Source organism: Glycine soja, chromosome 14, assembly GCF_004193775.1.
Source record: "Glycine soja cultivar W05 chromosome 14, ASM419377v2, whole genome shotgun sequence".
NCBI classification, from domain to species: domain Eukaryota; kingdom Viridiplantae; phylum Streptophyta; class Magnoliopsida; order Fabales; family Fabaceae; genus Glycine; species Glycine soja.
In genome coordinates this window covers 42581885-42653973 of record NC_041015.1, presented here as the reverse complement: position 1 = coordinate 42653973, position 72089 = coordinate 42581885, and the positions used below count along the sequence as shown (strand labels likewise).

Here is a 72089-nt window from a genome sequence, read left to right as displayed (position 1 = left end):
TATCCTAGCCAAATTCCTCCCCGTGTGACTTTTGACTTAACAAAAGTTTCACTTTCTTTTGCAACATCCATTCATTGTCAATGAAACACGCCGTTAAACTCATATTGTAGAAGCAAAGCTTCATGGTGAATCAAAGGTGTTTTGATGATAACAATAATGATAACAAAAGATGATGACAAAGGTGATGACAAAAAGTGAATCAAAGATCAATCAAAGAACAACTCAAGTAAATCAAAGATCAATCAAGAACAATTCAAGAGTTCAAGATAAGAATCAAGAAGAATTCAAGACTCAAGAAGAAAGTCTAGAGACAAGAATCAAGATTCAAGGTTCAAGATCTCAAGAATCAAGATCAAGATTCAAGACTCAAGATTCAAGAATGAAGAGAAGACTCAATCAAGATAAGTATTAAAAAGTTTTTCAAAACTTTGAATAGCACATGAGTTTTTGACAAAACCTTTTACCAAAGAGTTTTTACTCTCTGGTAATCGATTACCAGATTGTTGTAATCGATTACCAGTAGCAAAATTGTTTTGAAAAAGTTTTCAAATTGAATTTACAACATTCCAATTATTTTCAAAAAGCTGTAATCGATTACAATGTTTTGGTAATCGATAACTCTTCTAAATGGTCTTCTTGGCCAGACATGAAGAGTCTATAAAAGCAAGGCTTTGATTTGCTTTTCAATATACTTTTACTTTTCCAATCAATCCTTTACAAGCCTTGAATCTTATTGAACTTCTTCTTCTTCTTTGTACCAAAAGCTTTCTGAAGTTTTCTGGTTTTCCAAACCTTGAAAACTTGTGCTATTCATCTTTTCATTCTCTTCTCCCTTTGCCAAAAAGAATTCGCCAAGGACTAACCGCCTGAATTCTTTTTGTGTCTCTCTTCTCCCTTTTCCAAAAGAACAAAGGACTAACCGCCTGAATTCTTTTGTGTCTCCCTTCTCCCTTGTCAAAGAATTCAAAACGACACAGTCTTAGAATTCTTTTGATTCTTCCCATTCCCTAATACAAAAGTGTTCAAAGGACTAACCGCTTGAGAATTCTTTTGTATCCCCATTCACAAAGTATCAAAGGTTTAACAGCCTGAGATCTTTGTCTTAACACATTGGAGGGTACATCCTTTGTGGTACAAGTAGAGGGTACATCTACTTGGGTTTGACTGAGAACAAGAGAGGGTACATCTCTTGTGGATCAGTTCTAGTGGAGGGTACATCCACTAGGGTTTCAAAGAGAACAAGGGAGGGTACATCCCTTGTGAATCTTTGCTTGTAAAAGGATTTTTACAAGGTTGAAAGAAATCTCAAGGACCGCAGGTCGCTTGGGGACTGGATGTAGGCACGGGTTGTTGCCGAACCAGTATAAAAACTCTTGTGTGTTTGTTTCCTTCTTCCCTACTCTTTTACTTTCTGTTGTGCATTTAATTTCCGCTTTTACTTTCTGTTAAGTTTTCTCTTCTACTCCTCATTCTCTTAACAATTTAGTAAAAGCCTTAGAAGAGTAATTTTTTAATTAGTAAAGGTTTAGGAATAATTAATTCAACCCCCCCTTCTTAATTATTCTGAGGCAACTCGATCCAACACATATAAGTCAAATTTTGTGACGAAGTCCATGTGTCTGTAGTGAGGCAAACCCTTTGACAATGTTGAGAAAAAAAAGCTCTATAACTTTACTTTTTCACTACTCTAAAGACTAAGAACATCTCGTGCTAAGGTAATGTGTGAGATGACAACAAGAAAGGGTGCTACAATGCTAAAAAAATCTTGAAAGGATTCATGCTTAACAGTACAGAAGGAGAGCTCCGATGCCACAAATAATTTGACCAATGCAATTCGACATGCTTCTTGGTCAATCATGGAAGAGGAAGAAAGAGTAATGGTCGTTGAAGAAGAATCTAATTTTTGCCTTTTGCTCATGATGTCGGGTTTCTTCTTGCATATGTCCAAATGAGTGTGCATGGCAATTGTTCCACTACCATATTTGATCAAAGAACCACAGTGTCGACAATTAGCTTTGGATAAAGGAATTGGGGTCTGGAAATTTATCAAAGTGATCCCATGCAGTAGATTGATTTTTACGCCCTATGGAGCGAGGTGGTAACATTTCTCCTGTTGTGCTAGAGACCAAGATGTCAATGTCATCATGGTCATCCATCTAGTGATTTTGCATTTGAAAAGAACATAAGTATATAAATATGACATGCCTAGTATTAGAAATAATGTATATGTAGTTATAGAAAAGAAGAAGGATATAACAAAATCATGCCTTAATTATAGTGAAAACTCGCTTATCTTAGCTGAAAAATAGAAGAAAAAATGTTAAAGTCTTGTCAGAAAATGCAGCAACTAGGCCTTGGAGTTCCTAAGTCCAGTATGAGTAGGGTTGTTGAATGGTGAGTGTTACCTAGTCAAAGGAGGAACTTATGTTGGCTCAGCCATATTGGTCCTAGTCACAGTGTGTTCTGTAAATGGTTCAACTTTCTCAACATTAAAATCCAACCAAGCAAATCAGCATCAGCATACAAAAATACACAAACAAATGGGGTGACATTGTTTTGGATATCATAATTCATAAACACATTTTTTGAAGAAAAAATAAAGGTTTTAGAGAGTGGGAGTAATTATCAACTACACTAGATGCCAACAAGTTGATAAGGCAAAAACACTATAAGAAACCAAACTAAATCAAAAAATGTAAATAAGAGATCAAAGTTCTTTTTTTATCCTTTTTTATACCTTTTTACTGTTTTTAGCCTTTTTATTAATTAAAAATGAACAATAAATATTTTAATAATTTAACAAATGCATCTTAATTAAAATAATTTATTTTAGGGAGATATAATAAGGTTCATTGGATTGTTAAAGAAGGAGGAAAGAGAAAAAAGTTTGCGGGTTCAATCTTCTCTACTAACAAAAACTCAATACTAATTTCACTCTCACTAGAAGAACTAGAAGAGCTAGAAGAAAATGCACTAGTGATATCCCCATTACCCAACATAATTGTAGTCCTTTTGTTAGGACATTGGAAGGCAATGTGAACCTTTCCCAAACACTTAAAACATTTAATAGAACTCATTTTTGAAGAAGTGGGAGTTGGGTTAGAATTATTTTTACTAAGTGCAACACCTTTTTCATGATATTTGAATGAACATCCTCCCTCATTCTTGAATGTCTCCTTATCCTTCCAAGTTGAAGAGCCATAGAGGGACTTCTTGTATATTTACTTCCTCTTTAATTACTGCTCCACCTTGATAGCTAGATGAATGAGATCCTCCAAAGGGACATAATGGTGTAACTCTACAATGTCTTGGATCTCCCTATTGAGACCATGCAAAAACCTTGCGATGGTGGCCTTTTTAGACTCCTCAATTTGAGCCCTAATCAAGAAAATCTCCATCTCTTTGTAATACTAATCCACAATCATATTTCCTTGAATTAGTCTTTGAAGCTTGTTGTAAAGGTCTCTTCCATAATAGGACAACACAAATTTGTCTCTCTAAACTCTCTTCATGTATTGCCACACATTAATCGAAAGCCTTTTCATCCTCTCAACATCGCTCATCACTTGGTTCCACCACACTGAAGCATATCCCTCAAACTTTAGTGAGGCCAATTTGATCTTTTCCTCTTCATTGTAGTTGTAACAAGCAAAGACTTACTCAACTTTCATCTCCCACTCATGATACACTTCTGGATCACAAGTCCCTTTAAAAGCAGGGATCTTCACCTTCACTACCTCAATCTCTTCCTCTGTTTGCCTACCTTCATATCTTCTATGATTTCTTCTCTCCTTATACCTCTCATTCCTCCTTCATCCCTCATCTTCTTCATAACCCCCATCTTCTCCATAAGAATAATTAGATGATCTATCCTCTCTTCTTCGCTCTATATTTTCAATCCTCACACTTAAAGCTTCACTACTCTTGTGTATTCTTCTCAAACTCTCCTTATTCTCCTTTCTCATTTTCCCTAACCTTTCTTCATTTTCATAACTCATTCTTCTCATTCGATCACCAAGTTTAGTCATCTCTGCCATGAGCCTTGCAGTTTTTGGAGATGGTGGAGTAGCATCTCCACTTGTAGAAGCCATACATACAAGGAAAATTTGTGCACAAGTAATAAACAAAATAGGACCTCACCACTCAAACTTAGTGTTTCACTCCAGTTCACTTGTGTATCATTCTTTCAAGGCTTTTTCTTTTATAATATGCACTCTTGCCTTTTTCCACTCTTGCTCCTCTTTAGTTCTTAAGCAGAACCTTCAAGCTCAAAATCAAGAAGTATTCAATGTGAAATATGTCTCAAATCAAACTCAACTCAAGAAGCCAAGAATAGAAATACTCTAAGACAAAATAAAGGAATTTAAAGACAAGCAAAAATAATGAAAGGAATACTCAAAAGGAATGCCAAGGAAGACAACAAACTAGAAGACTCCAGAATCAAGAAAAAGAATTGTCCAATAATTAAACTATACTAGATGTAAATAACCAACAAGACACAATTTTTTCTTTTGAAATATAGGCATGTAAAAACTAGAAAGACTCTAAATGCAAAACTTTTTTCTTTTGTGTTTTTTTTTTTGCTTTTTTTTGCTTCCTTTTTTTATCTATGCACTTTTTTTTTGCACAAAATTCAAATTTGAATGCAAATATGTGATTGGACAAATCCAAATTTAAACTGTAACAGACTTTTGACTCCAAACTTGAAAATTGGATTTCTTTCTTTTCTTTTTTTTTGCACAAATTTTGATACTATATATATATATATATATAAGAAGATAAAAAAGATATTGATACTAGATAGAGTTCAAAAAAGAAAGATATATTCAAAGAAATAAAATAAAGGAAGATAAAATAATAATATAGAGTTAAACAAAAAGGAAAAGAACAAACAAAGGAGGAAACACACAACAAAAAGAAAACACAAAGGATAAATAGCACTTGATTTCAAGAACCGAAGATTTGATACCAATTGATGGAACCCTGGTTTGCGGATCCAATTTTTGGCATCAACAAACTAGGGAACCTATTTGGGACTCTCTGAAATTGGGAAAAATAAAAAGGAAAAAGTGAAATTAGAAAAGAAGATGGAAAGAAAAACGTCACAATCTTGAAAGATTGATAAGTTGAGGATGATTCGCCACAAAGAATAGAATTCTTTGATAAAACCCTAAGGTTTCACACAAAAACCAAGAAAGAAATTCTCTTAACTATGTCTAATATAAAATTTCATTAAAAAATATCAACTAAGTGTTTAAGGAGTCTATTTATAACTCCTACTAATAACCCTAAATTAGGCCTAAGGCACAATAACTAATCTAATAATTAAAAGACTTAAAAATAACAATAAAAAGTTACTAACCCATTACAAGTCCAAAAATAGCCCCAAAATACAATTAAAAACGAAAATAAATCTTATTCTAAAAGTTGGCTAAAATTTATGAGCTTCACCTCTTCTTTTCTTTCCTCCATGAGAGAATTTAGTCTCTCACCAAGCTCTTCTTGAAATCTCTTACTTCTTGCTCAAGTGATTAGTCCATTCATGTTGAGCCCATCCAAGCCAAACTCTTCCTCCTTGGATAGTCCTTTATCACTTAGTATATATAAGCAATCAGAGCCTTGACCAATCTAACTCCATCCTTACATAAAAAATTTCACAACATAGAAGTAATACAATCACCATAAGGAAGAATCAACCATTTTATATGAAGGAACATAGTTCTGAATTAATTTACTGATGTTAACAACATGGTAACACAAATATGTAGAAGCAAGCTTCATGATGATGAATCAAGTTGATTCAAGTAGTTTTGATGATGACAAAAAGCCCAAGAGAATAATTTCAAGATTGAGTCAACAAGTTCAAGATCAAGAATAATTTCAAGATTGAGTCAACAAGTTCAAGATCAAGAATCATTTCAAGTTTCATGAGAAGAGATCAAGAAGTTTCAAGATTCAAGAGAAGTTTGATTTCAAGATTCAAGAGAAGATGAATTCAAGATTCAAGAGAAGAAATCAAGAAGACTTCATAAGGGAAGTATTGAAAAGATTTTTCCAAAAAAAAAAACATAGCACAGTTTTGTTTTTCAAAAGAGTTTTTCTCAAAATTTTCTAAGTTACCAGAGTTTTTACTCTCTGGTAATCGATTACCAATTACCTGTAATCGATTACCAGTGGCAAAGTTTGATTTCAAAAGCTTTTAACTGAATTTGCAACATTCCAATTGATTTTTAAATGGTGTAATCGATTACAATATATTGGTAATCGATTACCAGTGTATCTGAACGTTGAAATTCAAATTAAATTGTGAAGAGTCATATCTTTTCATAAAATGCTTTGTGTAATCGATTACATGGTTTTGGTAATCGATTACCAGTGACACATTTTGAATAGAAAGTCAAGAGATATAACTCTTCCAATGATTTTCAAGTTTTATTCAAGGTTATAACTCTTCCAATGGTTTTCTTGACCAGACATGAAGAGTCTATAAAAGCAAGACCTTGACTTGCATTTCAATAACTTTTTACATATACTTTTACAACCTTTGAATCTCTTTGAACATCTTTTTGAACTTCTTCTTCTTCTTCCTTTGCCAAAAGCTTTTTGAGTTTCCTGGTTTCTAAACCTTGTTCTTTCACAGAAAACAAAAGTGTGCTATATCTTTTTATTCTCTTCTCCCTTTGCCAAAAAGAATTCGACAAGGACTAACCGCCTGAATTTTTTTTGTGTCTCTCTTCTCCCTTTTCCAAAAGAACAAAGGACTAACCGCCTGAAGTCTTTTGTGTCTCCCTTCTCCCTTTTCAAAGAATTCAAAAAGACACAGTCTGAGAATTCTTTTGATTCTTCCCTTTCCCTTAAACAAAAGATTTCAAAGGACTAACCGCCTGAGATATCTTTTGTTTCCCCTTCACAAAGTTTCAAAGGACTAACCGCCTGAGAACTTTGTCTTAACACATTGGAGGGTACATCCTTTGTGGTACAAGTAGAGGGTACATCTACTTGGATTGTTGTAACTGAGAACAAGAAAGGGTACATCTCTTGTGGATCAGTTCAAGTGGAGGGTACATCCACTTGGTTTTTCAAAGAGAACAAGGGAGGGTACATCCCTTGTGGATCTTTGCTTGTAAAGGTTTTTACAAGGTTGAAAGAAATCTCAAGGACCGCAGGTTGCTTGGGGACTGGATGTAGGCACGAGTTGTTGCCGAACCAGTATAAATTCTTGTGTTTGTCTTCTTCTTCCCTACACTTTTTAATTTCCGTTGTGTACTTTAATTATCGCTTTTACTTTTGGTTAAGTTTCTATTTTTGTTCTTTACTTTCTTAATATTATAGTAAAAGCCTAATTGAATCTAGTAACATTAAGAAGGATAGTTTTTTAATTAGTAAAGGTTCATTAATAATTAATTCTACCCCCCCTTCTTAATTATTCTGAGGCCACTTGATCCAACAAAATAAGCTCTTATTCCTGGCGTTATACAAACATACAACCTCACCTCATGGCATGTTTAAAATTCATAGAAACATGCATTTGCACACAACACACAAAAGGGTATGAAAAAAACACTTTAACTGACCTATCTTGAGGGGATATAGAGAACATGGGATCATTAGACAATTACAAAGAAAATATATTTTTCACACCATAGAAGTAATAAAACCATTTTATTTGAAGGACCATAGTTTGAATTAATTTATTGATCTTAACCAAATGGCAACACAAATAAGTTTTTATTCCATGAAAATGCAAAACCTCACCTCATGGTATGTTTAAAGTTCATAGAAACATGCATCAAAATACAACAACAAAAGGGTATAAAGGAAAAGGGGGAAAAATAGTTTAACTGACCTGTCTCAATTTCAATCCATTTCTTAAGCATCTCATCTAACTCCTTGCATTCCAAAATGAAGTAGTTACTGTTAGGGCAAAAAGAGAAAAACAACACTATCAGCTGTGATTGTGAAACAAAAATAAATAAAGGGAAATGATGAGAAACAAACTTACCAGAGGCAGGGGAGAGAGAAAACAGCAACGCGCACGACGGAACGAAGAGTGAAGTGAAATGAGAAACGAGAGCAACACAAAGCACACAGGGCAGTGAGCGACTGGGCATCACATTCACAGATCGAGAGAGTGAGAAATGAGAGAATGAGAGTCGACTGTCGAGACGCAAGAGAGATCGAGAGAACTCAACAGTTTAGGTCACTGGTTCTTTTTTGCCGAAGCGGGTCGAGTCGAACCAAACCAACTATAAAACGGAGCAGTTTTTTTTTCTCAACCCAGTTTGAATATGCAATTGGTTTGGGTCGAGTCATGTACAATTTGGTTCAGTCCAACACAGTTTTTTTGCACACCTCTAGTTAGAGATAACCTGTTAGTTGAGAGTCCGGCTGTTAAGGGCATGATGTCTGTGTCCTTTGCTAGAGCTGAAGAACTGACGTGTGTAATGGAGTGTTATGTAGCTTGTCACGTGTATTTTGTGGACCTTGAAGACTAGTGAATGATAAATGAATGAAGAGTGAAGAGTGAAGAGTGATGCTACTAAGTTTGAAATTGGAGAAAAGCTCGTTCCCTTTTAGCGTTTCCTCAATGATTTAATTCATTCTGGTGGGATGTGATTCCTTCATTGGATTTTGGGCTATTAATGCAATGGGAAGTGCAGAAGTTTATTTCTGGATTTTGTAGCAATGTGTAATGTAAAGGACTTTCTTTTGGGTTATTATTAAGCATGTAAACGGGTTCTACTATTCATTGACCTCCTATTTACTGTTGAGATACTATTTTAATGAAAAGACCAAAATATCCCTTTTCGTCATTTAAACCTAGACATTTCAATCATCAAAGCCAATGTTGTGAAAATCAACATGATCATCGACCTGGAGACACTAGATTAATGGATTAGTGGTTAAATTGGAGGAGTCAATAATTGAACTAGTTGCATACTTAAGACTGCTCAAGATTATGTTAGAATAATTACATAACAATTAATCTATGTTGCCGGTGGTTAGCTATCGATCATTCATAATAAAGTATAACAATATAAACAATTTAATTACTATTATGTATAAATAGTTAGTTACACATTCAATTATTATATTTAAAATAAAATATGAGAAAATAACAATTGAATTTTAGACCAATATTTCATAAGTATAACAGTATCTTATAATGTTAAATTTTATTTTCTACAAATTTGTCATGACTTTTCATTTCTTTTTTCTTTAAAATTCAATTCATTGCCTAAAAAAATAAATTTCTAATAAATATTACTATTTTTTTAGATTTTTCCTATTTCTTATCCTCGTGTTAATACAGTTCCTTGTAATTTTAGGATTAACAACACTAATATTGTCATTAAGTTTTTAAATAGTATATTAAAAAATGTCAATAACTTTAAAGAAGTGAATTTTATTTTTAAAATATCATGATTGCATAAATCTTCAATATTGTTTCTTTATACCAATCCCAACCTAGGATATCCCCTATATATCCTTTTCAGATTATTGACATTTTCTCGCTTATTTTAAGGATACAATAGCAATTTACTTGCCATTTTCCCGCTCATTATCTCTAGGTTAAAAAGTTAATTTTTCTTTTATATTTAATTACTTAACTAATTTTTTGACATGTGTGATGCACAGGATAAACAAAAATTTAAATATTTTTCTTTATATTTAAATTTATTTATTTAACTGTAAAAATAAATATAGACATCTAGTAAAAATATATGATGATTTTTACTTGATTTTTTAGTCATAATTAAAGTAAGCCTCTTATATATGTGTTATAAAGTTATCAATACATTTGAAATTATTGGTCGATAACAAGAGTGTATTTAAATATACATGTCTTATAGTTATTCTTACAACTGCTACTTTTATATAAAAAAATAATATTATTTCGTATATGTTTTTTGTTGTAAGCAAAAAAATCACTTGTTTGATCTCAAATATAAATAAAAGTTAACTAAATTTATCTCATTTAATGAGACTATCTTTAGAATGTTGTTTATTTAATTGGATCAAAAAAAAATTTGTATGTTTAATATCAAGTTCTAATAAAAGATAATTTTAGAAAAAAGCTTATTTTTGTTTTTGGGATTAACAGAATTTAATGAAATTAACTAATAGAATATAGTACAATGATTATAAAAATGTAATTTAAAAAAAAAAGAATATAGTTTATAGAGTCTCTTAACATCAAGTAAGCAATGATTGTAAAAAAAATAAAAATCATCCCAATGTCCTAGTATGGTTACCCTATGATATGTGGATACAATATGTACTAGCATAAAAATTATAATATTTCATACTTTGAAATTAAAAAATGAAGGATATTTTTTGATGTAAAAAGAAATGTAAACATCATTCATATAAAAGTTGTATATATTAGAATTAATTATAAATATCTAGAGTCTCTTGACATAAAAAAATAATTATTAACTAAAAATCACTCTAATAGACTTGTTCTAATATGAATACCTATACGACAGATGAATATAAATATGAATTATTCCAGCATAAATAAAATATATAATATTTTAAAAGAATATATTTTTCGTACTTTTAAATTAAAAAAATAAAGGATATTTTGATATAAAAGAAATTTAAACATCATTCATAAAAAATTGTATAGATTATATTTAAATATAAATATTTAATATTTTCTTAACATAAAAAACCAATAATTAAAAAAAATAATCATCCTAATAATTTTTCCTAGTATGGTCTCCCATGTAACAAATATATATAAATATTGATTAGTGTAATATAAATAGAATATATGATATTTTAAAAATTTAACTTTACATACTTTCAAATTAAAAAAATAAAGGTTGTTTTGATATAAAAAAAATAAACATAAACATCGTTCAAGTCGCATAATTTTTGTCTAATGAAACTGGTTAACAAATTTCATCATTCAGAAATTATTTTTGAAACAATAACAGTTCAGGACCAATCATCATCAATCTCTAAAAAAATATGACTTTTTAAAATAAATCTTCGAGTACACGACCTTTATCAATCAAAACTAATTTATATATGTTAATACTCCTGTAAAATAGGAAATTAAAAAAAATTAAGGATCTAATTACAAAAGTTATATAACCGGAAATTTAATTGGATAAAGATATTATAGATTTTTTTTTATTTATACATGTAAATGTATTAAGATCTCTAATTTAATTTTGTGTGTGTATATACACGTGTGTAAATGCAATAAGTGTATTACATTTTAATATCTCAATATATAAAAGATATATGCAAGGATCACATAATAATCTTCATGGTAAAATTTACTTATTTTATATTAAAAATTGATTGATAATCAATAATATTATATTTTTATATTAATTCTTCCTAAAATATTAATTTTACACGTTAATTTTATTTTTAGTAAAATAAGATCATTATTTAATGGATTGAAGTGACTAGTTATATTTCTGTATACAATGGTAAAAAATAATTAAAGTAAATTTTTTTATTAAAATAAGGTCATGATTTAATTGATTGAAATCAAAATTTCATCATTGAATGAAATTGATCCAAATTTTCCTTGGAGTAGTATAGTTATTTTAGTAAAAAATAATTGATAACCATTAATATTATATTTTTTTAATAAATTTTTTACATTAATTTTTTTGATAAACAAGGTATGTTTTATCTTTATCTTTATGTATATAAAAGTAGAGTGAGGGAATCAAATAATTAACATTTTCTCACTCATTTTAAGATTACAATAGTAATTTTACTTGTCATTTTCCTGCTTATAATCTCTAAGGTTAAAAAACTAATTTTTGTTTTCTATTTAATTACTTAATAACTTAATTATCTTTGACATTTTAAATTACGGTTTCAATCCATTTTAGTTAAACAGATTACTTATCCTAATTGTTTTTGGTACAAAATCTTTTTTTTTTTGGTACAGGTTCTTTTTTTTTTTAACTTTTTGGTACAGATTCCTTATCCTATTTAAATAAGCTATTGTGATCATATACAATTAATTTTTAAATATTGAGCTAAATAGATTCAGTTAATTATAAAAAAATATTATTGTCTAATTTAATTGAGAAATTACCATATGTATATTGTGATCGATCAAGTGAGATTACAACGTTGTTTTTACAATTAGTTTTTAAATAAAATTTTATATCTGATGTTAAATATTTATTTATTTTAATATTTCTTATATATATATATATATATATATATATATATATATATATATATATATATATATATATATCTGAGAATCAATTTTTAGGTTTGGGTACATGTGTCAGTTAACACTAACTTTGAAGGCTTGAATTACATGTGTCACATGTATCACATGTAGAGAGGTTTGGATGATATGTTTGTTATGTGGTACTTTGTACATAAGTTTGGTTCCAGATCATAATTATATTTATTATAATGTTTTGGTAATTGAATTTATTCAATTAATGTTTTAAATGATGACTGTTACATGGAAATAAATTCTTGAAATATATTACAGTATTTCCATTTTGAATAACTTTTTTAATATATTGATTTATATTTATTATCATTAAAATAATTTTATGTAAATTAAATTTATTTTAATCATATTTTATCTTATAATAAAAATTATACTTCTTTTTACTTTATGAGATGATTAATTTTAAATAAATGCATTTTTTCAATTTCTTATTTTACCATTTTTTAGTTTATATGTATTTTATATTTGTTTTATATTTATTATCGTTAAATTCTTTTAGTTATGCACGATTAAAATTTTATCAATTTTGCTTACAAAAGTGACGGGATTTGATATATGATTTTATGCACAAAATAAAATTTTAATAAACACGATTAAATTTTTTTCTGCATATGTGAATATTTACATTCTTAAGATCATAATTAGTTTTTGAAGACACTTTATTTATTATCAGCAATCTAATACCAAATCTTTGGTGATGTCTGAGTAGCAACATGCTTTTGTGATTGCAATTTTCCAATAGAAGAATAATGGGTTTGGGAGGACGAACACAGGATGCAATCCTTATGTTTTTTTTTTTTTCTTTTTTGAATCACAACTTCATTTTTGCATTATTATTATGTTCTTCAACTCATGTTTTTCAATACCAATATCGTTAAGTTTTCATAATTTTCCATAATTTTATGATTGAATTCTAATTTTTATGAAGGCATATGTGTAGGGTGTGTCAAAGATGGTTCAAAGGGTGGTACTCTGGTGTTAGGGATTGGCACTAGAAAACCTTGAATTCGAGGACAAGGTATTCCTCCATAAACTACTGATTACTGATGAATTTCTTGCTTTCCCATTTCATTTCCATTCATCTTATTTATACAAGTATGTATTTGTCTGGTAGTGTAAAACAGAAAGGAAAACACTAACAGAAAGCACAAAACAGAATCTTTTCTAACAAATTATGTTATTGCCTATCCTAGCACTAGGTACTGAAATCCTTCAGATAATTGGGTCTTGTTGTATTCCTTTTGGGCCTCCCTTGCTGAATGATGTTGCTATCATTGCTGTAGTTGGTTTCGGTAATTCTGCTATTGCTAACAATACCCCCCTCTGAAAAATCCACTTTGTCCTCAAGGTGGTAAGCCTGATCACGAAGTTCATCCCAATTTTCCCAGGTTGTATCCTTGAGTGCGAGACTGCGCATTGCACCAAGACCAAGCGGGTTGGAGGATCCTTGGTCGTATCTAATTTGGATGAGAGTATGGATAGTGGTTCCAATAACAGATTGTTACCTACAACATTTGGGGTAGAGGATCCAAATCTAGAACCAAATGAACCCCTTTTGAAAATCGATCAACCACCACTAATATGACCGTGAAGCTCTGTGAACTAGAAAGGTGAGTGATAAAATCTAATGATAAATCCTCCCATATCGTCGAAGGTATCGGGAGTGGCTACAAAAGGGCAGCGGGTTGTTGGGAAACATGCTTAACTTGTTGGCAGGTATTGCACTATCAAACAAATTGTTGAACATCACAGCGCATATGTTCCCAATAAAAATTAGATTGCAATTGATGGAGTGTTTTTGTAACACCCAAGTGGCCGCCATGTTGGGTTACAAGTGTGAAGTGAAGTCCCACATCGGGTAGAAGTGGAAAGGTTGAACACCATATAAGTGAGGAGAAGACCCATAAAACCTGAGCCTTAAGGTTTTGGGTTAGAGTGTGGTGTCAGGTCTCCTTATGTGGTGACTCGTGGTCCACAGGTGTACCCCTCAAATCTCCCAAACACGCCAATGGGGGTGCTATGAAATTCGAGGAGCAGCGCTTTGATATAACGATTTTTAGAATTCACCCAGATGCTATCCTTAAAGTAAATTAACTCATTATGAATTTTAAAATCAGGGTAAGAATTGGGGTCTACCTGAATTGTGTATAACTTCTTCTGGAATTCTGGGCTTGTGGACAGTGTTTATTGAAGCTGCTCTATGAAAACGATATTGGGTATAGACAGAAGGAGTAAATGGTTGTCCATTGGAGCTTCCATGCAAGATAACGTGTATGCGACAACATTTGCAGAGCCCGAATGATATTGGATCTTGTAGTCATACCCAAGTAATTTCAACAGATAATATTATTGTTTTGGAGTCTGAATCACCTGGGAGATTAAATCTTTCAGACTATGGTGGTCAGTAATCACGGTGAAGGGGTGACCAAGCAGATAATGATGCCATTTTCGAATTGCAGTGGTCATTGCGTGCAGCTTGCACACATAAGATGATGTGAACCTAACTAGGAGCGGATCGCTTGATACAGGCTACGGAGATTTGGATAACGCCACTTCCAGTGAAGGAAGATAAGTCAGGGTAGAAACCACAAGGATTACCTTGATAAGTCTAAGATTGGTTCAACAAGGAACCCAGAGAGAAACTCTCACCAAATTTTATGAAAATGCCAAAAGTCCCCTTTATTGAAAACAAAAACCAATACTTATAGTGTATCAAAACAAAAGATAAAAATAGACATGGACCTTCTAAACAGTTTGGGCCAAAATTACAATAAATAAAAATTATAACTAAAAAACATATTTAACTTGGGCCTTCAAATTAGTTTGGGCCTTTAGCAACAATTAATAGTCTTGATAGTGTCTCTGCCTCAGGACCTTCATCCTTCTCCACTTGAGCCTTCATCCTTCTCCACTCGGGGGCTTTGTCCTTCTCCACTTGGGTCATTAGCCTGTATTTGGCCAGTTTTAGGATTCTCATCATTCCCTCCTTCTTGGAAAACATTTGCCCTCAAATGTCCAGGATCATCACCGGGTTCAAGTACCACTTCCTTCCTTTTCTTGTTGGCTTGCTTGGCATAGCTTTCATTCTTCTTTGCAATTTGCACCTTCACTTGGTCATACAATCTTTTCGCATACTCAACTTTGGCATGTGCATCCTTACGTTGAGTCTCTTGGGGATTGCTTTTGTAAGTTGGCCTGTTAGGCAATGAAGCTCCGGGAAAGAGATCAACTTGATGTTCTATGCCTCTTGAAGGTGGCAGTCCATGAGGAATCTCCTTAGGAAAGACATTTTTAAATTCCTACAATAAGGGTTGAACACTAGGAGAAATAGAAATAGTAAACTCATTAGAATTATCAGTAGAAATTTTATTGTCTTTGCAATACTGTAGATAAAGTGGTTCATGAGCAGGTAACACTTTCCTCACTTCACTCGCCTCTGCAAAATAATTAAATTTTCTCTCATGTGTATCACTCTCTCTCTTATGTGTATCACTCTTTCCCTCGGGTGTATCACTCTTCTTTTTCCTATTCCTCTGTGGTACCTCACTATTTTCTTTCTCTTGTTCTCTCTTTTCTCTCACTATGATTTGGTCATCACACACTTCTCTAGGGGATAAAGGTTTAAGAATAAACAAGGAAGATTTGACTATTCGCCTGTAGAGATCTTCATTGTTACAGTTCAACAAACGTTGCATTTGTGTAGTCATCGCGTCCAGTAATAAGCGCTGAGATCCGTCTAGTTGATGATATACACCACCATTTTCACCAACTCCTGCCTTGATTAAGGAACAAAAAGTTTTGCAGTAATTTAAAAAAAGATTCAGGACCTCACCACACTCTACTCACGTGTTTCTCTCTTTGATGGTAGTTCACTCGTGTTTGATGTTCTCAATATAGGCTTTTGTGTGATGTTTTCACTCTTGCCTTTTACCACTCACTCCCTCTTAAGTTCCTAGATGAAGCAAATTAGACACACAAGGTATATAACATGAAAGACAGTTTAATTATCACAGACTGTGTAGCATATTTAATTTGGATAACAAATCAAATTTGATTTTGGTTAACAGATTAGACTTGATTTGGATTTAGATTTGATTTGGATAACAGATTAGACTTGATTTGGATAGTAGATTGGATTTGATTTGGATAACAGATTAGACTTGATTTGGATAGCAGATTGGATTTGATTTGGATAACAGATTAGATTTGATTTGATTTGGATAACTAATCTGATTTGGATAACAAATTTTGATTTGATTTGATTTAGATAACAGATCAAATTTGGATAAAAAATTAGATTTAATTTGGATAACAAATAAGATAACAGATAGGATAACAGATAGGATAACAGATAAGATAACAGATATGACAAGTAAACTTCAAATGCTCATAACTTTTGTTACGACTGTCCGTTTGAGGCCCACTATATATCAAAATGCTCAGAATTTAGAGGAGAATCTAGATAAGGGGATTTGGTACATGATTTTCTGCCAAAAAAAAGCCTCTAACTGCCTCAATTTCGTGTTTAAAGATCAAACACCCACTTTCTTTCTTTTTTTTAAAAAAAAATTTTCAACTTTTTTTTTTACTTGAAACAGAACTCTAACAGATTTTTTTTTACACAAAGTCTGAAAGACACAAGAAACAAGAACAAGAACAAAAAAGTGACAAGAACAAGAACAAGAACGCAACAAGACGCAAACAAGAAAACAAATAACAAAACAAGGACAAAAAAAACCAGAACGTAACAAGACCCAAACAAGAACAAAACAAGATGCAAACAAGAACGCAAATAACAGAACAAATACAAAACACAAACCTGGACAAATTACAAAGAAAAAAAATAGGATAAGATAGAACCTGTATCAAGAACCGAAGCTCTGATACCAGATGATGTGAACCTGACTATGAGCGAATCGCTTGATACAGGCTACGGAGATTTGGATGACGCCACTTCCAGTGAAGGAAGATAAGTCAGGGTAGACGCCACAAGGATTACCTTGATAAGTCTAAGATTGGTTCAACAAGGAACCCAGAGAGAAGCTCTCACCAAATTTTATGAAAATGCCAAAAGTCCCCTTTATTGAAAACAAAAACCAATACTTATAGTATATCAGAACAAAAGATAAAAATAGACATGGGCCTTCTAAATAGTTTGGGTCAAAATTACAATAAATAAAAATTATAAATAAAAAACATATTTAACTTGGGCCTTCAAATTAGTTTGGGCCTTCAGTAACAATTAATAGTCTTGATAGTGTCTCTGCCTCTGGGCCTTCATCCTTCTCCACTCGGGGGCTTTGTCCTTCTCCACTTGGGCCATTAGCCTGTATTTGGCCAATTTTAGGATTCTCATCATAAGTAGAGGCTCTTTGCAATCGAGGATTGAGTTGCTTGCTGAAGAAAGATATAGGATGATTGTCCTACATTAAGACGACACCCATGGCGTTTCCTAAGGCCTTAGTTTCCAGTATGAAAGGTAGAGAGAATTTTGGAATGGCCAAAACAGGGGCCTTAGTCATTGCAACTTTAAGCCACTCAAAGGCTTTCTGTGCTTCTGGTGTCCAACTAAATTTTTCTTTACACAAAAGTGAGGTCAAAGGGGTGGCAATGGCGGCATATCCTTTGACGAACTTACAATAGAAACCCGTGAGTCTGAGGAATCTTCGCAAGTCCTTTTGGTTGTCGGGGAGTGGCCACTCGAGCATCGCGATAATCTTGGATTGGTCTGGTTTGACTCCATTACCGAAAATAAAATGTCCTAAATACTCCATTTGTCGTTGAGCAAACAAGCACTTGGAGCGTTTAAGGAAGAATTGCCCCTGCAAAAAAGTTGTGAAAATCAACTCTAAGTGATGGAGGTGAGATTCCAGGGTGGCGCTATAAACAAAAATATCATCGAAAAACACAGCGGCGAATTTTTGTAGAAAAGGTTGAAGGAACGTGTTCATGGTCGTTTGAAATGTCGATGGCGCATTGCAGAGACCAAAGGGCATTACGCGATACTCGTAATGACCTTGGTGAGTGCGGAACACCGTCTTCTTAATGTTGTCGGCAACCATCAAGATTTTGTGAAAACCCTGTCTGAGATCAAGCTTTGAGAACCATAAGGCCAGGCCAAGGTCATCTAACAATTTGTCTATCGTAGGCATAGGAAATTAATCCTTGACCGTAATTGCATTAAGCGCGCGATAATCCACACATACGCCACCCACCATCCTTCTTTTTGACCAGTAAAGAAAACAAACTGCAACTGGGACAAATGAGACTTACTACGAGGAGTTCAGAGACTTGTTTCTCGATTTTGGCCTTTTGGGAATATGGGTATCGGTATAGTCGGACATTGACCGGGGAAGCATAAGGTTGAAGGTTGATGTGGTGAGTTATCTAGCAGAGAAGGGGAAGCTGATGAGGTTGGTTGAAAATGGAAGAGATCTTGGTGAGGATGGTCTGAATGGCTTGGATTGGGTGGGTGGTTTCAGGGCTTGGGTCGGGTTCGGATATGGGTATGATAGATAAGTGAAATAACGCTGAGGTACAGTGGGTATATAAAGAATGCCTGACCTGATGGGTTGATATTGAAGCAGGCCCATATGCGACATCAACTTGAAGTTGGACTGGTAAGCCAATGTGGGTGAAGTGCATATTGAGGGTGGTGTAGTAAGTAATGTTTGGACCCAGCCCTTTCAACCATTCCACGCCCAAAACGATGTCGGCACCGTTGAAGGGAAGCACATAGAGGGTGAAAGAGTTTGAACCCATGCCCTTTCTCATTAGTAACGTGAGAATATATACAATATAGAATAGCATAATTAGCCTAGAAAGTAGGACACTAATTAGCTAAGAATTTGGACAGAATATGCACAAGATTAATTACATAATCAAAATAGGAGATATACATAAATATAGAATATATGTATCATATATTCTAACACACTCCCGTAGTCGAAACGGGAGGTTCACGAACATTGAGACTGGCTCGAAAATCTTCAAATAAAATACGAGGTAGGCCCTTGGTAAAAATACTGGCGATCTGATAACGGGAAGGAACATGTAGAACTCATACGCCGCCTTTAGCGACCTTTTCCCTGACAAAATGAATGTTCATCTCAATATGCTTGGTACGCTGATGTTGTATCGGATTTCCTGATAAATAAATGGTGTGACACCCTCTACCCCTCATCTATATACTAACAAAGGAATGAAAATTCAAATATTAATTAAAAGTATTTTTTTAAAACATTTTTAAATACAAGCCTTTCAAAGGGATAAAAGGTTCACAATCACTTCCTTCTACATCATTTTTAAACTTGTCCAAATAAATAATAAAGTCATCGACTCAAACAAGGCCGTCTAAGACTTCATAGAATTAATATAAAACCCTATACCCCAGTGTCACATCCTATCAAAGTGTTGTGTCTCGACGTCCTTCAGCACAATATTCCTTAACGCAGTTCACCTAGTCATCTGCTCCCCCGAACACAAAGTTCAAGATCATCACAGGATCCAAACACAAACAACAAACCAGGAGTGAGTTATCACATTCCTAACTAATAGAGAAACAAGACAACTAGATATACATATCATATAAACCAAATAAAACTTACTTACACGTAATTCATGTAATTCCACCACTTTTTCATTCAAGGTTCACTTTTCATCCATCAATCACACTTTTCAATCATCAATCACATTACACAAGAATCACACACTCTGATCAAGACATAATAACACCTCAATTTCATAATAAATAATTAGCAAGCGCATGGGACAGTTATGCTAAGACTCAAGCCTATATGCAATGTGGTACCATGTCAGTGAAAAACCACCCTGGGGCGCTTAGGAGTACATAACAAGACACACCACACAATGGGTTTGTCAGGTCACTCTCACTAAGTAAGATCATAGGGAGACCAGTCAGGGTCACGATGTTTTGCGAGAATGCTCCAACCATATGGGATCAGCATAGGCTTAAAGGAGCACTCAAACCCGGTGACCCCCAAGGCCTACACTCCGAAGAGTCCGTCAGGGTCTCTCCCTCCTGATTCAGGTCCAACCCCTAAAATCATTTTAGCACACAGACACTGCTCGTGAATTATACAATACCCACGACCTCACACTCGTGTTTTAAACACGTACAACATATTGCGCTACAATTTAACACTGGTTCCTGAATAGGAAACCTACACTTTCTCTTTAACACTGGTTCCTAAATAGGAAACCTACACTTTCTCTTTAACACTGCGCATTTACACTTTTCTCAAGATAACACTGGTCGGGTTATTGTACAATTCACAGCTTACAACACAAATAATGTCACATCAAGAGTTAATCACACACTTATTTACAACCAAAACTCATTCACAATTTCACATCTCATAATGTCACAATCCACCATCACATGTTTTCACGTATCTCACAATTCAACACATGTTCTACTTTACACTTTTACTCAATCTCAATAACAATATTATAATCTCAAGGCAACATATTATTCCACAATTCATCACATATTTCATTTATAAGCACTGCTCATGAATTATACAATACCCTCGACCTCACACTCGTGTTTCAAACACGTTTAACACATTGCACTACAATTTAACATTGGTTCCTGAATAGGAAACCTACATTTTCTCTTAAACACTGCGCATCAACGCTTTTCTCAAGATAACACTGGTCGGGTTATTGTATAATTCATAACTCACAATATAATTATTGTCACATCAAGTGTCAAACACACACACTTATTCACAATCAAATATCATGCCCACAATTTAACATCTCATAATATCACATCAATCATCTCATTTTTATATGTATCTCACAAATTGACACATTCAACTTTGTCCTACTCAATCTTCACTATAATATTATAATACCATTATAATAACTTATTACACCTTATAACTCATACACATCACACAATAATAATATTTGCATGATACAAAACATATATATGTATATGTATATAGTAAATTAAACTACATTGTTTTTAATCAAAGGATTTCTATAACAATTAATTTAATATTACATCAAAAGAAATTACCACTAGACATTAACCTTACAATTTTCTTTAATTTATTATTCTAGTATTACAATAATTATATACACATAACATGTTGATCATCGTTGTAGAAAAATTAGAACAAGATAATAATTTATATTAAATAAGTCATTGAATAATATTATTTAAAATATAATTTACGTTCATAAAAAGAGCTTAATTTTTCTAAGGGGTTCACACTCAACACATCAATTTCATAACAATTTCTCATTGGGACATTAATTGATTCATCAAACATATATAATTCACTGTAATGATTATAAGGATAAAATGAAAATTGCGAAAACACCCAAAAACCCATTCTAATTGATATCTCTAAGGATCCCTACACATGTTCTCACTAATCCCTAATTGTGAATAACTCATCCCTTACCTCTAAGCGGACTCACGTGTCTTCAGCCAACGATAGCAGCATCTCTAGCGGTTCCCTGAGATTCCTCCAGTTATTCCTCCGACTGCTCCGATAGAATTCTCAAACGTCAGAGAGAGGAGAAGAGATTGAAGCCTCCACTTGTACTGTCTTCATGTGATTCCTTTTTCTCCCTCCACGAATATTATCTCGCAAATCCCAACGGTGAAAGTGTGCGAAATTGAATTTCGAACAACATATCCAAATTTCATGAAAATCCAACGGTTAAAGAAACCGGGATCGTAATTTTACTGAGACCGTGTTGGGTTTCTGCGGGAAAGGAAAAGGCTAAAATGCGAAAGATATTTCTCTCAGCTCAAAGATGATATCGAAATTTCCAACGGTGAGAATTCTCGAAATTGAGCTGCAAACGTAGTGCTCAAATTTCACGACGATCCAACGGTGAACGAGTCCAAGATCGTCATTTTTATGAGACAGGTTAGGTGGCCTGCGGGAAAAAGAGAGGGTTTTGGGAGAAGAGAGAAGAAACGAAATTGTGAGGCAGAGGAGACTGAGGAGTCAGTCTGAAAACTGACCTAGCATGTTGTTATTTATAGCTTGGAGCATTTACGACCTATTATTTACTCTATTTATTTATTTATTATTTATTATTTTATAAAAATAAACTTTATTTTATTCTCTATCAAACAAATAAATAAAATACCCTTTTTATTTTCTCTCAAATCATTATTTTAATTAATAATTATATCTCCTTATTTTTTTATTTATAAAATCTCATCATTTTTTTTAAAACTCTATTTATTTATAAATAACAATCTTTTTTTAATCTAGTTTACGAAAATTGGGATGTTACAAATGGCACTCACATTATCACAATAAACTAGAGTAGCTTTAGGAATAGGACAATGTAGTTCAAGTAATAAATTTCGGATCCAACAAGAATCAGAAACAACATTAGCTACTCCTCGATATTCAGCCTCAGCACTGGAACGTGACAAAGTTGGTTGTCTTTTGGATGACCATGATATCAAGTTGTCACCTAGAAAAACACAATAGCCGGAAGTAGAACGTCTAGTATCCAGGCATCCTCCCAATGGCCTAGGTACCAATTCCCATGTTTTATTAGCAACAAGAGCATTAAATTCATCTAACATTGCATTTTTCCAATTCGGGTCACGAATAGCACTAGCTGGATCTTTGGGTAAGGGAGGTATAGTAGTGGTATTCGTGGCATAAAAATTAGAAAAATATTTCGAATTCGGTTTGTAGATCCCATTTTTAGCTCGAGTTGTCATTGGATGAGGGGTAGGACTTGGCAAAGGTGTGGGAATGGTTGTAGGCCAATTTGGGGAGGGATGATGGGCTTGCTGGTGGACTGGCCCAGCTCACATAGGGAAAGAAGGGGGCGAACCAGGATGTTGGTCAAGAGCATGCAATGTGACAGTACCGAAAGTAGAGGAGTGAGTGGGCTGAGGTGGGTCTGTTGACGCCACAGGTCTAGGACGGGAAGTAGGGTCAGCTTGGTGCGCCAAATTTGGAGGAGTATTGCTTTGGTGGTGCAAGTGATGAAAAATGGGATTAAAATCCAGAAAAGTATAGTCATCTTTGTGAGGGGAGTGAAGCATAGAGAAAAGGAATTCAGTTTCAACAAATTTCACATGACGACAAATAATAATTTTTTTACTTGACATGTCATAGCATTTTGAACCTTTATGATTTGGGGCGGAACCAAGATAGACACAAGGAGTGGACCTTTCTTGCAATTTGAGAATAGAAGTGGACGGGAAGAGAGGAAAACATAGGCAACCGAAGACACGTAATTCCAAGTATATTGGATCACATTGATATAGAATTTGAGTGGGAGACATAAATCCTAGGACCTTGGTTGGGAGAATGTTTAGGATATATGTGGCCATTTCTAATGCATGATGCCAAAAAGAAAGAGGCAAAGAAGCATGAGCAAGTAAGGTCCGTATGATATTGTTTATTGATTTTATGTGGCGTTCAGCTTTTCCATTTTGAGGGGCAGTATGGGGGCAAGATAGACGAAAAAGCATGCCATGTTGATAAAAAAACTCTTGTAAAGTGCCATTAATATATTTTGCGCCATTGTCACATTGAAAAGTCTTAATATCACGAGTAAATTGTGTATGAATTAGACTATGAAAAGATTTGAACAACTGTTTAACTTGGGATTTCTTTGCAATAGGATAAGTCGACAAAAATTTACTATAATCATCAAGAAATAGAACATAATAACAATGGCCAGAAGAACTCATGACAGGCGAAGTCCAAAGATCACTATGAATTATATCAAAAGGAGAAGCAGTGTGCGACATAGAATCAGAAAACGGTAACTTAGAATGTTTCCCGAGAGGACATGAGGAACAAAAGGTTTTACAAGCCTTATTATAATTAATAAAAATTTTGCTATTAAGGGATCTAAGAACAACATCACCAGGATGGCCTAGGCGAGTATGCCAAAGATCGGATGAAATAACGGTAAACACTGAATTATTGACTGGAGGAGCGGCTTGAGTGTTTGAGAAGAGAGGATAAAGGTCACCGATACTGTCACATCTCATTAGTCTAGCTCCCGTCTGTAAGTTATTCACAGAAAAACCAAGGGGATCAAATGCAACGGAAACCGAATTATCAGTGGTGAATTTACGGACAGATTTAAATTTTTAATCAATTTAGGAGCATGTAAGACATTGTTCAAGTGAAAGGGAGGGTAAGGGGATGGCAACGTAGTACTACCGTGACCAACAATTGAAACCAGATGTCCACTACCCACAACAATGTTATTATTTTTAATGCTCGAATTGAAATAAGAAGAAAAAAATACCTTGGTTCGCAGACATGTGAGATGTAGCACTAGTGTCCATATAGAAATTCCCATCCGGCTGAGAAAAAGATAGAGCATGCATTGCTGCTTCAATGTCCATAGATGTGTAGCTAGTGGATGGTGCTATGGCGTTGTATGCCTGTGGACGCGGACCCAAGATCCCTGGCCCTGATTGGTGTGGCCCAACAGTAGGAGCAACAACATTTTTTAGTGCCCAGGAGGAAGTAGGATATGGGCATGGAGGCGGGTTTGGCCATTGAGCCAACCAAGGAGCCCAGGTGGCCCATGGCTGTTGCTGCCAATTAAATGGCATGAGTCCAGATTGTTGTGGGGCCACTTGCCCATTGCTATTACGGCTTTTCCCAAAAACCTTGGAGTTGGACTTCTTTTGCTTATTTCCTTTGGAACTCTGACGGGATGAAGCAGAGGATGCAGAGGTGTTGTTGTCCGTGCCATGGTGGTTGTCGGTGCTCGTAAGGAGAACGGCTTGAGAGCGGTTGCCGGAGTTGCCTTCCTTTGCCAAGTGGTTTTTAATGGTCCGTTCTGCAAGCTTGCGTCGAGATCGACAACTCGCAAATGAGGGTAATGGTTCTTAATTTTGGATGATATCTACCGTCTCGGCATAGGCCTCAGGTAGCTCTATCGTGAGTTTGAGAACCAATCTGTTGTTGGTGAGAAGGGCAACAACATCGGCAAGTTGATCAGCCAACGACTTGATGTGATTACAATAACTATCAATCGAAGAAAAATTCTCGAAATTAAGGTCCGCAAGTTCCTCTTCAAGATGAGTAGCCCGAGAAGCCTTGTTGTCCTGAAACATAGATTCGAGATGAGCCCACGCCCCTTGAGTCGTGTCGCCTTTGAGCAAGATACCATGAAGGAGATCAGTGGATATAGTCCTGTATATCCATTGAAGCACCGCGGCATCGAGACGCTTCCATAGAGCAGGGTCTACGGCTTTGGATGCGGCATAGGCGGCTATCTCCTGTGTCTCCGTAGGAGAGATGATGTGGTGATGTAAATCATGAACCCTAACAAGGACCTTGAATAAAGCCTCCCAATAGTGATACATGCCATGCTCCGCATCCAACGTTATGGGAATGAGGGACTTAACATTGGTGATAGTCAAAGCAAAATGGAATTTGGGTTGATCGGCCATGGAGAATTGCAGCGGAAGGAGAATAAAAAAGGGTGGAAGAGATGTGGTTGTTATGGATTTTAGGATCGAAACTAAACTGATACCATGAAAGAGTTTGAATCTGTGCCCTTTCTCATTAGTAACGTGAGAATATATACAATATACAAGAGCATAATTAGCCTAGAAAGTAGGACACTAATTAGCTAAGAATCTGGACAGAATATGCATAAGATTAATTACATAATCAAAATAGGAGATATACATAAATATAGAATATATGTATCATATATTCTAATAGAGGGCTACCGCGAAATAGTGACCCTAGAGTTGGAGGACGATGGCAGGGCAAATCTGGCGACAATCAACCATAGAGTCGTTGCCAACCTTAACACACAACAAAGTTGTCGTTTGGGTGGGGAGATTCAAAAAACGAACTACCTTGGGCTTAACAAAATTATGGGTACTTCTGCTATCAATCAACACTGTCAAACGAGCATGGTGAATGAAGCCGTAAATGCGGAAAGTCTCGGGGGCTGTGAGTCTGGAAAGGGCATTTTGGCTAATGTGAGGGATAAGAGTGGGTGGGGGGGGGGGGGTCAGGGGAAGGTTGTTCAAGTGAGGGAGGGGAATCCGGAGTATCGATAATAAAGAGAAGTATACGACTCTTGCACTTGTGATTCAAGTTCCATTTCTCGTCACAATTGTAGCACAAGTCCTTTCTCTTCGAAAAGCCATTTCATTCGGGGTACGATGAACAAAAGAGGGCTTAGGAACAAGGGGGTAGGGGAGAAGGTATTTTGGGTAACTGGAGGAACAGTCAGTGGCGGTGGACGATAACTATGATGGTGGTCTAAGAGCTTATCTTCCTGAAGTTTTGCAAGCGCTACTGCTTGAGGAAGTGAAATGGGTTGGAGCGCTTGAACCTCATAGCGTATGTCAAGCGACAAGTTGGAGATGAAGCAACTCAACAAGAACGGAGGCGGTAGGCTGACAATGCAATTGGAAAGCCTCTCAAATTTTGTTAGATATTCATTGACTTAGCCACGTTGGGAGAGTTTGAAGAGTGCTCCCTTCGGGTCATCGTAGAACGATGGGGCAAATCTGGATTCCAAGGCTTGGAGTAGTTCGTTCCAGGATGTGATGAATCCGTTATGGAACATCCATTGGAACCAAATCAATGTCGTCCTGTCCATGTAAAATGATGCGAGAGTGATACGTTCCTCGTTTGGTGTCTCTTAATAATTGAAGAATTGTGAAGCTTTGAAAATCCAACCCAAAGGGTCGTGACCATTGAACCTTGAGATTTCGAGTTTCACTTGGTGTCTGGTTGGGGAAGGTGAAGGAGAAGGGGAAGGTTGCAGGTGGGTAAGCTGATCCAAATAGTCAAGGATTGTATCTACTTTGTGGGCGAGGTCACTGTGTTTTTTGGAAAGGAAATCATGGTGGATAGTGAGCCGCAATATAGCATCCTCAAGATGGTTAATAGTGGTCTTGCGGGTGGCATGGTCGGCCATTACAAGTCGGACCAAATGCTAGGAATTGGTACTAGAAAACCTTGAATTCAAAGGCAAGGTATTCCTCCATAAAGTATTGATTATTGATGAATTTCTTGCTTCCCCATTTGATTCTCATTCATCTTATTTATACAAGTATGTATTTGTCTAGTAGTGTACAATAGAAAGCAAAACACTAACAGAAAGCACAAAACACTAACAAAATTGTATAACAGAATCCTTTCTAACAAATTATGTTATTTTCTATCCTAGCACTAGGTACTGAAATCCTTCATATAATTGGGTCTTGCTGTATTCCTTTTGGGCCTCCCTTGCTCGATGATGTCGCTATCCTTGCTGTAGCTGGTTTGGGTAATTGTGCTATTGCTAACATTTGGTAAATTAAAGAGGTGTATTGGTAATGATACATTATAACAATTCTAAGGATAGTATCATTTCTATTAGTCTTTTTCTATTAGTTCAAATCTGTGTCAATTGGAGGGTTTGAAAAGGTAGGTTAAACTTTATTATTTCAAGTAAATTAAATTTGGTGCTGATGCACATCAACCTTACCATCCCAATATTTTCCTAAGGTTTATTTTGCAACTTTGGAATGCAGTTTGCTATACCGTCAAAGGCATTCCAATTGTGTCTTGGTGGGTGAATGAAGAAATCAATGGCAGCATAAAGTGATTGGAAAAGTCAACAAATTTGAGTTTTATATTGATGTAGTTTGACTTAATTTTGCACAAGATCATGATTCGAATGAAGGAACGGTCATTCATCTGACAATTGCAAGGAATGAATCAACAAAGATATAATAGTTTAATAATATCTTGATGTTTTGCACTTCTCAGTATTTTGTAACATATGTTTGATCTTGAAGTACGAGATGAACATAAATTCTTAACCTAAACAATTATCTATTATATTCTTAACCTAATCAAGATAATACATAGGATGAGATATAATATGCTTTTTTGTGCTATTGAAGTTGTACAATATTATTATTTTATATCATAATATCAATAATATACTATTAAGTTATACATTTGAATGAATTAGTCACTACTAGAAAAGTAGTTTTTTAAGTCACAATATCTACGACGGTTCTACGTAAACGATGTAGAAGAAGGTGCGGTGGCAATTTTGTAATTAGGGGGAAAATTTAGTTTTCACGTCGTACATTCTAAGGCGGTTATAAATAACCGTCTCAGAATGTCGTAAGTGGCATTATTGTAATTAAGTACAGTGAAGACAACGACGGGTTTCGAGCTACGACCGTCGTAGTATTACAAATATTAAAATTAGGCTAAACCCGCGACGCACCTGCAATCCCTCAGCCATTGTCTCAGGCACTTTCATTTGTTCCTCAGCCATTTTCTCCGAACCTCACCCACATTTGTTCCTCAAGCTTTTTACATTGTGCATGTCCCTCAACCTCACCCACATTGTGTCCCTGAACCTGACCCTGAACCTCACCCACGTTGTGTATCTCAAACCCTAGGTTGTTGTTTCTTGTTATTAGGTTGCAAGGCATCAAAAGTGGTTGCATGTGTAGCCGCGTAGCCGGCGAATGTGTTCGTCACCTGTGGATCACGGGGGTGGGGCTCTGTGAGAGGCTTCAAACCATTGGAGAAGAACTCTCCATTTATGCAAAAAATTTGGGCATCAACTTGGAGTTCTCGGTGGTGGAGAAGAATTTGGAAAATCTGAAACCAGAGGACATAAAAGTGAGGGAAAAAGAGGTTCTTGTGGTGAATAGCATTCTACAGCTGCATTGCATGGTGAAGGAAAGCGGTGGGGCTTTGAATTTGGTGCTGCAAATGATTCACGGGCTAGGAATTTTGGTTGTTCTTATCCGTAGTTTTCTCTCACAGCCGCAGACAGAGATGGAAGCTGTGTGTGGAAGTTTTTGGGTCACATCCTTTCTTCCACGCTCACCCAAGTCTACTCTCCCTCTATTTCGCTCTACTCATCAACACCTAACAGCATTTCCTTCACAATCCCATCTTTTCTTATATCACCCTCCTCCCTATGCCAATGCTAAAACCCTCCGCGCCAGAACCTCCTTCAAACCCGCCATTTTCCTTCCCCACTTAATTGCTTCTTTGGTTTCCTCTCTCTTTCAACTATTTCAATTTTCTTAAGTCTGATTTATGAAAAGCGTTGTTGTGATTGTTAATTATTCTAATTCTAATTCTAATGCGCAGGAACAAGTTGACCAGACTTACATAATGGTCAAGCCCGACGGCGTGCAACGTGGCCTCGTAAGTTTCCTAATTTGTTCTTCTGGTTTTAGGAATAGAGAACAAAATAATAATTCAAGTTATAAGAGATGTTTATCTGTTTTTATTATGCCGATCTTTAGCTCATTGTTTTTTGAATAATGGTTACTTATGGCTGGCTACCTGTGCTGAAAACTTTAGGTGGGAGAAATTATTTCTAGGTTTGAGAAGAAGGGGTTTAAGTTAACCGGCTTGAAGCTCTTCGAGTGCTCAAAGGAATTAGTTGAGGTTTGTAGTCGCTGTAATACTTGCTTGTGTGTATGTATGTCATATGTTGAGTGCAATGGTTTTTCTTACTGTTGGGATTATTATGGGGTTCAGGTACGAAAGGAGGAAAAGAGAGAGATAGAAGGCTCCCAATAATATTCTATCAAATTGATATGGAGTACAATAATGATAGTGATATCATATGATACAAATTATTAACTCAATCGATACTCCTATTCGAACTAAGAATACAATTAACCTTAATTAAATAAGGAAATATGATGAAAAGATTGATTCTTTCCTTGGTTAGAAAACTAATTGATTCCACAATATGTTCTGAAGATCTTCTAAGATGTTCAAGATGCACAGAGGATACAATGGTAGCACTCCCTCTATAAACTTAAGCTTGTTACAAATTAACATAAAAATAACTTAAGTGCAGCAGTGCACACAATGGGAGATGTGCTCTTGTAAAGGTGCATACCAGGAGAGGCACCTTCATTAGGACACACAATGGGAGAAGAGCCAAACCATATTTTATTTAGAGCTAATCTGCAAAAGGACAGGTTGGAACAGAGCCAACATGTTGTTAGACAGGTTCAAACGATGTCAATCTGTGGTAAGAGCAGGGCTGGAAAAAAATTATACAGTTCGAAATGTAGCTGGAACAGAGTGATAAAAGTGAGAAGAAAAAAAATATATGGGTTTTGTGGGGTTGAATAACTATTTAATGAGACTCATAAACTTGAGAAATGAAACTCTCTTCAAGGTGGATACCATGGCCTGATTATGGGTTTTAGGTAGGGAAGAAGGAAGATAGAGAAAGGAGCCTCCTAATAATAATCTATTAAATTAATAGGATATATAATGATATCAATACAAAATATTAACTCAGTGGACTATTTATATTAATGATACGATAAAGCAGATTATTTTTCCCTAAATAAACAAGGAAAAACAATGAGAATATACAATATGTTAAAAAGATCTTTTAAGGCGTTTCAAGATACACAGAAGGTGTTATGATATATTCTAACTATTATATCATCTGAAAGGTATGTTAGAATCATTGTGTATACGATTTCAATAGAACATTAAAAAAATAACTTGTCTAATAATTGTTAACATATGCTATTTGATTTCATTGTAGTTGCATGAAGTGATTACTAAACCATATAATGTGGACTTACATCTTGTGTTTGCAGTAATGTTGATTCTTTTGTGTTTTTTTAATGTGATTATTATATTTATTAGGCTTATTGTGACTGTTTATGGTTCTAGGAGCATTACAAGGATCTAAAACAAAAGTTATTCTTCCCCAAGCTAATTGACTATATTACTTCAGGTCCTGTTATGTGTATGGTATAACTCGCTCCAATAGAATTCCAATTTCATCTGCATTTTTGCAATGTTTGATATGATGCTATGTTTGCAAGGCTTGGGAGGGTGTTGGGGTAGTCGCATCGGCCCGTAAACTTATAGGTGCTACATATCCTCTTCAAGCTGAACCAGGCACAATAAGAGGAGACCTTGCTGTTCAGACACGAAGGTAACAACTTTTTTAATCTTTTGCAGCTGACTTTCACTTTTGAGTGCCTTCACTTAGTCAATAATCAAGATAGGCTTCACAACATAAGTGTTAAGATTTAGGATTGACATGATTTTATGTTGAACTTGCCAGGAATGTTGTTCATGGCAGTGACAATCCTGAGAATGGCAAGCATGAAATAGGTAAGGCCTCTTATGCTATCCTGAGAACTTGCCAAGTATGTACTATCAATTTTCCTTCTTTTATTATCTATTTATTTATTTCCTTTCATTGTCCTACACTCTTCAATTTCTTGATAGTGGAACCCCACCTCTTGGGCAGACTATATTGTGAAGAAAGTGACTGTGAATACTTGTAATAAAATATAAATAATAATCAATGATTATTTTAATATACCCATTTTTCTCTTTATCTCATTTAATTTTATCTCTTTTTCGTTTTATCATACATCTAATATCATATTTTTCTTTCTATTTGTCACTTCAATCCACTTACAATGTATACCCGGAAATCACTACTAAATAATGAATTATAATAAACAGAGTGGAATTTAAGCCAGGGAAATTGTTTTTTTCTTCAAAAAATATATAAATATGATGAAAAAATATAGAATAAATAATTTAACTCTCTTCAAAAAATTGTTTCATCATGAGAACGATAGGGATTAAAAAACATTGGTCATAGCACTAGGGTGTTAAACGATGGACAGGTTGTGGTTTCAATTATTTTCCTCCTTTAATTCAGTTTTGAAATTTTATTTGGCCATTCATTCAGAGTATTTCTTTGTCTGCTAGCACTATAATACACTACATATGTTTCGGAGATTAGGATGGTTCATGGGTCTGAATCAAACCAATTTGTCAACCAAAAGGTTGCTCAATGCAGACCAAACTGCCTCTGTTTTCAACCCATATTAGCCTTGATTGGGATATGTTCTCAAAATCTTTATGCCCACAATTTTGAATTGCCTTATTGTTTGATTTTCGTGAGACATTAGCACTAGCATGCTGAATATGCAGAGCATTTATTTTTTTGCCCGGTTAATTTGCCGTCTTGCTTTCTTCTTAGATTGATTAAAATGTTTGAATTTGTCTTTCCTTTGAGGTGCAGCTCCTGAAGTGGGTGCCGACAATTTATGTGAAGTTTTGATGATTGATGATAAAGACAATAGTTTTTCAACGCCGTCATTCCGGATTAGATATGCAAGGCAGGATGTAATTCTTGCTATCATGATCTCATTTTATGTATCTTATGGCAGATACGAGGTCACTTCTACTCTCTCTCTCTCTGTTATTTTATGTATAAACCATACACTTCTACCTTTTTTTGTTTTTCTTCTTCTTCTTCTAGGTCACAAATATCTTTGCTAATGATTATTTTTATCCACAGGGAAAATCTTCTGCTGTTATCTTGAACTTTGAGCTCTTTCACACTCCAACACTTGAAATGCGGTTAGTTAATGATGCTCTTTCTCCTCTTCTGTTCATTAACTGAGTGAAAGTTTCTTGCTGGGATACAGATTGAACTGGAGTTAATGATGATGATGATTAGAGGTTGTAGTTAAATGATTTTATTTATGTTGAAAATGATAGTTTTGGTTCCTATCGATGTTGTTAATGATTTAGGATAAAAAAAAGCAAAAAAATTCCATAAAAAATGCAAAAAAAAAAATTTACTAAATACTACGATGGTTATAGTATAACCGTCTTAATATGATGGAGTTTGTACGCCGGTTATATTAAATCCGTCGTAGAAAGCGATCTCCAAAAAAAAATTTAAATACTATGATGGTTGTTATATAACCGTCTTAGTCTGTTAAACATATTACGACGGTTATATAACAACCGTTGTTGAAAGTCCTGTCCTCAAACAGTCAAAAGACTGGCATAGTTTGCTGTGATATATTACGACGGTTTAACTCCAACCGTCGTAGAAAGTGTGGTATACAACGACAGTTATCATACCGTCTTTATAAATTTTGCACCTTCTACAACAACCGTTTTTAGGATGGTTGGGAATCATCATAAAATATGTATTTTAATCGACTTTGAAAGTATAATTTCTAGTAGTGAGTGTTAACTGTATATTATTTTTTTCATTGCTTAAGTTAATTAAAATTTGACTAAAATTAGTAAAGATTGATTAACGTTTTTGGTATTTTTCATATTTTGTTGTTATTTTAATTTAGTAGTTATTTTGTTATCATTTAGTAGTTAGCTTTTAAATTTATATATAATATATAATTTGAGTAAGATGTTTTGACTATTGTATTGACAAATAAAATTTTAGAAAAAAAAGTAATTTTTGTCATATTTATCTTTATTGAATGATAAGGATGTTCTTATAAATTTGATTGGATCTACAAATGTTAAATTGCTTGCACTAAAAAAATATAAATTTACTTGATTGCATGATAACTAATTGTAATAGATACTTATTTTTTGAATTTGTTGTTACGGTTGAAGTTTACTAAAAAGATACTTTTCTAAAAAAAAATAGATAGAAGCATGTTTACTGGAAAATTGAGATCGGAACTATACTAATATTTTAAGGAAGTGAGAATAATCTAATAACGACATTGTTTTCATAACAAATAAAATGTAGACAAAAGTAACTAAAATCAAGAAAACACCAATTAAGGATATTTTAATTATGAAATACATGAATATTTTTAATTATGGTAATTAGGACTGATATATTGTGATTTAAATTAATTAAGACAGTGATAAAAAAATATTAATTAAGATAATAAAAATCATGGAGGATAATTTCTTATATTGAGTTCTACTTAATCTTTCAAAGGTTATTTTCACTCATGATCTTGTGTGTTGCGTTGTTTAGAATTAAGTCAAGAAAGAGTGTCAAATTTTTAATATTTAATGATTAACAAAGTATGGATGAATAGGGACAAGTTGGGATGAGTTTATGTTGGCCCCTATCTAAGTTGAAATTTTGAACATTTATCTAAACTCAAACTTAACCCAATCAAGACTTTAAATATTTAGGACAAGTTCGAGCAAACCCGACATTCTAACGTATATGAATCTTAACATCATATAGTAAAACTATATAGTATAAAACTTAAATTAAGGTCTATTTTATATATATATATATATATATATATATATATATATATATATATATATATATATATGTATATATATATATATATATATATATTTTAAATACAATTATAATATAATATCAAGTTATTCAAAATATTAACTATCAATTTTTTATTATTAATACATAATTGTCAAAAAAAATTTTTTTTAAGAGAATACATGACTCTAAACCTGGTTAAGCCAATTTTTTTTTACCAAAGGTTAGGACTACCTAAAAAGAAGCCGTGGAAACCTCACTCTCACTTTCAAACAAGGATCTAATAAAACTATGAAATCCTTGATAAAACCTTATTTTTCTTAAGCTAACTTTTGGATCATAAGTATAAGAATTAGGGATGAAAAAAAAAAATTATATCCATAGGTAAAATTTACCATGGTTGAAAATAGATAATTTAAAGTAAATTATTTTCCCTCTATTTGCTTATCAAGAGGGCATGGATAGGTAGTAAGGTACATGGACTTGTGAGTATCCATAATTTGGAATTAATTAAATAATTTAAATTATATTTAAAGTAAGTTACTCTAATTTATTATTAGTATAAATATAAATAATTCAAAATCATTTAAATTTTTAGTATAAATATATATGTTAAAAAAAATCAACAAAAAAGTATTTTTTTTTCGTATAAATACATTTCAAATTTAATTTTTTTGATTTAATTTATTTTCCTTTTTGTTTTAAAATTTTTATTTTAGCAAACATTAATTGATATCAGTGAATATACTTACATATATTTTTATAAAATTCATTGATACTTGCCTAAAGGATATTTTGTGTAGGTACAAGACAAACACGATGTGTATTTTCATTCAACGGAAAATGATGAGAGTCTACTACTTTAGCCCATCTTATCCCATTATTATCCTTAATAACAATTTAATCTACACAATATAAAATCATATTCATAAAATTATCATATGAATTATATATTTATATACATGTATTTTAAAAATATGAATAACACTGCAATATTAAAATAAACATCACCAATTTAAAAAATAATAGTCATACTTAATTTTATTAATATACTTTTTTTAATTCAATTTCACTAATATTAAGACTCATAGTTCTTTTTTATAATAAGTATTAAAATAAATACATTTAAAATTTTCATATTAATAAAAGATATATTATGTCAAAAAGATTGATTATTATTATTGTTATTTCCCCGTGCATTAATTTTATTAATATACTTTTTTTAATTCAATTCCACTAATATTAAGACTCATAGTTATTTTTTATAATAAGTATTAAAATAAATAAATTTAAAATTTTCATATTAATAAAAGATATATTATGTCAAAAAGATTGATTATTATTATTATTATTTCCCCGTGCATTATACGGGCTTGCATACTAGTATTGAGAAAACTAAAATCGCAAACTAATTTGAATTTTACTTAATTTAATTTATAATTGAGTTTAACAGGTAAAAAAATTTATACACAAATGTTTATTATAATTGACCGTTTCAATATATCAAAATTATCATCAATTTTATACACAAATGATTATGCCAATTTGAATTTATTAACATTTATTATGGAACGTTAATTAGCACATATTACGTTAATCCTACGTTTAAAGGTTATGTGCTTTTTAGAAAGAATATGTTTAAAGAACATGTACGTTTAAAATATTACACGAATCAAAAGATGTGATGTATTAAAAATTTGATTGATTCAAAATATATAAAAAAATCTGAAAATATATTACGAGTTATTAAAAGAAAACTTTATAAATAAAAAATATAGATTATTATACTTGCTACATAAAGCTTGCCTATAAAGGTTGTATTATACACCCACGGGCGCGGTTATCGGAAAATCCCTTATAGCAACATTCATATAGTCACACAAGGCGTTTTTTATAGTATTTTTTAGAAGCAAATAGAAGATTTTTATCAAATTTATTCAATTGAACTTTCATTTTGTGTTTTAATATAAGTTTTTATTTTATCGAATTTGACGAATTCTTTTAACATTGATAAAGGAGGGTTCGTGATAGCAACTCGATTCACAATCCATGGTTCAAAAGTTTTTCTCAAGAATTGATCAAAAATGGCATTTAAATTAATTCCTTTGCAATCGCATATTTTATCATGCTAATTTTTTTTTATCAATATTAAACAATACTGTAAATCATACTTTTGTTGTTAGATAATTTCATAGGATGATATCAACATTGGATCTACCTTTCACACTTTTTGGGGCTTTGAATTGTCTCAAAACCGTGCATTGCGAAGGATCTGCTCACAATGTCATTGAACTTGAAGTTTCAGAATCGTCAAATGGGAATACAAATTTCAAGAATGACTCTAAGTATTTTAAAATTATATGGACTAGATGCTAAACATTATGTGATGTTGCATTATTTAGGAAATAGTTATTTTCACATCAAAACTTTTAAGCCTTGGACATAAGAAATATTTTATTCAGTTTTGAATAATTCTTTTGAAATAATAGATATCACATCATCGGAAGGGATAAATAATGTGTTAGATAAAAAAGAAATCATTTTTGAAAAACATATTTTTCTTAAGTAGATATGTAAAAACCAAGTTATAGATAGTGTCATCCAATGAATAAAAATAGTTTTGATGAAAATAAGAGAGTGACATTCAATGTTTAATAAAATAATGTTTTATAAAGGTTTTTCAAAAAAACACTTGTCTCACTAAGTGTATCAAGATAAACTTAAGAGAATACTAATTAAATAACTTAAGATAGAAGTAAAAATACTTAGTTTATTCTATCTTTAGGTCACTACCGACATATCTTTAGAGCCCCCTTAAATTCTAAATATCCAAGTATTGTTTAACACTAATGTAACTGAGAAACCAAAGGTATAGCTCAGCTACATTGAGTTTAGAGCTCAAATATGTGAACCTAGTAGAAGACAGGCTTGGTAAGTAAATGTGCCCATTGGTCTGTGCCAGGTATATGCTGAACCACCAGCTGGTTAGTAAGAACCTGTTCTCGGAAAAAAGACACATCTAACTCCATATGTTTAGTTCTAGCATGGAGAACTGGATTATGAGCTAGCTGGACTGCACTGGAATTGTCACACAGCATGATAGGTGTAGAATGAGGGACTACAAGTTCCTGGAGAGGAGTCTAAATTCAGAGAATATCAGCTGTGGCAGCAACTAAACTTCTATATTCTGCTTCATTACTGGACCTAGAAACCACCTTTTGCTTTGTAGACCACCAAGACACAAGGTTATGTTGGTTAATTTGTTGGTTAATTTGAAAATCGAGATAATCATGGATAAATCTGAAGTCGTGTATAAACACTTTCAGATTGAATCAAATTTCGGGGTTCAACCAAAATTGTTCAATCGGATAAAATCAGAAGATTATAATTCAAGAGTTTTGTTTTGGTCTTGTATGTTTTTCACATCTCATGCTTTCTGAACCAGAATGATTATTTATAATCAAATAACAGATGGTTTTTGGCGGTTGATGGAAGTTATGGAAGTTTTATCCTTTAAAAAAAGCAGTTGGCGGTTGATGGAAGTTTATCTTTTTAAAAAACTGTCTTTTTTTGAAAAATAACTTCCATGTAACTTCCAAAATTTTACTTCCATGTAACTTCCAAAATTTGCCTAAACCGAGCATCTCGTTATTACATTAAAACAAGCGTGCACTCTTATTTTAACATAATAAAGAGACCAATTACACTAAAATGTCCAACAAACCTCCCCCATTTTAGTGTAATTACCGATCAAATCACCAAAGTCATAACATACAACAAACTACTACATAGATGAAATATCGTGACGATTGAATTTCATCTTAGCAAATTACACGTTTCAAATATTCGAATATCAGGGTGTCACTAAGGATTGAACCCTTTCTATTCATAATGAATACATGAAGATAATCTGCACAATAGTTTATAACATTACTCTTGCTCGACACTAGTTTACTAGCCTGTGTCCCTATCCTTCATAAGCATATCAAAGCCAAGTCCCAGCTTCTTGAAGCGGCTAAACTTCATGCTTATATAGGTAGTCCTTTTCTTTCTTGCACCTGCAAATGCAATTTTTCAAAAGAACCATTGAGAAGTTATACTTCAACCTCCTTAACTTGCAGAACCGAACACATACCTTTTGGGATACTTTCGATGATGTGTTCCAATCTCTACATGTTAAGCTTTCCACATTGAATTCAGCACCTAATGTCATATTAGATGGGAATTGGGTATCTTAACATAAGAGATTTCGGATGGACTTTAATCCTAATCCCACAGCCGACCTTTTCACGAGATCTCTACTTAACCCTTTGGTTAAATGATCGGTCAAATTATGCTGAGTTCTCACAGCCCTACATCCCCAAATTTTGAGATAACTCAAATTTGGTGTCTTTTTGTGCCAATGTTCATATGGGGTAACCTTATTCCTTTTGTTAGGAATTCGGTTCAACAAGTAACAGGCTGTCAACATAGCCTCACCCCAAAATCCTTCACTTAAACCCGAATAGGATAACATGGAATTCACCATTTCTTTCAAGGTTCTATTCTTCCTTTCGGCTACACCATTCTGTTGTGGTGTATAGGGAGTTGTAGTTTGATGTATTATTCCAGTAGATTGAAAATAAACCGGATCATAATACTCACCTCCCCTATCCGTACGAAGAGTTTTGATTAGCCCATTTTGATGAAGTTCTACCTCTTTCTTATAAATTTTAAATTTATCAAGAGCTTCATCTTTTGTATTTAATAAATATACATAACAATACCTTGATGCATCATCAATAAAAGTAACAAGATATTTTTTATGACCTAATGATGGAGTAGCATGCAAATCACACAAATCACTATGATTAAGGTCTGAGACTTTAGTCTCACTTTTAACATCCTTAAAAGGTTTCCTAGTGGTCTTGGTCAACATGCAAGTTTTGCATTTTTCAATGTTCATATCAAAAGGAGGAATCATACTTGTTTTTGACATATCTTTTAATCTTTTGTAATAAACATGTCCTAATCTAGCATGCCAAATTTCTGATTTTGTCATATTAATTATAGAACTACACGAGGCCATACAAACAGATTCATGAACAAAAGGAACATCAATGTTCAATTTAAACATTCCATTACAACGATAACCAAATCCAACAAACGAACCTTGTCTTGACAAGATGTACTTGTCACTTTCAAGTACTTGCTTAAAACCACAATTATTTAAAACCATACCAGACAATAAGTTCTTACGAATACCAGGTACAAATAAGACATTATCCAAATACAAACTTTTTCCGGAAGTAAAAACTAAATTCACACAACCTAATCCTAGGATTGGTTCAGTTGCAACATTTCCCATCTTCACAATAGAGCCATCATCGATTGGTCTAAATTCCTTGAACCAACGACGATCTTTGCACACATGGCTTATTGCTCCCGAATCAAACCACCAAGCAACGTCATCATCCTGCACATAGAATGCATCAGATATTAGTGATACATAATTTGAATTCGTATTCGAATTAAAATTATTCATTACAATCTGACCTTGTTGCTTTTCAGGATCATTAGACCCACTTGGACCAGCCTTGTTCTTTCCTTTGAACACCCGGCAATCCCTCTTTAAATGACCAGGTTTCCCACACTTCCAACATGACAATTTTGTCTGTTTGTTTGGACCTTTGTTCTTATTTCCTTGAAATTTTCGTTTGTTACCTTTAGCATTGTAATTTTGCTTAACTGTTCCACTTTCCTCTACCATATTAACGAAAGAGGAACCTGCTACGTTTTTATCATTGACTTTGTCAATTTCCTGAGCCCTCAGCGACTCCTTAATCATGAAATGACTACCGAGTTGAACCAGAGTCAACTCTTCCTTCTTATGTTTCAAGGTATGCTTGAAGTCTTTCCAAGAAGAAGGCAGTTTATCAATTATAGATGAAACTGCAATGGATTCATCCATTTTCAAATCATGTTGAGTAAACTGACCCAAAATCTGCAGCAGTTCATTATATTGTTCCATAACAGGCCTCGAATCAATCATTTTGTAATTAAAGAAATTACTAACTAAGAATTTGTTACTTGAGGCATCTTTTGTCATATACTTGGATTCAAGAGAGTCCCATAATTCCTTAGCAGACTCAACATTTTGATAAATATCAAAGAGAGAGTCAGACATACCGTTCAGAATGTGTCCACGACAAATGTAATCGTCGTTCTCCCATTTCGAACGCTTCCTTGTTTGATCCAGAGTTTCGTCTTCCATAAACACCGGCATCGGTGTACTCAGCACATACACCACCTTCAATGTTGTCAAGAGAAAGTGCATCTTCTTCTGTCATCTTCTGAAATCCTGCCCTTCAAACTTGTCCAACTTCGCAAACTTGCTTGTCATCTTCGAACTATCGTTCGTCATCTCGAAAAAATTTGATTCAATCTTTTGTTGGTTAATTTGAAAATCGAGATAATCCTGGATAAATCTGAAGTCGTGTATAAACACTTTCAGATTGAATCAAATTTCGGGGTTCAACCAAAATTGTTCAATCGGATAAAATCAGAAGATTATAATTCAAGAGTTTTGTTTTGGTCTTGTATGTTTTTCACATCTCATGCTTTCTGAATCAGGATGATTATTTATAATCAAAGAACATGTGGTTTTTGGCGGTTGATGGAAGTTATGGAAGTTTTATCCTTAAAAAAAAAACAGTTGGCGGTTGATGGAAGTTTATCTTTTTAAAAAACTGTCTTTTCTTGAAAAATAACTTCCATGTAACTTCCAAAATTTTACTTCCATGTAACTTCCAAAATTTGCCTAAACCGAGCATCTCGTTATTACATTAAAACAAGCGTGCACTCTTATTTTAACATAATAAAGAGATCAATTACACTAAAATGTCCAACAGGTTAGGACCAACCAAAGACAGTTACACTAGATGTAGATGAAGCCCAGTCATAGTCACAAAAGCCTTTAAGAGAAAGATGGTTATTAAGAGAGGCAGGATACAGAATAAGTCCAGAATGAAGGGCACCTTTAAGATGCTGAGATTCAGTTATAACTTTCAACTAAGGCTAACAGTTAACTAACTACAGTAGAAAAACTAAGGCTGGTTATTCTTATACACTTATAATTTGCAATCTTGATGCCCAAACAAGAGTATTTTACTAATGCTTTCTACACGTTTGATATTGATCAAAATGATCTTACTGCTGGCTTTTTTGGAAACTTGATTGTACAAGTCAATGCTTCTGTACCTGATATAATCAATAGTTTCTCAAAAAATGTTACGATAGTCCAATACCCTTCTTAGGTTTTATTTTTTTATTTTTTATTGTGTAGTTAATTTATTAATTATTATTCTAAATTCATTATACTGGTCATCAAGGATATATATATTTCGGGAGCAAGATCATTTTGGATACACAACACAGGACCCATTAGCTGCCTCCCTTTAATTTTGGCCAATTTTCGGTCAGCTGAAACGGATGCTTATGATTTTGCAAAGCCATATAATGAAGTGGCTCAGTATTTCAACCACAAGTTAAAGGAAGTTGTGGTTCTACTTCGCAAAGATCTTCCTTTGGCTGCAATCATATATGTAAATATCTACTCTGTTAAGTACTCTCTTTTCAGCAACCCAAGGAAATATGGTGAGCCCAATTACAATGATCCCATTCTCCAAATTTTGTTGACGAACTTGCCTTCAATGTTTATTACTGGTTGAGTGTTTCATTCATGTACAGGATTTAGGGACCCCCTTGTAGCTTGTTGTGGCTTTGGAGGGAAGTATAACTACAATAATGATGTTGGATGTGCAGAAACTATAGAGGTCAATGGAAGTAGAATTTTTGTGGGTTCTTCTACAAGACCATCTGTTAGAGTGGTATGGGATGGGATCCACTACACTGAGGCAGCTAACAAGTTCATCTTTAGTCAAATTTCTACAGGAGCTTTCTCTGATCCACCCCTTCCCTTGAATATGGCATGTCACAAGTCGTGAGGTTTGTTTAGTTGCTTATATATGTATGCTACAATTTATATTGGAAAGTTGAGAGCTTTAGTTGCTTACATTTATTTGCTTGTATTATATGTAAAACCCTTGCATTATGCGAGCTAGTAAATAAAATTGATCCAACTTTTTTTCATTATTAGTATGTTCTAAATTTTGTAACATAATCCCCATATATCTTTCTTACAAATGAACAGAGTTAATTTACATATCTTGCTTACAACCAGAGTTGGGCAACCTTTTCTGGGACTTTCTTGCAACAATTTGTTCCAATTTTCAAACTTATGGTCAAGATATTAATACTTGGTTTTTGCATTTGTTGCCACTAAAGTCTTATCATAACTACAAGAAAAGATGGTAAAATCAACCCAGTGCAACGAATAGCCAATATTTTAAAAACCCTTTCGTCTACCTATCTCATCACATGCTTTCTCAACATGTGATGACTTAGTTTAAGCTAGCAATTTTATACACTAAAAATTTATAAAATTATAACATAGGTTAGTGTGCAAAAACGAAAATAAATATCTGCAAAAAGATTTTGAAAGCACATACTCTCCAACAGATTGAAAACTGAATGTTGGATTTGGGTCATAAAATACTAATAATATACTAATATTATTTAGTGGTTAGTAAAGTGATAATAAACATAATGAACCAACTAATTTCCTTTTCTTCTCATATCCCACATTAACACTTTGATTCTTAGTGTAAATCAAATTTTATGCTTGTTGTATTAAAATTAAGTTACCTGCATGTATTTCATGCTACCTTCTAGCGTACACTAAACCTAGGACAAGGACTTTATCCATTAGATTCACCTCCTCGTTGTCATTATCTTCTGTTTCAGGATGGTGCTTCCTTTCCCTGTAGTGTGCTTGGTTAACCAGGCCCCTCCTTGTAACAAAAATAAATAAATGAATAAAGAAAACCATCTCCTTCTTCATGCTGTACACTATGAATAACAAAAAAAATTTTAATGCGCAATAAAAAAAATACAAATATTGATGAATTTATGTTCTAAAAGGAAAGTCCCATTTAAGGTAGCCATAAGCCCAACATTTTGGCATAACATTTGAAAAAAATAATGACCTATCAATTTATAATTATGATTCTCAATGATTAAGTAGCATGTGCTGTACAAAGATACAAAAACATTATAAGCCTAACTTCTGCTTCAATTTATATCTTTATCTCTTTCGTGCTTTCCTCCTTCTGGACTCAGCCTTTTGCCATTTCTTTCTTGAATCCAGTTTACTCTTTGGTTTCAATTTTAACTCAGGTGAGAACTTGTAATTTGGATCTCTCATACGTGCTTGTATGTCCTTGAAAAACTGAATATTTAGTTTAGGCCCTCCTTGTCTAAGCTCTGCATATTCAAGTCCTGAAACAACATTTTCAAATGCTCCAATTAGAATATCTAAGTCACACATAACCTCCCATACATTGGTATATCTCCCATCTGGACCCTTCTTTAATTTCTTTAAAGCATTCTCAACAACAATCTTCCTAGCTTGCTTTCCTGGTGCAACTCCTCAGGTTCTTGTTCAGCTTTCAACATCTGAGATGGTTCGGTATTTGGGCATTTCATCAAACTCAAACAATTATCTATGTATTGGTCACTACTTTCACTTGGGTAAGCTTCTGTAGGAATATCATCATCACTATCCATTTCATCACCAGTCCATAGTGTCTTCTCCTCATCACTGCCAGACCAGACACTTCTTAACTCATGGCTGTCATCAGCATCAATCAAGTCTGCATGTTTTTTAGCTTCCAGTCTTGCTTTTCTTATCTCCTTATCAAGATCGGTCTTTGGACCCGTGTCTTCATCACTTTCATCCTCACTTCCTGTCCATAGAGTGTTGTTATCTTCATCCATTTCCTTTGCCCAAGTTTTCTTGAACTCTTCATCCCCTGGTCTTCCACGGCCAAAGAGATTATAGCCTTTGCGTGCATCACGTGCATATGATCTCAAAGCTGCAAATCCAATTCATTAGCTCAAAGGAACTGATACTATATAACCAATATTAATTGTATGTATGAAGCATACAAAAGAAGCCTGCTGCCTGAAGATTTAGTTTTATGTTTTAATTTAATCAATTGCCATAAGGTCAAAGCAATAAATAAAGTAGGATCTTGAACTTTGACATTAAATCACATCATTGGGTAGAGAAATGAAAGAAAAAGAATGTCTTTTTCCTTTTTTATTTGCTATATTTACAGAAGACAAGAATTTCATTCATGATTTTCTACAAATGTTTCACCAATGAAAAGCATGTTAAAAGACAATGGAACTAAGATTTTACATGGAAATGAATAATTAAGGATACATTCCAATGTCCTCCTAACCTAAAGGACATATATAGATGCATTAGATTTAGTGCATAAAAATCAAGAAATGGTTTCTGTTATTAGGTAAATCAGGATTCTTTTACTCTATCAGAAATTCAGAATGATGAATATATCAAATGGGTACTTCTAATTATTACACACCCATAACTAGTTCAAGTCAACAGGCAGTAAAAAATTTCTAACCAAAAGATTACCCTGAAAATTCACCAGAGAACCACTATTGCAACGATTTTGTGGTACACTTGGACCTGGATCATAAAATACTTTTGACCTGAAGGAGCGACAGAGTTGCGGCAATTCAGCTGTTGTAATGATAAAATATCTAAACCTATATTTCAATAAAATATAAATCTCCAAACAAGCATAATGAAAGAAATGAGAATAATCTTAACCTTTGAGAGAGTGGTAGCCAATGTGACTTTGCAATCCTTAGAAGATATGGAAAGAGACTATTGTAGGAAAATGACCTACATCCCATTAGAAAGAACTAGTTGATCTGTCATTACCAATATTTTTCTTTAGTCCACAACATTTAGTATAACCAATAGGAAGAAATTAAGAAAACAAAAATCCTAGGTAGTTCATACCACAATGTTTCTTTATCAAATTAAAATCGCTAGGGAAATCTTTCAAGGCATGTTTGGACCAATGTGTTCGAATAGGGCAAGAGGGATTGGGAAATCTTTTCTATTAACATTTTCCTTCCTTGAGAACTATCTAAGATGAGAGATCACAATGTAACTTTTCAATAATACCTAATTCATTTTTATGACCCGCTTAACAACTTTTTAAATTTAAAACTGAAAAGTTAACCCTATCCAAAAAATTCTTCATCTAAACATATCCCATGGTTACATTTTGCAGAATGGACGAGACATTTTGTCAAACAATTTGGGCACATATCAAATAAACCCTTTAATCCCACATTTCAGTGATAAGAATGACCCCTTATAATATAGCCTGCTTAGGCCATCTCCAATGGGGATTCTTACCTGATTCCTTCACTTGAAGATATGGTTTCGGGAAGAAATTGTCCACTAGAGACTTTATACGTGGTGGAATAGGTTTGTTCAGAAGAAGTATATCTTATGTAAAAAACAGGTGCTTAAAAATAAAATATTATTATTTTTCATCAACCACTCATGTAAAAAAAGAGGGAAAATAATCGAAAGAATATTTCCAAAAAAAGAGCTTTTAAATAAACTAGTTTTAGGAATTTTGACTTCTCCTTTTCATTTAAATATTACTAGGCAAGAAATGTTATCTTAGAACAACTTGTAAAATTAAAAAAATAAAATTATAGAAGTACTGTGTTAACTTCAAATTCATAATTTAATTGTCATTAACCACATGAATCGACTAGTGCAAAATTGTTTCAATTTAATTATTGATATTTGCAATACATAATAGAGGAGGGGGGGAACAGACTCTTGGGTCTATTGGATTGTCTAAACTCTAAAGAAAAGGAACAAAAGTTGATGGAGGTGGATGAATGTTATGAATCAGCCAACACAAGCACACAACACATAAACAGGGGAATTGCAATTAGACAAGGAGGGGACAAACACTACTTAGAGAATCAAAAGGAAAACCACCAGACCCCAATACTTGAAGGATTTCGTAACCAACTCTGACCATGAGCGCTGAGCTGGCAGAATTTTATTGGACAGGGGGAATATCTTATCTGCCAGGATACCTTTCTGTTATGATATTATCAATTCTGTTATTGCTAGCTAGCATTGTCATTAGGACCTACTGAGGAAAGAATAAACAGCTTTAGCATTAGGTGCCTATATAAGACCAAATCATGTAATAGAAATGCATGCAGAAATAAAAATTCCTTTTCTCATCTTGTTTTCTGGAGGGTCCTATACCTCGAATACTAGGATATTTCCTTAATCATAATAGCTTGGTGCTTTCATTGAGCTCTTGACGTTGTGCAAACCATGGCTGAAGCCACTTGATCCAAAACCAATATGGAGCGCATGGAAGAAGCCATAGACAAATTAGCCTCCAATCAACTTCATGTTACCGCTAAGCTTGACGAAATCATCCAACGTGTCACCGTGTTGGAGACTAGTCAACAATAGCCCCCCTCACCTTCTTCGTCTTCGGCTAATCCTCATTCCCCTCACACAGCACCCATCCTCCCTCGCATGAAGCTCGAAGTTCCTTGTTTTGATGGTTCTGATCCCTCTGGATGGACTTTCAAAATCAATCAATTCTTCGAGTATCATATTACCCCTGAACCCGAAAGACTTGTTATTGCTTCCTTCGCCATGGAGGGCCCTGCACTGGCCTGGTTTCAATGGCTGACCCAGAATGGCCAGATTTCCTCCTGGATAGGTCTCCTTCATGCCCTTAAAGCCCGCTTTTCCCCTTCCCAGTATGAAGACCCCACTGGTTCCCTCTTCAAATTGACACAGCAGGGTTCAGTGAGTGATTACCTTTCTTAGTTTGAGATGCTCGCCAATCGTATTATTGGCTTACCGGCGTTGTTCCTCTTGAGTTGTTTTGTCTCTGGGTTGGCTCTAGATATTCAAAGGGAGGTTCAGGCCCTCCAACCCTTGACACTAGTTCAGGCGGTTGTCCTCGCGCAACTCTAGGAGGAGAAACTTGCCGAACAACGTCGTGCCTTTCGCGGCTGTTTGTCATCATTTACGACTAACTTTTGTATAGAAAAGTTTTATAAAATGTTTATCTTTTCCCCAATTTATGGTTCTTTTTGTAGGTTTGTACATATTTTAGGTTTAGTTTAATTTTGTTCAGTAGAAATGCCCAATAGTGTGAATTTAATGTGTTTCAACTTTAGTTTCAGGTAAAAAAAGGATGAAATTTGTGAAAGCTTGCAGCTGGTGTCTCGCTAAGCGAGGCTTGTACGCTTAGCGAGTATCACACGCTAAGCGAGACACTCAGCCCACTTAGTGAGTTGGGAGAATCTAGAGGAGAATCTGAGAAGCATCTGCGCGCTCAGCGCGTCATCAATTTGCTTAGCGAGGCGTTTGTCTCTTCCTGCGCTAAGCGTGCCCAGCTTGCTCAGCGGATATTCACTAACTTGCGCTAAGCGCGAAAATGGCACTAAGCGAGCCTTCGAGGACAGAAAGCCTTTTTTAAGGCTGAATTTGGAAAAATCAAAGGGGGGAGAAAAAAGGTTTGGCGAAGCGTAGCGAGACACACAGAGAGTGCGAAAAACAAAGCAAGGAAGCAAAAGCCTCAGCTTTCAAGAGGATCTTAGGTTTAGGAGTAATTTCTAGGTTTCTAGAGGTGGAGGAGACATCCCTACCACTGTGTAATCTATAATTTTCTCTCAAAACCCTCTTCTTGTTGGCGAAAGGTGTTGTCTTGTGATGGAAGGCTAAACCCTTTGTTGGGAAATTCTACTGAGACCTTGATATAAATTCTTAAACTATCTATTTAAAGTTGTTTTTATGTGTTCAATGTTTCTATATGTGCTTAATTTATGCATGCTTGTGGCTTGATCACCCATTTATATGTAAAGTTAGGAGCTTTAGCATTGGAAAATGTATTGCATCCTTAGAACTAGATAGAACGGGCTAGGTTATCGTATGTCTAGACACGGAGTACGGTAATTTAGTTTTATTATGTTGTAATCGTAATGCAATTCATTTAAGCTAAGTTCGACGAGACATCCAAGAATGAGGTTTAAATAGGATTAGTCCATTCATGCTAGGAATCGTGGTTTGGAGTTATTGCCCTCAACATGTAACACATGAACACCTTTGAATAGAGAAAAACCCTTAATTGCATCAAGTAATTCAGTAGGAGGACCCAACATTTTTAATTATCTATTTTACTTACACTTGGTCATACATTTTGTAGTTAGAAATTAGAATAGAAAACAACATAGCTTTTATTCATAATTACTGTTCTTTATACAAATGTCTGCTCATTGAATGATACTTCACTAAATGAAACAAGTTTCTTGAGTTCGATACTCGGTTTCTTACCATTTTATTATTACTTGCGCGACTCGGTACACTTGTCGAATGTGTGAACAACGGCAAAGCACCACCTTCCATCTCACCCCTTCTAACACCGCCACCTCCAACCCCACCACTTTTGCCCTCTCCTGCGAAGCCACGTCCACCACATATTTGACGCTTATCTCCTGAGGAAATGACCATGCGGCGTGAGAAAGGACTGTGTTTCAACTGCGATGAGAAGTTCACTCGAGGGCACAAGTGCTCCTCTGGAATCTTTCTTCTCATCGCTGATCCTGATGATGACAGTGAACCCTCAAGCGACAACCCAAATATCGACCCCAATTCCTCAACCCCACTCAAGCCTGACCCGACCCAAGCCCAAATCAGTTTTTATGCCCTTTCAGGTCATTTATCTCCAAAGACGTTGCGTCTAGTGAGCCGGGTTTCGCATCAGCACGTCGTCATCCTCATCAATGGTCGAAGCACACACAACTTAGTGCAGGAGTGCCTCGTTCGTTCTCTGGGCCTTAGTGCTCAACCCACATATCCCCTTCGAGTTGTGGTGGGCAATGGCAACGAAATTGCTTTTCACCACCTTTGATCCAACGTTGCCATCCACATTCAAGGACAGACATTCACAGTTGATCTTCATGTTTTACCTCTTTGTAGGGTAGATTTGGTCCTTGGCGTTCAATGGTTGAAATCCCTTGGCCCTTTTCTTACATATTATAATGATCTTACTATGAAATTTGTTCATGATGGAAAAATTATTGAGTTAAAAGGGAACTTAGATACTAATCCTCATGCCATCACACTAACCCAGCTTCGCAGAATAGTGCAAACTGATAGTGCCAGTGCCTTCTTCCATATTCGGGTAATTGACTCAAAATTCCCTGCAACCAAAACTAATACTACCCAGTACCCAGAAATTGACACTTTACTTCGCCAGTTCTCGACCCTGTTCCAAACACCGACAACCCTTCCACCTTCACACACTACCAACCATGCCATTCACTTACTACCCCTCAGAACCCATTAACATTCGTCCTTATCGCTACCCTTATTTCCAAAAACAAGAGATTGAAGTTCAGGTAGAATCTATGCTTCAAACTGGTATCATTCGCCCTAGCACTAGCCCATTCTCCTCACCCGCTTATTAGTCAAAAAAACGCAATGGGTCCTGGCATTTTTGCATAGACTATAGAGCTTTGAATGCCATTACAGTCAAGGACCGGTTCCCTATCCCAAATATTGATGAGTTATTAGATGAATTAGGGGGCGCATGTTGGTTCTTGAAGCTTCATCTCTTGTAGGGATATCATCAAATCCTGATGAAGGAAGAAGATGTAAGCAAAATGGGTTTTCATACTCACCATGGCCACTATGAATTTTGCGTGATGTTGTTTGGCTTGTGCAACGCACCATCATCCTTCCAAGCCACTATGAGCAGCATCTTCGGGTCTTACCTACGCAAGTTCATAATCGTCTTCTTCGATGATATTCTCATTTATAGTAAATCCTTCGCAGAGCATCTTGATCATCTGGCAAAAGATTTTGAGCTATTACTCGCAGGGCGCTTCTTCCTCAAATTCTACAAGTGCACTTTTACACAACAACAAGTTGAGTACTTGGGTCATGTAGTCTCTCAGCATGGCGTCAAACCTGTTCCCACCAAAGTTGAAGCAATTCAAACGTGGCCAATCTCTCGATCTATGCGGGCACTATGCGGATATCTGGTTTTTATCGCCGCTTTATCAAGGGATATGCATCCATCGTGGCCCCTTTGATGCATCTCTTGTTCAAGGATCAATTCTGGTGGTCACCAAAGGCCCAACAAGCTTTTGATACTCTCAAAGACGCAATTTGTCAAGCACCGGTTCTAGGACTACCAGATTTTTCTTAGCCATTTGTCGTTGAAACAAATGCTTCGGGCGTAGGCATAGGGGCTATCCTCACTCAACAGAATCACCCCATTGCCTTCTTCAACAAACCCTTTTGCTCCAAACTCCTCCATTCATCCACTTATGTTCAAGAACTTACAGCGATTACAGTTGCCGTTAAGAAGTGGCGCCAGTACCTGTTGGGCCATCCATTTACCATTTTGACCGACCACCGAAACCTTAAAGAACTCATGTCGCATGTGATACAAACACCAGAGCAACAAGTATACTTGGCGTGCCTTTTGGGTTATGATTATTCCATCCATACTGGTCTGGGAAATCCAATTCCGTTGTTGATGCCTTATCACAGGTGCACGAAGCTTCTGCGGGACAATTACTGATGTTGATTGTTCCCCATTTCGTGTTTTTCCAGGACCTTAAAATAGAGTTGCATCGCCACCTTAACTATCGTGAATTCCAGTGGACCATCGAGAACAACCCCCAGGCTCACCAGAATTACGTTGTTACCAAGGACTTCATTCTCCAACAGGATCGAATTTGGCTTCCATAGGGGTTTAGCTTCATCCCATTAATATTGGAGGAATTTCATTCAACTTCGATAGGAGGGCATATGGAAATCACCAAAACACTCGCCCATATTGGCCAAAATTTCACTTGGCTAGGAATTAAAGAAGATGTTCGTAGCTTCGTGCTCGCGTGCCTCCGATGCCAATAAGCCAAATACAATCATCGTAGGAGCCTAGGATTATTATGCCCTTTGCCGGTGCCATCCCGACCCTGGGAAGATCTGTCCTTAGACTTTATTGGAGGACTACCAGCTTTTCGAGGACATACGGTCATCTTGGTGGTTGTTGACCATTTTTCAAAAGGGGTCCACTTCGACATGCTCCAATCCAACTACATAGCTTCCACCGTAGCACACCTCTTTATGGATATCGTGGGGAAAATCCATGGCATGCCACACAGTTTGGTATTGGACCATGATCCCTTATTCGTAAGTTGTTTTTGGCAAGAGTTATTTAGACTTTCAGGCACGAAGCTCCGCATGAGCTCAGCGTATCACCCCCAATCGGACGGACAGACCGAAGTACTGAACAGGGTCATCTAACAATACCTCAGGTCCTTCATTCATCAACGACCTTCATCCTGGGGCAAGTTCCTCGTGTGGGCAGAGTGGTCGTATAACACATCCGTTCACTTAGCAATAGGGCTCACTCCCTATGAAGTAACCGTTGGCAAGAAACCTCCAAGCATTCCTCAGTACCTCGTCGAAGCTTCTAACATAGACGTTGTGGATGACTTCCTTATCAATCATGACAAAGTTTTTGACGTGTTGAAGAAGAAAATTGCTTAAAGCGCAGTAGACCATGAAGAAGTTTGTTGACAATAATAGACGCGAAGTTCAATTTCAAGAAGGAGATTGGGTGTTGGTTAAACTGCGCCCTCGCCGTCAAATGTCCATCATCGAATCAGCCAACTCTAAATTGGCAAAATGTTATTACGGCCCATTCCAGGTCTTACAGAAAATTGGCCCAGTTGCTTAACAATTAAAACTTCCCCCTGATTCTCGAATACACCCTATATTTCATTGCTCCCTCCTTAAACCTTTCCACCACTCTCCCAATTTGACTGCACATGTAGTTGACTTACCTCCCCAGCCAAAGGATAATGACCTTGTTGTTGCTCCTCTCGTAATCCTTAACACAAAATGGGTTACTTCAGACAATGGGCCCGAGTTTATGGTCCTGGTTCAATGGCAGGGCCTACTCCCTAAAGACACTTCATGGGAACCTTGGGCCAAGCTGAAGGAAGACTATCACCTTGAGAACAAGGTGCTTTCGGATGGGCATAGGGATGTTATGAATCAGCCGACACAAGCACACATCACAGAAATAGGGAAATTGCAATTAGACAAGGAGGGGACAAGCACTGCTCAGAGAATCAAACGGAAAACCACTAGACCCCAATACTTGAAGGATTTCGTAACCAACTCTGACCCAGGGCACTGAGCTAGCAGAATTTTATTGGACAGGGGGAATATCTTGTCTGACAGGATAGTTTTCTATTATGATATTATCAATTCTGTTATTGCTAGCTACCATTGTCGTTAGGACCTGTTGAGGAAAGAATAAATAGCTTTAGCATTTGGTGCCTATATAAGACCAAATCATGTAATAGAAATGCAAGCAGAAATAAAAATTCCTTTTCGCATTTTGTTTTCTGGAGGGTCTTAGACCTCGAATACTAGGATATTTCCTTAATCATAACAATGAACCAATTATTTCATTCATGTTTTCCTTCAATACAATGTCTCTACAAACTTGTTATTTCATTCTTCTTTCTTTGTGTTTTTTGGATCTAATTACTTAAGGTGAAGGCTTTTCACAGTGTTGAGCAGAGAAGAGCGTGATGGTAGGGATGAATTGAAGAAAATAAAATGATAATTTTTTATCAATAAAAAGAAAGTTTTTAAAATATATATTTATAAATTTACCAGTTAATCAGGTTTCCTTTCTTTAATATCAGCCATTGAATATTTTATTAATATATCCAATTGTTAAAAATACTTCCTCACCAGTGAGAAAGTAATTCTACCGCTTCATATTAGAAGCCACCTGGTTAATAAATGTGACCACATTGAATATTTGCTCATTGCTGTATGTAAGCAAATAGAGTTCAAAACTTTGTTTTTCTTCCTTTTAACAATTTTGAGGTACTTTAAAAACTGAATAGTCTATTTCACAAAATTTCAGGTGACCTTGTTTGTGCACTGTCAGGATGCTTTACCTTTGCCATTGCAAATATGTATCCAGATTGGTACAATGTACCCAAATTTCATTGCAGTATACTGGTCCATCGTCACTCTTACTATGACTGGGGATTTACATGCTGAGAACATGAGAGATATTGTTTGATATCGCTTGCATGTTCAACTTCGGTTTAACATCATACATCGTTGGAAACATGACGTTGGGTATAAAAACATGTTTGTAATTTAAAACATGCATTCTCTTTTGACTGTTCTGTTGTATAGGGCTTTGGCTCGGTCTATTAACAAAACATTAAAAACAAAAAACAAACTCACGTTGGAGTTCACTAGCCTTTTCCTATACTCATCTTCAACTATCTAGTATCTTCATTCTTATAATTTACACTGCATTACGAGTAAAGAAGCTATTGTTCTGGCATTTCAAACTAAATTCATATCTTCTTCGTAACCTGTTTTTCCAAGTATCATTAAGAGCTCAGATAATGTCAATGATATAAAGGAAAAGAATATATACACAGAAGACAACAAATTACATTTTTGAAAATCTTGGAAGGGAGGAAAAACACAGCCACTCGTCCAAAGGACCAAAAAGATATCTCCCTGACAATGGATCAAAATAAAAATACTCACTGACCCAACAGATTACAATCCTTTTCCAAGCCTAAGAATTTTATACAAGAAACAAAAATATAAATCGTAATGTCAGCTCAAAAAACATTTATCAGAAATAGAAAAAAAAAAACTGACTCTGAGTTTTGCTATATCCCTTTGATAGAACACGTTGGTGCAGTGTGTCCAACCTTTAAATTGGAGGCTAGAAACTGTCCCACTATGTAAAACAATATGCATACAAAATCTTCATAGAGTCGCAGCAGTCAATCTCCTGTTATCATAACTGGAATAGCCACACCTTGCCAAACAAGAAAGCAACTTCAAAAGGCCGCAGAATGAGAAGTTGAAGCACCATGCTATGGAATTGGTAACGATATAAATCTGATGACTGCACAGAGATGTTTGAACAAATGAAACATATCTTCCATTTAAGCTTTTGTTCCGTTGTAATCATCCAGAATAACAAGATTGCGGTCAATTTGATTGGCAAGAGACTGTTGTAGGCACCTGCATTCTGGTAAGGGGTACGTGTAGACAGAAGTTTTTCTGTTTATTTTTCTAACTCTAGGTACCATGATTCCTTTGCGGTCACTTTCAGTGAGCATGTCTTCCATCTGATCCTTGAAAGCTCTCCAACTGCAAAACCAATGCACAAATATTTTCCATCATCTAGTGTTTTCCAGTGATTGCATAGCCTAAGTCCTCATACTAAATCCATGAGTATATGACAACTATTAACTATACATAAATGTAACATTCAGACAACGATGGACAACTAAAGAGACCTATTGGCAGTTTGATTCATCTAGTGTTTTCCAGTGATTGCATAGCCCAAGTCCTCATACTAAATACATATGACAACTATTAACTATTAACTACACATAAATGTAACATTCAGACAACGATGGACAACTAAGGTAAGAGACCTATTGGCAGTTTGATTCAGGCCAAACAAAAATCAACAATGAGTAATTATAAAGTAATCATACAAACAATGTTAAAAAATAAACTGCAAAACAAGGCACTAGTGAACAGTTCTAGCAAATCAGAATTTACTAGTAATTAAAAACTACTGGAAATTGCATTATATACAAGACCACAACACAACCTGGTAACTCTCTAGTTAAAAGGCACCATATTTTATGATTAATAGGCAAAAGTCTATAATCCCTTCCATTAACAGCTATGACTTCAGCTTAGAAAAGTTTTCTAAGGACCAACCAATGTTTTTCACTATCAGTCTCATGTAATTTCCTTTGCTGTGGCAATGTGCCATTACAGGATAATAGTTCATATTCAGCGGTAGATTAGTATCTGAGTGACTACGATTATTGCTCTGGCAAAAAAATGTCATACAAAAATCAATACTCTTCAGAGTTCACCAAAGTTCAAGTGTAGCAAATATCAGTTTCAAACCATAAAATGCTTTGGGAATGGATTATTTCTGGAAACTAGTAGCTTTTCTTAATCAAAAGCTCTTAAAATGCTGAAAAAAATAAGCATTTATTTCTCCAAAATAATTTTAAACCAAACATGCATCAACAGTTTTGGTTAAAAAAAGGTACAAATTAGGATTTAGTAACAAATTGTCAGCCTTTTACATTCAAGTCTAGGGGAAACTCCAATCAGTTAACACATTATTTTGTAGAACAGGCTGTACCTACTGTGTGAATCCCACAAAAGTAACTAATATCAGTATCACTACTTGATTTTTAGTTTTTATCAAGACAACATATGATACATGGAACCAAATTAAATATTCCCCAAAATTGTTTGAAATGTTTTAATGGAGTATATAGTAGCTATAAATGGAGGATGAAAGGGAGAGAATATACCTAATACTCACGTCATCCAAAAGAACAACAAGCTTGCGCTTATCTGGGATAATTGTCTTGGCATGGCCATCATAGATGAATCTTCTATGGCCCATCAAAAAATGGGGGAAGTTACCACCCTGAGTTGTTACAAAAACCTCACTAGACAAGCATACTGTGTAGTCCAGTGCAGCTAATTGGGAGGAATAGCCCTAGAAAAATATGAAACTAAGCATTAGAGCATATTGGAAACTCCCCACAAATATTACAACATACACTCTACCAATGAGTATAATTAAATTAAACTTGCACATAAGACTTTTTTAGTTTTTCTTGTTTTGTATTTTAAATCTCAGAAAAGTTGCAGCATAGACATACTTACGAGTTACAACAAACCATCAAGACAAACTATGAGACTGAGGAATGGATAAAGAACCACAATATAAGGTCAATTACATCCTTTATGTGTTTGGAATTGAAATCCAGTTACATCCTTTATCATTACGTGCATTCTTGAGGTCTGTGTATAAACTATAAAACCAAAAACTAAAAGTACTGCAATTGAAGTTTAAAACTGCAGATCCCTTTTTCAAACTGATGAACTTACATTTGGGAATTTTAGTGAATTGATGTTACAACTTACTTGTTTGTAAGCTGATAGTGAAGTCTTATTGTACTTCTATACGACCTACTATACTATGTAGTGAATAATGAGCTTTAAATAGACGAGAAAAAATGGGAGTAGCATAAATGAATATATTAAGAAGAATGCGTGGTCACATAAGAACAAGATACAAAATGATTGTATATGAGAAGATATTGTCGTGACACCTATTGAGGAAAAGATGATAGATAATCAATTAAGGTGGCTTGAACATGTGCAAAGGTCACTGGAGGCACCAGTGAAAAGAATAGATCACATGATTTTTAGCTTTGTGAAAAAAGAGGTAGAGGGAGATCAAGAAGAATGTCATGTAAATAATATCCATAAGAATTTGGTTTTTAACTGAGTCCAATGATGTTTGTGTTAGTCATGTAGCTGATTAATTTCCACCAAGTGAGATAAGGTTATTAATGTTGTCGTGGTTCTTGTTACAAGTTTGTGCCACTAAGTCCAATTAATTAGTTATAAAATTTCCTTACATGGTCATATAGATGATACATCAATATATCAGATCCCAATTATATTTTTTCTAGGCTTAAATATATTTTTCGAACCTGCAATTTAGCGCTTTTTTTCGTTTTCGTCCCTGCAAAAATTTTATTTTCGTTTAGTCCTTGCAAAATGTGTTTGTTTGTTTTTCATCCTTAAAACTCTTTAGATAGTGCTTTGAACAGTGAAAAAAATGCTATCTAAAGTGCTTTAAGGACAAAAAAAAACCCATTTTGCAAGGACTAAAACGAAAAAACACTAAATTGCAGGGACGAAAAATGTATTTAAACCTTTTTTCTATTAATTTCTTAAACATGTGTGTCTATTTAATCACTACAAGGATTAAAAAAATTATAAATATTGCTGCACGAAATGAAAAGAAATTGGTGCAGCAGCAGAGCTAAAAACAAGACAGGTCTACAAGAATCGAGTTAACATGCTTCAGTCTACAGGCTGCTATGAGAAAGAAATCAAAATAAAACAGACAATGAAGAGCTTTGAAGCCATCCAGTTTCATAGAATGAATCATGACATTTGTATACAGATTATCTATCATAAAAGGAGCAACCAGTGAGGATCTTTACCATAAAAGGAGCAAGCTCATCTGATGTTGCAAGAGACTCCTTTGTATACAGATTGGGGAACATCTTTATCAAAGGAGCCAAATATCTCTCTGCATGATATATTTTCCCAGAAGCTAAGTATATTGAAGTATTGTTATCAAATCCCATGCCACGCAGCATCATACCAACCTACGTAGTTAAGGAAAACAATATGCAACTAACATCAGTATCTTCCATGTAATATCAGCTTTCACACAATATCAAATTGCATACATTAGATTGATTTTCATCTCATCATAGTGATCATACCATTCTTTTACTAAAATTAATTAAAATAAAAGCATGTACAAATAGTGAGGCCAAAATCCAGTATCAGGAACAGGTACTAAGAAAATTATTGATGTTATCTAATTCAGAAGTCAATAACATGAGAATTTGAGACTAGTCAGATATAAATTAAGAAAGAAAGAAAAACATAATTTAAGATCTGATCAGCATTAAAAAGTAAAAATGTGTACCTCTAGAGGGGTTAGTGGGCATTTTCCATTAACCCGATTAAGGTCAGGTAAAATGATACGGTCTTTTCTTTTAAATTTTGCCCTCCACCCTTTTTCTCGAACTGAATCCATTTCCAACTTTTCTGCCTTTCCTCCATCATATACACAACAAGAGAATGCTACCATATCCTACATGTTGAGAAGATTTAGCCCATCATTAGATAAAGCTGATTCAATCCTGTACCCTTTCACCACAGTCTCATATATTGACACTAAGTACCAGTTCCAACATAATTGAATGAGGATCAGTACCTCCTCAAAACGAAGATGCACAGCAATGTATTTTCCATCTGTCCTTGAGCTCTTCTCAATCATTCGGTAAACTAATTTCTTGCCTAGTACAGATATTGAAGAAGAAAACCTCAATGCTTTATAATTAGTAAGACATCTTAGAAATTGAATATGTGGAGGGACACTCATTGCCAAACGATTGGCAAATGGAGCTATTCGAATTACCCTGCATAAGAAAATAAAATTCTTTACGTCAAATTGTTTGAATAAAAAATCAAATTGTGTCAAATGCCCAATTTGAACTTGCTTCAGAGTTCAGTTTCACCTAAAACATTTTTATGAAGGGGAAAAACCAACATTTTTTATTTCAAAAGGATGAACAAAAGATAGGAGAAAGTGACTCAATACCTACCCTTCCTTTTGCAAGATAGGAGAAACAACTCCAAGGTAATAACTGACAGGAGCCCAAGCTTGAACTCTGATGTTAGTGATATTAGTCATATTGTAATTATGCCGCTCCATTAGTGCCTCAGGCAGTTCTTTGACCACCTTCACATAACCATCAAGTGTGGATATAAAATGATCTTCATCATATATATCCCCAAATTCACTGTAAGAGATAAATAAGGAAAGTTTAATAAGAGTCATAATAATGTTCATTGCATTCTATTTTGTTGGAAAGCCAATTTAATTATTAATTTTTTAAAAGGCTGTTTTTCTAGGAAAACATGCATACCCAACGAGGGCTACTTTAATTTCATCACTAATAGATGGTTACAAAATTCAATTTAGTATCACTTGACCAATCATTATCACAAAGGTAAAGACATAACAAAAATGTTACAGGTACTAATTAATGTGGCTCAACAAATTATATTGCAGGAAGATTTGCTTCTCGTCCTAGGTTGTATGGGCTGTGTAATAGGTTCGGTATTGTAGCATAGAAAGCAACGTTAATATGGAATTGCTTATGGGAACATGATCAAATTGAATGACTTATACAAATATGCTTAATTAAATAATCAATGAACTTCAAAAGCAGGTATGAAAGTTTACATAGTAGTAACTACTAACATAAGAATCAGAAAGTTTCTTTAGATGATTAGATCTATGAAATAAAGCTATACTTTTCCTTTTGCTATATCGGATGAGTTGTCTCATATAAAGGCAACAACCTGAAATTTGTTTTATGTTTTGAAATGTAGTAAACAGCCATTCGACTTGAGACACAATTTACCTCATAAAAATGCATCAGGAGATGTGTGTTTTAATTTCTGTAAACAGGAATGTAAATCATACACATAAATTAAGTGATAAACATATCCCACTTTCCCATATGTCACATGCTACTTAGTTGTGAAATTCAGTAACACATCGACCATTACTAAGCCAAACAAGAAAATCAAATTAACCAGCACCAGTGTCCAAAATTTCACAAGCATGAATGTTAAGACTAGGATTTGAAATCACAGACCACATCAAGTGATGCAGCTGCAACATCTTGGTTGAGGCAGCCGCCATAACAGCAGATCAGCCTGTAATTGCAGGCTGCAACCGCAACTACAACCAGAATTCAAACCTTGGTTACGACCTATATTCTAAGGTTCAAAACTAAAACAATAAGTAAATTGGTCACCTTGGATCTTTCCACACATTGTGAAACTCAAGCTGAGGTATAACTAGTATTGCATTCAGGAGTCCAGCCACAGCCACAGCATTGCAAATCTAACAGTTCATGAAAAACAATGGTCAAAAACCAGATCATATTTCAACCAAAACCAAAACTGTGTGAAAGGGAAGATTTGTCACACCGCAGAGCGTTGCTGGTTAAGACCCCCATTGGCCTCCACAATCAAAAACCCATTCAGTCCAGGTGACACTGAAATTAAGAGAAACCACCGAATTAATGTCCCACACAAACTTTACTTTTACACCAAACTCCACATTAGCAATTATTAATAACTAATATTGATTACTAGGTAATGTATCTAAGCGCTTACCAAAATGTTCACGATGCAATGCCGTCAAATTCGGACATGGCTTCTGCTCCCTCAACTTCCTTTTATACTTCCACACAGAAGCCAACTGCAAAAAGACAAAAACAAATTGAAAAATAAAATAAAATAAAACCCAGCTCTATGTGATTCCCTTAGCTACATTATTGTCAAGCTATCTTCCTTCAGATACAATTTTATTAGAGATATTATTAGACAGTAAATGAGAGCACCATTAGATCATACTCGAGACACTAAATGTGAACACTTTTCCTATTGAGAAACGGATATTAGATCTTGTTCCAGACACTGTACTGGCAGACACTAAACATTGACACTTCTCCTAGCTTGGTTCAGCAAGTTGTAATAAACTACTCCCATTCGCTAGACTCTAACTGTTGGTTCATTCTCTTAGTTTATTAATAAAATAATGAAATAAATGAATTTAAAAATAAGGAAAATAAAAAAATATTTTGAGCACATGGTTTATGATTATGATGCATTACGCTGGTTCGGTTCGGTTACGCACCTCAGTGGCAGAGGAATTATCACCCTCGATATCGTGCCAGAGGTTGTGGAAGATCTCGTGGCTGCGGTAGCGAGAGCCGGGGAGAAGAGTGTGGCCAATGAGGGCGGAGAAGGGCCCCACGCACATCAGCAGCCCCGAGATGTACACCAGCGGCAGCAGGAAGAAGAACCGGAGGCTCCGCCGCGCCATAATGCCGGCCACCAGCCGCCGGCTCTCCGACGAATTCTTCTCCGGCCTCACCCGCCTCCGGCACCGCGGACCACCCGAGTGACGACGCGGCGACGGCGGAGGACTTGGAGAGCTGCTGCTCCCGCACCCCCCGCCGACGCCGACGGTCTCATGAGTGAGACCGTTTCCGCCGGTTTTGGATTTCATGGCGAGATTCTCTCTCTAACAAGAGAGAGAGAGAGAGAGGTGTGTTGTAGAGAGAGAATGAATGACTTGATGGAGGAGAAAAATAAAAATGAAAAAAATAATGTGTTAGTGTGTTAGTGTAGTGAGTGTGTGTGTGAATTGTGGAGGTTTTTGTTTTGTTTAGTGGAGAGAGAGAGAGAGAAGCGAGAACTGGAGAGAGTAGTAGTACTTCTGAGTTGCTTTGGGTTGTTTTTGGTGCAGAGAGATGAGAGGGACAGTGGTTTGAGGAAAGGGAAGATGGGAAATTAACGGGACTAGTACTAAGGCGTGGTGTAGTGTAAGAATTCGACAGCTGCTGCTATTCCGAGAAACAGAATCTAGTTCAGCTATTTAGAAAATTAATAAAATGGTTAAATATATTTTAGCTATTGTAAAAGATTTTTTTGGCTTTTAATTCGTGTAATTTCTGTGCTAGTGGAAGAAATTGAAAATAAAACTAACATGTTGGTTTATCACTAATTAACATAAATGTCATTGATATATGTAATAAGTTAGTGATAAAAAATACACCTTGACACAATTTCAAATACATTGAAAAAATAAAAAATTATATTATTTCTTAGATCAATTGGGTCTTGTAGTTTTTTTAAAAATATTCAATATGATCATTTGTTTTTAAAAGTTTCAATTAAGTTTTTTATTTTATAAATAGAGTAAATTTAGTTTTATTATTTTTCATTTGCCCCAAAAGTTTTAACAAGTAAAAACTAAATTGGTTTTAAATAAGAACAAATTAAATCCATTTTAAAAAATAAAATACCTAACTACTGAATATTTTAAAAGTAAAATACATAATTGAATTGTTTTTAAAAAATGACCTAATTGAACATGTAAATAATAAGATTACCAAATTGAACTAACAAAATAAGTTATTTAAAAAAAATTAATCATTTTATGATAGACTATTTTCTTACTACCAAGGAAAATTTTTGGATCCGCTAAATAAAACTTCCATATCCAAGATTGCAGTATTCCTTGCCGAAGAATAGGACCACTTGAAAATGGCTGCAAAAAGCAAGGAATAAATAACAGAATCCATTTATTGAACTTGCATGTTAAGGCGAAATATCAAAAGAACAATTACTTGCTGAGATTGTTTGGTTATGAATTGTGAATTGATGATATATATATATATATATATATATGTGTGTGTGTGTGTGTGGGGGGGGGGGTGGGGGGGGGGAACGGCATGCAAAACAACATGGGGAGCGTAAAGTTGGTAGGGACGTTCCAAATACAAACATTGACTTGATTTTTCGGTTGTAACCCTGCGAACTCAAGCTGATGCGGATCGCAGAGTATCAACACGCACAAGCCTGAAGCACCCACCTAACAAGTTAAGAATGAATTCCCCTTATATTACTTGTTTTTGTAAGGATGAGTATGAATCTATGAGAATATTTTTTTATATGTAAAAACATCATAATAACATATAAAAACCATCCTTTAAATTAAGATTAAAACATTCAAAAATTTAATTTAATCATCAAATATTTAAAAAATTCACAAAATAAAAATTAAATTTATAGAAAATTTTAATTATTGCATCAATTTTTATTAACTCATTTTCATCACAAACATAATTGTCACCCTATAATCATGGTCATCATTGTTATTTGTTGTCATTATTATTGTCATTTGACTTATAATATATCAAAATTAAATTATCATTCTTTATATATCTTCTTAGCAGTATAAACAGCTTTAACAGAAATAGTTAGTTAGTTGGCTGAATTAGTTAGTTAGCTTTTCAGTTGTAACAGAATTCACGTTGCAGATGTATATAAGCTTCACCATTAATGAATAAGGGCTGCGAGCTGTAGCTGGTCATTTTTCTCTTAGCAGTATAAACAGCTTTAACAGAAATAGTTAGTTAGTTGGCTGAATTTGTGTGTAAGAATGGAGATTATGCAAAGAACAGGTTATGTGATCCATTGCTCCCGAATCTAGGATCCAGGAGGTGTGATGTGCTTGGGTAGAGAGTGAATTACCTGGGTTCAATGGTGTGTTAACAGTGCACGAGGATACTGATGCAACTTGTTTGGACTGGGCCGTGCTTCCTGCCGGCGGCTGCTGGATTAAGGCAAGTAATGCCTTGTACTGCTCAGGGGAGAAGTGAACAACCTCTTGTGACTCGTGTTGCTGAGCTTGATCATTTGTAGCTTTATCTTCCATTATCATCACGTTGTTTACGGTGGTTCTTCCACTATAGGGTTTGTATCCCGGCGGGTATCCATGTTTTCGGTAACAAACATCTACTGTGTGCCCAATCTTGCCGCAGTGGGTACACGTCTTTCTTCCATTGTTATTCTTGTTTCTTCCATCATAACTTGCAGGTACCCCGTGCTTCTTATAACAAGCACTTTCTACATGACCAATGCGCCCACAGAAATCGCAAGTGGTCCTCGTCGCGTTTATGGAGATGTCCTTGGGTTCGAAGTTGATGTTTGGTCCTGCGTGCCCTAGCAATTGTCTTTCTTGCTGAGCTACATAAGAAAAGATTTTGGATATGGCAGGTATAGGATCCATGAAAAGTACGTGAGAACGAACGTTAGTGTACTGTTCGTTCAAACCTCGTAAGAATTGCATGGCTCTATCTTCAAGCTTGCGTTGTGCGATGATGGTGAAAGCAGTGCATGAGCACCTGATGTTGCACAAGCAGACTGAATCAGGTCTGAAATTCTCAATCTCGTCCCAGATCACACGCAGACGAGTGAAGTACTCCGTGACTGAAAATGAACCTTGTTTCATCGTTGATGCCTCTTGCTGGAGGTCAGAGATTCGCAGAAGATCTCCCTGCGAATACCGCGACTTCAAATCTCGCCAAATCTCCTCAGCTTTGTCCATCCAGAGTATACTCTGCCGTATGGAGGTGGCCACCGAGTGAACTATCCACGATACGACCATATTGTTGCACCGACGCCAAGCTCCATAGGTTCTATCTGTCTTTAACGGTTCAGGTGCGCTTCCGTCTATGAATTCCACCTTGTTCTTGGCACTCAGCGCAGTAACCATGGACCTACTCCATGAATCGTAATTGGTTGAGTCTAATACTAGGGAAACAAGAGCTATGGCCGGGTTCTCGCTTGGATGAAGGTATAGGTAGCTTTCTGTGTTATTGATTGAAGCTTATATACATTTGGAACGTGAATTCTATTACAACTGAAAAGCTAACTAACTAATTCAGCCAACTAACTAACTATTTCTATTAAAGTTGTTTATACTGCTAAGAGCCCCCCTCAAGCTGGGAATGGATATTCATCATTCCCAGCTTGTTACAAAGGTGCTGAAAGGTGGCTGGTGGTAAAGCTTTGGTGAATATGTCCGCGAGTTGCATGGAGGATGAGACCGAAAGGAGCTTTACGAGACCCGCAGTGACTTTGTGGCGGATAATATGGCAATCGATCTCGATATGCTTAGTGCGTTCATGGAAAACGGGATTGGTTGCTATCTGAATTGCAGATTGGTTGTCACAATATAAGGTGGCTGGCTGAATAAATGCTACACCAATGTCTTGGAGAATATACGTTAACCATTGCAGCTCACAGGCAGTAGATGCGAGAGCTCGATACTCGGCTTCGGAGGAGCTGCGGGAGACGGTGGATTGTTTCTTTGACTGCCACGAAATGAGTGAAGAACCCAGATAGACAAGGAACCCTATAGTGGATTTTCGAGAATCTTTACACCCCGCCCAATCCGAATCACTGAAAGCTCGGAGTTGGGGAGTCCCGGTTGCTGCAAAGAACAACCCGGATCTTGGTGAACCCTTGAGGTATCTCAATATGCGAAAAGCAGCTTGAAGATGAATGTTGGTAGGAGCCGACATGTACTGGCTGAGTTGTTGAACAGCGTACGCAATATCTAGGCGAGTGTTGGTCAGGTATATGAGTTTTCCTATTAGTCTTCGATAGGAGGATGAGGACTCGTCGGAAAGAGAGTTGCCTGAGTTCATTTGTAACTTCATGGAATAATCCATGGGTGTCGAGTGTGGCTTGCAACCTAGCATACCTGAATCAGATAAAATGTCTAAGGCATACTTTCGTTGGCATAAATGAATTCCATCAGTGGTGCGGGCAATCTCGAGTCCCAGAAAGAACTTCAAGTCGCCAAGGTCTTTTATTTTGAATTCCTGAACCAGGAGGGTGGTGATATCTTGTATTTCCAGTATACTGTTCCCCGTGAGTATGATATCATCTACGTACACCAAGAGTATGGTAGTGACTGACTTAGTGAGTTTTAAGAAGAGAGATTGGTCTGAGTTAGATTGCTGAAACCCATGAGAGACTAAGAAACTAGATAACTTTGTGAACCATTGTCAGCTGGCTTGTTTAAGCCCGTAGAGGGACCGTTGAAGACGACAAACAAGCTTCGGGTTTTCAACTGCAAGTCCAGGTGGAACTTGCATATACACTTCCTCTTCAAGCTCTCCATGGAGGAACGCATTGTTGACATCCAATTGTCGCAAGTGCCATTGATTTTGCGCAGCCAATGCGAGAAGAACACGAACGGTAGTGAGTTTTGCCACCGGAGAGAATGTGTCGAGGTAGTCTAACCCCTCCATTTGAGTGTAACCCTTGGCGACCAAGCGTGCTTTATACCTTTCTATGGAACCATCAGCTCGATCACGGTAAAGCTTCCAAAAGGTAATCTCGTTCACGCTACTCACACAGGAACCGTACATCTTTCATCCAATTTAACCTTACATAAGGTGCTCTGATACCATATTAAATTTTATAGTGCAGCAAAGGCATCCGAAAGGTCCCCTTAAAAACCGATTCATAAGGGGGTGGTCTACCCAGCTATATAAACACTTATCATGTTCATGAATTACCCGATGTGGGACTATTCTTAACACGCCCCCTCGAGCCAGGGCTCGTCACCACAAAGCGAGGGCTGGCGGCACCCACCGAACAGAAGCAGAATATGGCTCTGATACCATATTAAAATGAATAAGACAGCATATAGAGGGAAGTTTGCAACTATCGGAAAAATGATCAGCTACAGCTCGCAGCCCTTATTCATTAATGGTGAAGCTTATATACATCTGCAACGTGAATTCTGTTACAACTGAAAAGCTAACTAACTAATTCAGCCAACTAACTAACTATTTCTGTTAAAGCTGTTTATACTGCTAAGATATCTGTGTCTCAGTGTGTGGGGTAAAAATTTTCTCCGAATAAACACAGGAAAAGAATCGGTTCTAGTGAGTTATGTAGTTCAAAATTAATTTAAATTTTTACATTATTATGGAATTATATGTTGCCTTTTTAAGCATTGAATAATATATGACTATCTATTGTAAGATGGTTAATTTCATAACAATTATTTTAAAATATATTTAAAATTTTTTAATTAATTAATAATATAGTACATTAACAATATATCAAAACTAAAAAATCTTTCTCTGTAATAAAATACGTTTGATTTAACATTTTAACTTTTAGAACCAGAAAGTTATGATGAGTAAAAGAATATTGGAAACCATATTTATCCATAATTATAATTTATAACATTTCAAAAACTAAATATGATAATTATAAGTAAGAATATTGTTTAAAGAATTATTATTTTCTTAATTTTATAAAATAAAAATATATTGAAATGAAATAAAATTAAAATATATTATGAAGGGAGTAACGTGTATTAACTCTCTGTTTGGTTTAAAGGAAAACATTGAGGTTAAAAATTTCAATCGAAAATAATAAAAATAAAAATATTTTTTATTTCTAAATATTAATTTTCATATTTTTATTTTCTTTCAATAAATTCAAACCAATTATAAAGAAAGTATTTTTATTTTTTAAATGTCAGTCTTCTTTAAAAAAATTATAATTAATTAAAATTTATTAAAAATCATTAATTTTGATAATTTTTATTTCACGTATAATATAAATCAGAAAAAAAAATCATTAAATAACAATAAAACTTAAATATATGATAATTTTTAATAATTTTTATTAATCATAAAAAGAGAATATTAGAATGAAAATGTACTGTAACATCTCTTTATTATTATTTTTTTATTAATTACTTTTTTTTATCTTAGTAGTATCTTATTTAGTTTTTGTTCATCTCTTTTTGTTTGCATCATTTATGTTGGTTTTACAAGATTACTCAAATGTCTAATCACTTCAACAACGGTCAACAGCTGGTCAGCAAAGTGCCTTGCCTCGTTTCTGTTGCTCTAATAATCATAGAACATTATTTTTATTCATTATATTTTTTTTATTCATATAGTCATAGAACATTAGTATTACTTTTTCTGTCTTTCCTTTTAATGTTTTAATTTACTTGAAACTATTAGACTGTTAGTAGTATTATTTTAAAATTTAAAAATATTAATTATTTTCAATACGATTTTTATTTATAAAATATCTTAAATAAATATTTAAATAACATAAATTATATTATATTTTTAATGAAGATATTTTTATTAAAGAATGTTATTTTATAATAGTAGTTTTTATAATCAATCTTTTTTAGAAATATATATCGTTTTAAAAGTAACAATAATATGAGATGAAAGGAATATTATTTTATAAATTTTGTAATGTGTGCATTATTATGTTTTATTAAAAAAAATATTACAAATTTCTCTAGTGGAACTTTATGCTTTCCTTCCGCATTCTATGCCGTGAGTGCTTCCACGCATATGGAGAGTTATCTAAGGTCCTCAGTTAATTACTTTAAGATTTCTTAAATAATTTTATATCTTTAAAAATATTTATTATTAATTTAAATTATTAAGTGATAAAAATTATTTATTAAAGTTTATTTTTATATTACTTTCAAAGGCACACTCAGAATGGATGCTAATATACATTAGTTTATTCATCAAAAGTAATTAGTAAAAGTGAAACTATTATCCAGACACTTCTCAATTACACCAAATGGATGTTAGTCTTCTCGCCAAACCATAAGGTGGTCAGAGTCTTTTCAAGCTTAAAGTCGACATCATTTTATTCTCGCGGTAATACTTGAAAAAGAAGAACCACACTAGAAATAGGTTGAATGTGTGTATGTTAAGTTTAAAAGCTTTTTTTGAAATTTTTTTACAAAGCTTTTGAGATAACAAGTTTGAAAAAATGTTTCCTCCAATATATACATTATTCTCTTGCTTCTTATCTTCTCCTAAGGTCTTTCATACGCTTGAGAGATAAAGTATTCATTGTGTGTTAGAGCTTTTAATTTCTTTCATTTTTAAGCTTCATTTATTAATGCATGAGAAGCTTGACATGTAATTGCTTTTGACTTGGTTACTTTTCGGAAGGAAAGAAAATGATTTCTTTCTTAAAAAGTTTTGACATTCTCTGAAGTCTTGTATTGCTTTTTGTATATATTCACTTCAGTCTTCTCCTCATTGAACCTCAAGAAGTAACTTTTACTTTTGATCAGAGGTTATACTATACTTAGAACTCCTTACTTTTCATTAAATGCCTAAAATTTAAACGTTATAGCATATTCAAAAAATAGAAAGAATATCATACGAGAATATGATAGTAATTCAAACCTTAGCATTCAAAAGCATTGAACATAGCGTTCACCACATGTTCATTTTGGATGAAGAAAACTTAGATGAATATAAAAAACTAGAGCATAAGTTTTCTTAAGATATCGATCGTAATTCATTGAACATTGAATGGTTCATAAAACACTTTGGATGCAACTTTGTTTATGCAGCACTTTGGACGTTGGTTCTTTTATAAAAGTGTTGGATGAAAGTTCAATTATGCGTTGGACGCAAGTTCAATTAAAGCCATTTTAAATCAACGATTAATGTAATTTTATTTTATTTTATGCATTTTCTAGTCAAGTCTAACAAAAATGATCATATATAAATAAATATGAACTTTTAGTTTTAATATGGGATAAAAGAAGTTTTCAAGTTCATTAATTCGAATTACTAATCCGTGAATCTGTGTAGTAATGAAACAATAATTATAAGTATACATTCACTTTATTTTTCATATATTTTCACCATTTTTTTCCCTTTTCCATCATATCAATTGTTACATTTTTCACCTTCTGTTGGTTCTCCAAGACAAAGACATCTTGGCATACCCAAGATAACACCTGCAAAAGTAAAGCGTGAAGTCTAAAAAAGAAGTAAATTAAATAAAAATAAAAAACATAAATAAGGAAGAAAATCACAAATTAATTTTAAATAAAAAATAATAATCAACAAGTCAAGAGCCAATAGACACAATCTCTAACAACAACACTAAAAACTTGATAGACAAAAATCACAAGTGCACGCTATCATCAAGTAATAGGATCGATCTTTTCACATTAATCATGTATATGACTAACAGAAATCACAAATTTAAATAGAATTAAAATGGATGAAGAATAGTTTAAAAATGAGAATTGATTTTGGGAAATTTTGAAATGTAAAATCAATAATAGAAAATAAAGCAATTTAAAATTATTAAATTCAAATTGTTAAAAACTTTTAGAATTAAGTTTCACTCTATGACAAATAATGATGAATTAAATTATCCTTGCGCTCTTACGAGTTCCTATTGAAGACAAATTAACATATGGTAACATTTATTCTTTTTTAAGACATGAAGATGTATCTTGTTGGAATTTTCTATTCCAATAATTAATGTGGATTAATGTTATAAGACAATTATATTAAATATTTATCATTAATGAGTTTTATTTTATGTGATCAAATTAAGTAAGCCTGTTAGATAACTAAATCAGATAATATGAACTTAAATGAGGACATGTCAGTATTGGCCCATTAGGGGGTAATGAGAACCTTATTAGATTAACACGCTATAAGAAGGTTATGGTCCTCAAGAGTTACGAATGTCCTATTGAGGAATAAAGAGGTTCCGATTGAGGAAGAACCATGAAGCCACCGGTTACGTTGTTAGTCGATTATCTGTTATTTCTACAACATTCCGTAACAAATCATAAGAAGAGCGCATAGATCAGAAATCACCCACGGATTCAGATTTTGTTGTGTTTGTTTGATCAATCATTATGGATCTAAGTATTCCTAAAAATCTTTTTGATAATCTAATGTAATCTGGTATTAGAGCCACCATTAATGTTAGATTATTGGGGTTTAAAGTTATTTGATTCTAATTATACCTGAATTGCTTTGGTTATATGAACCCTATTTTTTTGGAATAATACATATTAATTGTCAATAAATTCAAATATTGCAATGTTCCATATTTGGTTTGAATTCGATTCTATTGTTTTTTTGGCATCCTTTTTGGGTTTCATGCATAACTTTTGTTCATGTGCCTTGTGATATATATTTGAGAAAGCTCTACACTTTTTTTTTCCAAAACCTTTTTACGCTGAATTCAATGCCACATGGATTATGGTTTTAATAAAGTTATTTTGTGCAATTTGTGAATACTTTGGATGCCATTAATTTTCATTCTTTTGTTTGCATTTGTATGGTGGAACAGACTATAAAGATTAGAAGCACTGACATAGGATTTTTTGAAATGTCTCGATTTATTATATTGTTTGTGTTTGATGTTTTTTTTTAATTTCTTTCATGAATTTGTGATAGTTTTATTTACAGATGTGATACAACTTTCTTTTAAAGTACAAATTATTGATATCATTAAATATAATTTAAGGATATAATATTTACTTGTCGTAATTAATGTTTTATATTTTTCTGTTATCATGATTGGGTGTAAATTTAGCAATAAAAAATCCTTTCCATTTATTTGCACGTCTAGTAATTTTTTTTAATTAAATTAATTGACACAATATATTGTCAAAGTGATCCCTATTATGAAAATTGATTTGATTAAAATTACATAGACTTTGTATGAAATTATTTATGCGAATTGTGTTCGGCCCAAAGAAAGACGCAATTTGGTCAAATAATATTGTACTTGTAATGATAAATGTGTGACAATTATAAGGTGTTTTCATGTGAATAATTGTTGGTCCAAAGAAAGGCTATTATTTGACATAATTTATCGTCAATATTTGATCATTGTGTTGAGAGTACCAATTACAAATTAATTTCTGTGCCCAAAGACTAGGAATTAATGTTGTACTAGGTATCTTGTGATGGGTCAGTTATGCAAAATATTTGCACGTTCTGTTATATATATTTTTATATAACTTAATTATAAGTGAAAGTTGTATGATTTTAAGACCTTCCATTTATTATATTAAATTGTCTTGTATTTTTTGGTTAAATTGATTGAAACAATATGTTGTCAAAGTAACATCTGTTACGTAAGTTGATTTGATTGAATTTATATAGATATTACATTGAATTATTCATGTGAATTGTGCTCAGCCCAAGAAAGACATAATTTGACAGAATAATTACATGCTTGCGATGGTAAACATGTGACGGTTATAAAGTGTAATTTTCCATGTGAATAATGAAATATTCAAAGACAATCATTATTTGACCGAAGTAATCATCATATAAGCTTTCCATGTGAGCAATGAAGTGCTCAAAGACAACCTTTGTTTGACAAGACTTATCACCAATGTTTGATCAATATGTTGAGAGTACCACTTGTGGTTAGTCTTTTTCAATCCAAAGATTGAGGATTAATGGTGCACTACATATCTTGTTTGGGTCTTAAAATATACCATAAAGATTATTTTTGCATATGTTTATTTTCTCTTCTTTAATTGTTGTTGTTGCTACTACTACGGTTTAAAATACTTATATTATTTGAATCTCAAAGCTGTATGTATAAAATTTAAAGTTTGAAATGAGTCAGTTGAGGGTTGAGGATATTGCATATTTTTTTTAGAGTAGAGACAAGAGAACAAGATAAGAAATTTCCTTGTTGCTTTTGTAGGATGAGACATAAAAAAAAGGAAGTCCTATTTACACTATTTAGTGCATAAAAAATGGTAAACTTCTCTTTTTTGTTTGTTTTAAAGTTAATTTAGTTTTGTACCGAAAGACGCTAGTGGATAGATTTTGGTTCTACTACTTACATAAGCAT

At 34.4% G+C, this 72089-nt stretch overlaps 3 protein-coding genes and 1 pseudogene across 4 annotated transcripts; 2 read left to right on the top strand and 2 right to left on the bottom strand.

Annotated features, from left to right (window-relative positions):
- Positions 1–28695: 28695 nt before the first annotated feature.
- On the top strand, positions 28696–32689 carry LOC114384079. The gene is made up of 9 exons (XM_028343754.1): positions 28696–29265; positions 29365–29421; positions 29581–29667; positions 30928–31008; positions 31083–31195; positions 31328–31412; positions 31495–31549; positions 32306–32460; positions 32585–32689. Exons 1-9 carry the CDS (start codon positions 28705–28707, stop codon positions 32687–32689), a joined length of 1299 nt encoding a protein of 432 aa, XP_028199555.1. The 5' UTR covers positions 28696–28704.
- An 8723-nt stretch (positions 32690–41412) lies between these two features.
- Positions 41413–42591, top strand: LOC114384078 (esterase-like; the record flags this gene model as incomplete). Its single annotated transcript, XM_028343753.1, has 4 exons — positions 41413–41574; positions 41668–41932; positions 42026–42278; positions 42519–42591. Coding segments are annotated over 4 exons (753 nt in total), but the record flags the coding sequence as incomplete, so codon positions are not given.
- Positions 42592–43481: 890 nt separating this feature from the next.
- Positions 43482–44284, bottom strand: LOC114384076 (annotated as a pseudogene).
- Positions 44285–53728: 9444 nt separating this feature from the next.
- LOC114383771 (O-fucosyltransferase 11-like) lies at positions 53729–61417 on the bottom strand. Of its 2 annotated transcripts, none has more exons than XM_028343516.1 (10): positions 60715–61417; positions 60192–60276; positions 60003–60070; positions 59828–59916; positions 58604–58801; positions 58213–58417; positions 57922–58089; positions 57425–57592; positions 55709–55899; positions 53729–54509 (listed from the first exon to the last, which is right to left on the bottom strand). In XM_028343516.1, exons 1-10 carry the CDS (start codon positions 61087–61089, stop codon positions 54302–54304), a joined length of 1755 nt encoding a protein of 584 aa, XP_028199317.1. In that variant the 5' UTR covers positions 61090–61417; the 3' UTR covers positions 53729–54301. The 2 variants fall into 2 exon arrangements, with proteins under 2 accessions (XP_028199317.1, XP_028199318.1); XM_028343517.1 differs by lacking the exon at positions 60715–61417 and adding an exon at positions 60419–60505.
- Positions 61418–72089: the final 10672 nt, after the last annotated feature.

What these genes read in the sequence shown, in the direction of transcription:
- LOC114384079 (XM_028343754.1), top strand. Translation starts at nt 28,705, where the DNA reads ATGTGTAGCCGCGTAGCCGGCGAATGTGTTCGTCACCTGTGGATCACG. An exon ending in ACGGCGTGCAACGTGGCCTC is followed by an intron (nt 29,422 to 29,580) that starts GTAAGTTTCCTA and finishes TGAAAACTTTAG; the next exon opens with GTGGGAGAAATTATTTCTAG. An exon ending in CTTGCTGTTCAGACACGAAG is followed by an intron (nt 31,196 to 31,327) that starts GTAACAACTTTT and finishes TGAACTTGCCAG; the next exon opens with GAATGTTGTTCATGGCAGTG.
- LOC114383771 (XM_028343516.1), bottom strand. Translation starts at nt 61,089, where the DNA reads ATGAAATCCAAAACCGGCGGAAACGGTCTCACTCATGAGACCGTCGGC. An exon ending in CCTATCTTGCAAAAGGAAGG is followed by an intron (nt 58,418 to 58,603) that starts GTAGGTATTGAG and finishes TTTCTTATGCAG; the next exon opens with GGTAATTCGAATAGCTCCAT. An exon ending in ATGAGCTTGCTCCTTTTATG is followed by an intron (nt 55,900 to 57,424) that starts GTAAAGATCCTC and finishes ATATTTTTCTAG; the next exon opens with GGCTATTCCTCCCAATTAGC.